This window comes from Cupressus sempervirens, chromosome 6, assembly GCF_028749045.1.
Source record: "Cupressus sempervirens isolate cs-2001-9-10 chromosome 6, ASM2874904v1, whole genome shotgun sequence".
Taxonomy (NCBI): Eukaryota; Viridiplantae; Streptophyta; class Pinopsida; order Cupressales; family Cupressaceae; genus Cupressus; species Cupressus sempervirens.
The window spans coordinates 36,596,118-36,664,114 of NC_143123.1; the positions used below are offsets into that span (position 1 = coordinate 36,596,118).

Genomic DNA, 67,997 nt, shown 5'->3' on the forward strand with positions numbered 1-67,997 from the left:
GTGCCAGATTCTACAGTTAAAAGAATTTTGACACAAAAAGATGTTGGTTGGAATAATAGAGGAGCTTGGATAGCAAAGTTTCAAGAGTATGATATTGAGATCAAAACAACTAAACTTGTAAGAAGAAATGGACTTTGCAAAGCTTTAGCAAAGGATCAACAAGTTGGTGAGGAAGATACTCCAAAGGTTCTTATGGTAAGCTTTCAGGATCCTTGGTTTTCAAATATTGCATACTTTCTAACATATGGTGAACGTCCTAACAGATTGAATTAAGCAAAGGAGGTAACTAAAAAAAAAGGCCTTAAAGTATGTAATTCATGATGGTGTCTTGTACAAGACAGCTATTGATGGTACATTTTAAAGATGTATTAATAAGGAGGAGTAGGTGAATTTGTTAATGTCTTTTCATGATGAGGCATGTGGGGGACAATTGTCTTCTACTATCACAACATTCAAAATTTTGAGGCAATGTTATTATTGGCTTGGTATGTTTAAGGATGTACATAAGTGGGTTTCCAATTGTGAGAAATGTAAGATGATTTCTGGTAAACCTCAGCTAGTTTTCTTACCCCTTAGGCTAGTAGTGATTGAAGTTCATTTCCACTGATGGGGTTTGGATTTTATAGACCCAATCAATCCTCCTTCTAGTAAAGGACGTGTTTATATCCTAACTACTATTGATTATTTCAGTAAATGGGTTGAAGCCAAGCCAATAAAGAAGACTTCATCAGAAGTGGTATGTGAGTTTCTCAAAGAACATTTATTGAGCAGGTTTGGAGTTCTTATGAAATTGATAATGGATAATGCATCTAAATTTTCTTCCTCAAAAATTACTGAATTTTGTTACGATAATGGTATTCAAGTTAGTCACTCATCTGATTATTTTCCTCAAGGAAATGAGCAAGACAAATCTAGTAATAAGAATCTGATTAATATTTTGAAGAAATTGGTCTCAAATAATCAAAAAACTTGGCATGATAAGATACATGATGCTTTATGGACTAACAAAACCACCATTAGTATCTCACCTTTTGAGTTAGTTTATGGAGTGGAAGATAATTTTCCATTGCCTCTAGAGCTTTCTACATGTAAACTAAATATTGTGATTGAAGAAGATGTTTTCAAAGATGGATTAGAAAAGAGAATTTTATATCTCACCAAGCTATAGGAAGAGAGGGAGGAAATGGTTGACAGAATTATTGAACACCAAGGAAGAGTCAAGAAGTTGTTTGATAAAAGAGCAAAACCAAGAAGATTTATGGAAGATGATTTGGTCCTACTATCCAATAAGAGATATAAACCAAAAGGGATGCATTCCAAGTTTCAATCTTTGTGGAAAGGGTCATTTCAGATCATACAAGTAAATCAAAACAACTCTTTCAAGTTGTCATATTCCACTAGAGAAATACTACCATGTTCTTATAATGGGTAGGATTTGAATTTGTATCAAATGCAAAATTGGAAGTAGGTAACCCCTACATAATAGCTAGTTAGGTAGGTTTTCTTTCATGCAGTTTGCTTCATCTCAATTGTTTGTTTTCTTCACTAGTTTCTTTCCTAGATTAGTCTATTCTTTTTTTTTCCAAGTTGTCACCTTATTGTACGAAACAAGAGATTCCTAGGATTATTTTAAGCATTTTCATGCTTAAATCCCCAAACAGAGCCAGTGATTGCCCAATTTTTAGTTCATTCCTTTTTGCTTTAGGTTTGAGTAAAATCAAAGTGTCAATGTCTTGAGTCTGAATCTAGAGTGCCCATAGGATGACCTCTCTTCTTATCATCCCTTTGAGCTAACCTAATGCAGGAAATCATGTGAGAAATGCACTAGTCCAAGGCTAGGTGATTAGGTTTTGCAGGAATCATTATGTGTTCCTTTGATGAAAAGAAGGTCTAGATATTTTATTGATTCATCTTTCTCTATTCTTAATCATGTTGAAGATGAAGATTCACATTATGTTACACTTTTCATGGAAGACATCGCAGGTGATCAAGCTTAGAATGCAAAGAAAGCAATTTGTGCCACAGAAAGTAAGCAAAACCCTTTAACATTGAAATGTGAAGTTAAGAAAATGTGCATCATCAATTCAATGTAGATCGATGGTTCAGATGTGATCATAGCAAGTTACATGGGCTGGTCGAAATTCAATTAACAAAAGAATGTACGTCATTGGTCAATTGAAAACTCAACCACTTACTTGTCAGTTGGGCCTCCCTTTCTTTTGGTTTTAAGTGATTTTCTAAGGCTTTCTAAGGTCAAGAGGGTTAAGATATAAGAGTTACAATGATATGCTAGATGATACCCCAATTGTAAGATCATGAACCTAAGATTGTAGAGTTAAGAATTTACACTAGTCGTATGGTCATAAGACTTAAGTGAGAGGCCATGATGGTTGTGACATCATAAGTCTTCAATTATAGAGTTGAGATGCTACACAAGACTATAAGATCATAAGTAGTAAAAGTTAAATTGAGTGGCTCATGAGATCGCAAGGGAAAAATTTTCAAGCTTAAGGCATGACAAAGGGTTTTTAGTTTCATGGTGATTGTTAGATCTCAATAGATCTATGCTTGGAATTTCCCCACTTTTTGAAGATACAAGAATGATAACAAATGCAAAAAAATGAATGTTCAACATGTTGAATAGGTGGACCCACATTACAAAAGACTAAAGATCGCAAGGTCACATGGAGTTAGAACCTGCCTCTGGTTAGAGTTGCAAAGAAGTGAAAAGCTACAGATAGCATGTTTGCATGGTATTCAAATTAACTCAAGGTCAAGGTCGTCAAGATGAAAAATCATGTTAATCACATCATCATAGGGTTAAAGATGAGTTATGATTTCTAAGTTGCAAACCTGTGAATGAAGTCAAATTCAACTTGGAAGCAATTATCACATCATCACATCAAGTGACAACATCGAATGACTAATAGTTGTGATGTTACAACATGGTTAGATTTATTACTATTTTTCTATTAAAACAAATGTTAAAACCTAAAACTAAAGTGAAGATGTAACATGAAAGAGAAGATATCATGTAGCCATCAAATTCTTAAGGATCAATGACTCTCGCTTTCGCACTTTTCAAAGATGAGTAAAGGATAACCGATGCAGGAAAGTGGGTAGTGGATATGTGTACACAGAGTGACCCATAGAGGAAATCATAACAAAAAATAAGGAGGTTTATTATAATTTTTAATTGTGATTGTTGAATTGAGATTGATGATGAGATTTCAAAATTGCATTGACCATTGGAATATCAATTATATGGTCTTGGCGTCAAATAGCAGAACATGAAGAAAACAAAGATTTCCATAGGATTTCTAAGGCAGAATAAAGAGAAATAGTCACCATGTGTTTTCAAAAGTGTCATGGATTCAGGATCATCAATGGGAAAATGCCACATGTCCATATTATGATGTAGATTAGGTGTTTTCATGTTTTATTCTCATTTTATTTTTAATGAATGATTGTTGCTCTGCCAAAATTGAGAGATGGCAGAAAACTATTTAAATGTAATCTCTTTTGATATTACAAAAGTCAGCAAACTTGATGGTGAATTAGCTTTGTAATTCCATTCACCTAATTTTATTTTCATGTTTTGTTGCCTATAGATTAGTTTTGCATTGAGATTTGAAGGATAATTATATGTGATTTTTTGTTAACCATGTTGATTCCATTTCACTATGGTATTTACATTTCACTATGGTATTTATAGTATAGGTAATTCCATTTTATTTTTCATATGTTATTATGCTTCTCCTCTTGCTTGTTTCATGGCATGTTAAATAGTATCATTGGGAATTGACAAATAAATGTGGATGAATCTATTACTAAATTTTTGGATTCCTTTTCATTCAAGACTGATAGTTAAAGAAATTCAATTTTCCCTCATGTGCAACTCTCCTTTCTTTCCTCTTTTGAATTTAGATAATTAATCTGCATTTAGAATAGGAGTAAGAGTCAAAAATCCTCAAGATAACCTACTATAGTCATTCCATTGGGTATGATAGGTTGCCCAAATCCATTTTGCCTAAATTTTTGTTGTCTACAAACATTTTGGTTAGCCTTTACTACTCTCAAGTTAAGAGCTTATTTTCTCAAAACTTATGATCTAGGAAAGACATATCCATTGCACATCATTGCAAATCTTAAGGGAGTTGTACCTTGTAATTCAGAGGGAAGTGATAGAAAACATACATTGACCTATTTTTTGGTTACATCCTTTTGTCTCTCCAAAACATTGCATATTAAAAGAGTCAGATTATAAAATCAAATAGGAGAACAAACCTTTTACCAACAATAGGGTAGCACATGTGGAGTTCCCTAGAATCCATACACTCTAATAATTGTAGATGCTAGATATGGTATAATGTTTGCCCAATTATGAGAAACTTTCTAATTATTAGGGTTATCCATGGACATAATGAAATCCAACAGTACCTTGGGTATTCTAGGGTTTTCTTTTAACAAAAGTTTTCTCAATCTAGACGTAAAATACCTAACAAATCTTACAAAATTGGTCTCCTTTGCAAACCAAGTCATGTCTACACTCCATAGTTGAACTGGTAGAGCTTCTCCATCATGCTCTCTTGTCAACACCATTTCCTTCTCAAAATATTGAACTCCTTTGAATAGAAACACATGTATCAATAAAAAGTAAAAACCAAAAGTTTCCTCAATTTTTCCTTTTACAATTTCCCTATCAAACCAACATGAATTTCCTTGGCTAGAAAAGATGCAAAATAAAAAATAATATCAACTTCAAAGGAAGAAATTTGCACCATCATAAACATGAACATTATTGGCATAAATTCTTGCTCATCTTCACAAAAACCCTACACAAAGGAATGTATATATCTATAGCTCTAGAATTGAAAATTTTCTTTTTAAAAGGTTCTTTTGTTGAGGTTTTGATAAAGGTCAAACTTCCAATTTGGGCCAAATGTCCTCTTAGTGTCTCCTACCTAATATGATCCTTGAAGGTCAAGTATTCCTTCTCCAAACCCTAAAATTTAATAACCTCATGATATTTTGTAGTGGGATCCATTCCAAAAACTCCTTGGATTTCTTTAGCAATGATCTTTATCAAATATTCCCCATTTGTTCCCCTTACCATTCAAGTTATCAGATCATAACTTTGGGATATAACAGTGAGGAGGTTTGAGTCCATAAAAAACTCCAAGGACTACTAGTTTACCTAGGTCAAAATTCTAGATATTACCATGAGGAGCAAATAATTTTCTCTCAAAAAACCATTTCTTGAACAATTGTAGCCCTATTTTACATGTTACCAAATCTTGCATCCAATTTCCCCTATCATCTAAACCATTTGTGACTTTTAACCTAGGGTTTACAAGGAACAACTTCTTTATTTGTGCAACAACGTTGGTAGATTCACTCAATTATTCTAGAAATTCATCATGAATATTTCTACTGGTATAATCAATTTCCCAAAAAAACCCTTCTTTGGAGGTATTGTGAATGACAATCAGAGAAGACCATAATTCTACTTGTAGGTGAAAGAAATACTTACTTGGATACTTCACTTCCCATTTGACTGTTATAGTAGATTGTTGATAAAAGACTCGCAATTTAACTTAGAAAATTCAACAATTTTATGTAGATACCACACTCCAAATTTTAACAAATCTCTTTGCAGAATAAAACCTTTGATTTTCTTTGTTACAATCATTGTATCAATTTGCATGAGAAGCTCTTAAATCTCATAAATGTGTTGCAGAAAAAAATTTGGCATTCTATTTGAAATTTGAAAAAGAGCCATCGATTCACAAAAATTTGATGATCAGGAAACAAAATGCATGTTGATTCAACTTTGAATCCTCTAGCCTAGAAGTCAAACCAATTGAATATTGATAGATTTTACATGATCTTGTTGGCACTTTCCATGTTACTATTACATGTCATAAGATGCATGTTGATATATCATTATGTCTCTATGGTTAAAGGTCGAGCAATTTCTATTAGTGACATAACAACAACCTTTGATCTTTCATGCATCTGACGATCAATGATAACACTTCAGACTTTCTTGAAAGTGGTTCCCCTTTGCTACATGTCAATTCATCACCATGTCCATGTGTTTAAAAACCTTGCAACTTTGGCTAGTGACATAGCGATAGCCCTTAATCAATCTTCAATCTGACGATAAAGCAACAGACCATGTTATGCACTTATGATGGGCCCACTAGGACACATGTTGTAATGCCACTATCTCAATATGAGTATTCACTGTACAACTTTTTCTAGTGACAAAGTGACAATGATTGATCCTTGAAAGATTAGATGGCTAAAACCAAACATAAATTCTCATTATGTTTATCCCTATTGCGAATAAGAATTTGATAGCTGGAGCATAACTTTGATATAAACCTTTAGCAACTCCTTGTATGGGCTATTCCTACCCCTTTCCATGTGTCAACCCCTCGTTATGTCGCTATAGTTAAAATTCCAGTAACTTTAGTTAGGTACATAATGATGTTCATTGATCTTTCATGCATCTGAATATGATGAACTTGTTCTAAAACTTTACCATTACTGGGTCCCATGGACAAGTGTCACTTTGTCATTATATTGCTATAGTTAAAACATCCTCATCTTGTCAAAGCAACATAATGACAACCCTTGATCTTTCAAGAAGATCAAGGGTTGTCGTGATCCAGTTATTACTGAAGCATAAAATGTAACCTGTGTAAAGTTAAAAGATTATAATAGAAGCTTGGGTTATATTTACAAACTAGGATGTAGGATAGGGTAAAGTAACATAGAAAAAATTAAAAGGGTAAGCAAGAAAGACCTTATAAAAAGAAGGTTTTTTTTAAAAAAATTGAAATTCCCGCACATTTCTTTAAAATGCAAACTATGTAAACTTGGTTTAGGAACTTAAGGGATGGCCAACACCAGGGTAATGCAAATTAGGTATTTTTTATCTAGGTAAAACATCAATTTGAAAACACATAACCCCTAATTTTGATAACTAACTGGATTTTTCACTGTGATTTGCAAAAAAATGTAAAAGGTGAAAAATCAGGCCAACAGTGGCTCTGTCTGGGGACAATGAATATACAGATTCATGTGAGGGCTCAGAATCCATGGAAGAAGTAGACCACACACTTGACCAAAAACTAACAACTTCTTTAGAGAGCACACTTGACTAAGCAGGGGGAAACACAAAGACGCATAGGAAAACATTATATAGAGATATACACAAAAATTACAAAATATTACAGGGAACCCTAAACTACTGTACATGGAAAAAATAAGTATTTCTAGTGAAAATAGCTTTTCAAGAACTATCCATAAACTGGTAGCTCAAGAATGTCACTAGATAGCTCTGTTATGAAATATGAGTCTTCTCCTTCATTAGCATGGATCCGATAAGGGCCAAGCCAAATGGTATCAAATTTACCATGCTTGCCTTTGTCTTCTAGTCTAGCATTCCATAGTGATACTAACTCTTTAGGTTCGAGCTTTCTATCAGATGCCTTTTTGTCATAGAGATACTTCATCTATGCCTGCAACTTTGCATTCTATACTAAAGCATCTCTCCTTGTTTCGTCCAACTATAATATGTCATCCATTCTCAATTGCATATCATCAACAATATCTTCAACATAAATCTAGATGAACTTATACATGTCATTTAGATTGTTCTAAGGAAATCTTGCTTGGATTCCATATACTAAATTAAAAGGAGCACAGGCAATAGACTTTTTCATTGTTACCCTACCTGACCATAATTCCAAAGGCAACTTGGAATCCCAGGCTTTCTTTTTTTCTCCTAGAATCCTCTTGACGATTTTGAGCAAACTTTTTTGGCTAGATTTAGCCTAATGATTTCCTTGAGGATGGTATGGTGATGATGTAGAATCAGCAATGCCATAATTTCTTACAAAAATTCTTGTACTCATCTGATCTAAAGCACATAGCATTGTTAGTGACAACTTTATGTGGACATTCAAATTAGATGATGATGTTATTCAATATAAAATTGATTACCACTTTACTTGTTGCATTTTTTGTAGGAATTGCTTCTACCCACTTTGTAAAATAATTAGTCACAACAAGAATCCATGTTCATGTTGTCCACTGAATTTGTTTGAGATTTTTCCAATGAAATCAATACCCCACTATTGGAAATGTTCTTGCACCTCTAGTGGATTTAATGGAAAATTTCAAAAATAAATTAACTTCCCACTGAATCTCTAACATGCATCACACTTCTTCACTAATTCCTGTGCATCTTTGAACAAGGTAGGCCACCAAAAGCCAAACCTGAGGATCTTGTGGGTTGTTCTTTTTGCCATATAATGACCCCCACAAACTCCTTCATGCATATCATTTAGAATATTTTTTTATCCTTCTTCATCAACACATTTTACAAGGACACCTTCCATGTCTCTGCACCGTAACTGACCTCTAACAATAATATATCTGTTAGCTTGACTTTAGAGCCCTCTTCTGATTTTTGTTCAATCCTGATGGAGCCTTCATATGTTGTAGGTAGAAAAATATATCTTTGTACCAATCTAAAGTATACATGTCACATAGGTCACTCATACAGCCATCATCAAATTGGTTAATCTGATTTGCTTCTAGGTTAGCCTTTGCCATTAGTTTAGCAAGGCCTTGACCTCTAACCAACTTGGTGATTTGAATATCAATGTTAAATTCTTGGATCTTTTTGATCCATCTACACCTTCTTCTTGATACTTCTTGTTGTGAGAAGATGTCTTTCACTACAGAACTTGGAATAAATGCAATTATAGTGGCTCTCATTAAATAACATATGAATTCCTTTACTTATTTAACCAATGCATATTCTTTCTTTTCATTTATATCATACTTAAGTTTAGTAGCCTACAAAGGCTTGCTAAAAGATGCAATTAGTTGTTCAAAGCCATCCTCATTTTTCTGCAATAAGACAACAGCAACATATGAAAAGAAGAAAAAGAGAAGATGTGCATAGGCTTGGAATAGTCAAGAGCTCTTAGAAAAAGGGCATCTTTAATGTGCTTCTTTATCTCATTGAATTCCATGCTTGGCACTACATCCCATTTGATCTTAGAGCCTTTTTTTAACATCTTTGAAATAGGCCTACTTACCTCTACAAAGTTAGTGAAAAATGTTCTGAGAAAATTGATTTGCCCAAAGAACGATTGAATACCTTTTACATTATTTGGTTTTTTAATTTTATCAATTGCTTAAACAAAAAATGCACATTTTCTAGGATTCAAAGATATTCAAAATTTTAATGCTCTGATAAATACCTTTTACAAATGCATGCAATGATCTTTTTCATCTTTTGAGTAAGCACTTAAATCATCCTAGTAATCTACCATAAATTTTTCAATAATATCCTTGAAAGCTACATCCATAGCTCTTTGAAAAGTAGCACCAACATTTGTTAGACCAAATGGCATTCTACTATAGACATAAGTCCCCCAATGTGTTGTAAATGTAGCTTTGTACTGCTTTGACTCTTTCACAACTACTTGCTTGTATCCTGAGAACCCATCCATCATGGACATGAGTTCTAATCCAGTTATTCTTTGTAATATTGCTTCCCTATTTGGCAATCCATAGTTATCTTTCAATGAAGATATATTTGGATTTCTAAAATCCACACATCACCTTATATCTCCATTCTTCTTTCTGACAGGGATCAGATTTGACACCTAAGAGGAATGTCTTATAGGCTTGACAATCCCAACATCTCTTAGTTTTATTAACTCCTCCTGTATCTAGGGTGCAAGAGTAGGATTTATTGGCCTCTACTTCTTTCTAAAAGGCTTGGCTCCTTCTTTTAGTGGAACTTCATGTTGAAAGGGATCTTCTTTGTATACTTTCAAGTCATCATAAGACCAAGCAAAGACATTACTATACTTTCTTAATAAGCCAATCAAATCTTTCCTAATCTTAGGGGCTAACTTTTTACCAATATAGACCTTCTTAGGTGCTTTAGTAGTCCCTAGATTTATTTCTTCCAAATATTTAGCATTTGATTCTTTGTTCTCTACTTTAGATCTATCCTAACTGTCAAAGACAATCTTTGAAACAACCAATCCCTTTGGGATCTTATTGGTTTTTAATTGTACAACTTCCTGCCTAAATACAGTCTCCTTACCATCACTATTTTCAACATATGTTACACCATCAGTTTCTTGTCCCCAGAACTAGTCTTCACAATTCAAAAATTTGATTATATCCTTATCTTCTTCAAAGACTTGCCAATTATGAATATTATTAGGAATAGATGGCCTATTTTGTACTTCAAAATTTGATACACCAAAAAATGATATATCATCTAGCTTAATAGCTACATTAGCTAATAGGTCAGCCATTTTGTTGCTACTTCTATCCTTCCAGACTATTCTAAATACATCAAAGTATTCAATGGTATCCCAAAAACATTTTTGTACTATTTCAATCATTTATTCTTTGAAACATAAACCCCTCTAACCTAGTAAAAAATCAATTTAGAATCCCCAATAACATGCATTTTCCTAATTCCATGACTTACTATAACTTTTAATCCTAATAAAAGTACTTCATATTTAATATTATTATTGGCACATGTGAAATTCAAAGTAAATGAATATCTAAAAGTATTCTTCTCTAGAGATATAAACACTACTCTAGTTCCTAATCCATCTTTAGAAATTGATCCATCAAAATACATGTTCCATAATTTTTTTGAATCCATACAATGAGTAACTTCTTGTTCAATCAGTAGTGGAGGCTTCTCAACTTCTTGAATAACCAATTCAGCTTTAAATGCATTGACATTTGGGTCTAAGAAACATGTGGCATCCTTGTCAACACTATCTCCAAAAACATAATTAACCCTTGGCTCTCTATCAACCTTGATATCCTTCACACCTATCTGAAAAGTGGCATATGAAAGGTCACATTGTAGGCTACCCCTCATTGCAACACTTCATTTTCTAGAGAGTAGCATCCTATAATGAGGAGAAATATGAACTACATGGACTGTGGTCATTTCAACCTTATGATAAGTAGCCATCTTGAAAGGAAATGCATTAATGGTACCTATAATAGGCACTTCCCTTGCATTCATGGCCCTACATCTACCCTATTTGGTATCTACTTCTAGGCCAAGGGCTTCCATAACTTTGAAAGGAATTATGGTATTAGATGCTCCTAAATCTATCATGCTATTTTTTAAGGTTTAGCCATTTATGACTAAACTGGGGAAAAGGGGATCAATATCTTGCAAGTAGGCTACATATGATTTTTCTAAATACATTTGAGGTATTTGTGACATGATTCTATTATCTTCTACTACAACTAGTGCCTGTTGTATGATAGTGGACTTTTTTTTAGCAATATTATTACTACCTATCCCACCCAACCAAGAAAGAGCCTTATTCTTATGTTCCTTTATTCTAATTATTTTTGATAAAGGAACCTTGATAGTAATATGAGATAACATGGAAATCATGTCAACTAGATCATAAACAATAGGCTTAATAGAAATACCTAGAGCTAATAATTTTTGAGTGGTAGACCCTGCTATTTGCTTGATGAGATCAGGCTCTAATTTCTTATCTTGCATACTAGCTTTGATTATTTCAACATTCTAAAAATGAATTTTCTTTTTAGGCTCCCACCTCTTGTTCTTATTGTCCATGACTTTGATTTTCATGGTACTATCCTTCTTACTGTCATCAGTAATCTTATGAGTGATATCTTTGATGAAGATGCCAGATGGCTTACTAGTATCATTGTTGACAGTTCTATTTCTCATATTATAATGATTGTGCACTCGAGATATCATCTCTTTTGTAATTATGCTAATTTCTTCCTTAGAGGGTTTTCTCAAATTTATGTGACCAACACCTGAAGATGTAGTGTAGATCCTATCTTGATCATGATCTTCATTGTCTAAAAACACTTGGTAATGATATAATTGGTAAACATTTCTCTGATCAGCAATATCATTTTCAAGCTCTTGTAAATCAAATTCATCATAATCATCACATAAATTTACCATGTTGTAGCTTACATCATCATGACCTTTTTCTTCTTCTCCTTCCTCATTTTGTACATGCTGACTTGCAAAAAATGATTGAGTTAATGCATAATAATCAGGGGAATGTGGAGACTGATACAGAACACACCATGGTACATCATCTATCATATTAACATAATTTCTTTGCAAAGGGTCAGGAGTACCTTTTTCCTTAGTATTTTGAGTAGAGTTCGGGATAATATTTTCATCTTTCTACTAAGTGTTATATGGATAATTTTGCATTCTAGGTTGCTTATTATAGTGATTATTGAATTGAGACTTATTACCACTATTCTTCTTGTTTACATTATTGGCTGGTGGATTCATGTTCTTTATAAAATGTAACACTTGACCCATGGTATCCTCCTTAGACTTCTTACCTAAAATAGGCATATAAATTTCTTTCTTATTGGTCCTTGGATTGAACAATTTGGGGTCATCTCTTCTCCCTAGCTTAACAGAGACCTTTCTATTATTTTCAATATTCACTGTCATCTTGTAAGCATCGCTTAAGGTCTTAGGATCCTTGTCTCTTAAACTATAAGCCATCTTACTATCAAATGCATTAAAATATGTAGTATGAAAAACATCCTCTCCTAACCTCATTACATGGAAAACCATGTGCATCCCTTTCTAAAATCTCACATCAAAATCAAATGTGGACACATTAGGGTTCTTCTTTAAATTGTTAAAGTCATTTAACATAAAACCAACATTAGCATTATCTCCATATTGTTCCTTAAAATATTTTTCCAAGTCACTTCATGAACTAATGTTGTCATCTGACAACCTTCTAAACCAATCTTGGGCATCCCTTGTCAGTGAATGTACAAACAAATTCATGACCACATCTTCATGCTCCACTTCATAATCATTGACCATGTCTATAAATGTTCTTAGGTGCTCTTCACTAGTGATGACATTGTTTCTTGAAAAACTTAGAACCTTATCTCTAAGATCAAAGGAGATAGGATGTGGGAACCCAAGGATACCTAGAAATGACATATGTCTATATTTCTCCATGTATATGGGTCTTTTCTGAAAACCAATAGTATTTGATGTACTTGTTGTATTTGGTTAGTTTTTCACAAGGCTTTGAGGTTGTTGTATTTTCTAAACAATAGGGATTTGAATACTGATGGTAGAGGATGAGGCAGGGGTTGACTAAGAAGCATGTTGGCTTGTGACTATTGTTCCACAAGTGGGAATAGAAGTTGTGGCTTGTAAAGACATATTTGGGCATGAAGCTAAAGTAGAATTGGACTTAATGAATTGGATTTTTCTTTTGGTCTCTATTTCTTGCACTTCACTCTCCACTTTCTCAAGCTCCGTAGCTAAATCTTCTTTCTCCTTCTTTTCTTTCTCCAAATCTAGGTCCAGGAGAGACATGACTTGAAATGTGTCAAAAGGGGTCATGGGTTATTTTAGGACCCTTTTTTACTCATATAAACAAATGAAATACATCCCTAAGGGTCTTGGGACCCCTAGGGACATATGCTACCATGAAATATGTCAAAAGGGGTCATAAGTTATCTTATGACCCCTTTCAACTCGTATGAACAAATGAATTAGGTCCCTAGGGGTCGTAGGACCCCTAAGGACATATGTTATCACAAAATGTGTCGAAAGGGGTTATAGGTTATCCTATAACCCCTTTCAACCCATATGAACAAATGACACATCTCCAGGACACATGTTGTCATGAAATATGTCAAAAGTGGTGATAGGTTATCTTATGACCTCTTTTGATCCATATGAACAAATGAATTTATATGTTGCTAGGGGTCCTGGGACCTCTAGGGACATATGTTGTCATGAAATGTGTTGAAACAAGTCATTAGATATCCTATGACCCCTTTGAAAAAATATAAAAAAATGAAATATGTGTTGTCATGAAATGTGTCAAAAGGATATGAACAAATAAAATATGTTCCTAGGGTCCTATGATCCCTAGGCACATATGTTGTCATGAAATGTGTCGAAAGGGGTATGAAAAAATGAATATGTGTTGTCATGAAATGTGTCAACAGGGGTCATAGGTTATCCTGCGACCCCTTCCAACCCATATGAACAAATGAAATATGTTCCTAGGGTCCTAGGATCCCTAGGGACATATGTTGTCATCAAATGTGTCGAAAGGGGTCATAGGGTACCCTATGAACCCTTTTAATCCATTCAAACATATGAGATACATCCCTAGGGGTCTTAGGATCCCTAGGGACCTATGTTATCATTGAATGGGCCAAAAAGGGTCATAGGCTACCCTATGACCCCTTTTGATGCTTTCAAACATAATAAATATGTCCTTATGGGTCCCAGGGCCCCTAGGGACATACGTTATCATCAAATGGGTTGAAAGGGATTATAGGTTGCCCTCTAACCCCTTTCAACCCTATTGAACATGTGAGATATGTCCATATGGGTCTTAGGATCCCTAGGGACATATGTTGTCATTGAATAGATCAAAAGGGGTCATAGGTTTCCCTGTGACTCCTTTCAACCATTTTTAACATATGAGATATGTTCCTAAGGGTCCTACAAACATTAGAGACATATATTGTCATCAAATGGATCAAAAGGCATAATAGGTTTCCCTATGACCCATTTTGACCCATTTAGTCACATTATATATAATATATACAATAATATATAAAAGTAAATTTATACTATATAATTACTATCTATGCAAAAAATATATAATATATACAATAATATATAATTATTCTAACTCCTATATAATATATTTCTATCTTATATATTATAATACTATCCTATATAGTATATGTTGTAAACTCATAATATTAAATATTTGCAACAATCTGTACAATTAAAAAAAGAATTAAAAGATAAATTTATTTATTTGTCTCATTCTATAACAACCAAGAAGGCATAAGTTGACCAATAGAATTTTAATCACATGGGTCAAGGAGGAGAGAATCTCAACCTCTCACTAAGTTTGAATCCAAACCCTCCAATTTTCATGAGATTCCTCTAGTATGGGTGGAAAAGGATCAAGTACCTGATATATCAAATACCTGATATAACTATCAGATGTCTAATTTTCTTAGGTAATGTTTTTTTTTGCTTTGGTATCAAGATTGGGGGGGAAAATTCAACAAAATTTCTAAAGCACTTTTGTACATTTTTAGACATTTTTTTTACATCATCACTATTTGTCCCACCACAATCCTACAAATACACGTTAAAGTTATGTTTACTTTTCAGTTTGATCATATATGTTAGTTTACAGATTGTGGGGAAAAGTTGGTGGAACACTTATTCACCACCCCCCCCCCCCCCCCCCCACACCCCCAACTCCCACTATTCCCTAATTCTAAAAAGAACCTCCCAATAGAGATTAACAACAAAGTTGAATGCCTGGCTATAGTGGGGGCAATATTCCTCACCAAAAAGTTGGGGATTTAAAAACTTAATCTAGAAGGGGACTTCCAACTCATGGTGAATGGAATTGTTAAACAACACATGGACACATGGTATCTAAATAAGCAGATCAGGCATATAAGAGTACTTCTAAAGGAATTTGAAGAATTCAAGTATTCTCATGTCTTTCAAGAAGTGAATTCACTAGCAGATAAGCTCTCAAATGTTGGAGAAAATAGGTCATTAGAAAATAAATTTGAGCTTTTTGAACATCTTAGATACTTATTGCACTAGATCTTTCCAACTATACAGATGCCCTCTAATTAACAACTCCCATCATCTAAAGGATGAGATGAGGCAATCTTTTAGTGAAATGGCAACCTGACAAAGCCAACCTTGATTCCAAAAAAAGGTAGTATCATCATGATGCGAACACTTTAAAGTATAGGTGACTTTTTGAGAGCTAGATGTACAGTGGGAAGGACATTTCCCACACTTAGCTCAATCAAGGAGTGCAAACTTTATTTTGAGAAGAGGATGAAGCCATGCATCCTTTACATCCTTTGGATTTTGAGTTTTTGGTTTTTTGTTGTGCACAGAGGCACAAGTTTCAGAGTGTGTGGTGTCTAAAGGTCAAATATGGATGCCAATTTCTCACCCCAGATGATGGACCAAGCCCCAAATTTCAAGGGACCAGTGTTAATCATTTGCATCAGACACATTCTCAAGTTTGATGATAGCAAGTTCTATGAGGCAATAGTGGACATTTTTAGGGATGAGTTCATCAAAAAAGAGATCAGACCAAGATCAAACCTAGACATCTCCTCCCTTTTTATGGGATTGGCTCTCATGGTGCATGCCCAATGCTTGCCTTAATTCCCAAAGGAGTAGGTGAGTTCGTAGACATCATTATACGAGATGAAGTGGGTACTGGCCTCTACATGAACTTTGGCATGTGGAGATTGAGTATTAGAGGGGACAGTGTTTTTTGGTCACTCGTAGTCTAGACTTCTACTTGTAAGTCATAGAACCACATTGCATAGCTATGTAGCATGGGAGGAGGAATTTTGTAACATTTTTGGACAAAAGGGACTCACAAAGAGTAGGGATGGTGGCTGATATGAAGATCTAAAAGTAAAATCTCTTATGCTATATTGATAATCAAAGAAATAATTAAAAAGGAGCATTAACAATGAACAACCAAAATTAGAATAAAAACTCTATTTTTATTGAATGTGTATTTTTGAATTTAAAGAGTACATTATATAGAAAAACTAAAAAAACTTAACCTTGACTGCAAATCAAAGAGGATAGTAAAACTACAATATAAAATCCTAAAATATAACATGCAAAGAGATTCCATGATAATAACATTTTTGCACTCTATTCAAACTAATTAAAAATGATGCCTACAAGGCTAACTGCAACATGTAGTTTTATTAAGCATGAAATAAATAAAACAATCTAAATAAAAAGATAATGTGAATAGTGCAGTGGAATTGGAGCTCCATTGAGAATGCATTCAACGCATGACTAATGCATGCCTTCACGAGCAGAAAGTTTGGAGTGATGTGGTGAAGGAAATGGTACATGCCTTCATGATAAGGGTCGTAGGAAAGTCACTCTAGTCAAATCCATGGCTTATAAGGATGAGACTAGATGCCCTCTTCCATGTCGTAGCTATAGGGGAGGCACTAGTCGAATGGAGTCCAAGGAAATGTTGAGTTTCCTATTGGTTAGGAGCCTAGTTTGAGTTCTAGCCCTAGTATTGGATGAGCTAATGGTGATTCTATAGATAGTTCTATTGCCTTTGTTCATTATGGAAGTATGATTTAAGCCTATTATCCTAAACTTTTCAAGGGATGAGGTTGTTAGAGAAAAATGTTAATTTAATTTCATTAATTAAATTACCTTTTCTCCCTTCTTAAGATTTTGCTTTATTCTATTTTTGCATTCTCTATTCAATAATTAATTAGTAATTATTAAATAGCCTTTACTTTTTAGGCTACCCTTTGTAATTTTTTAGGTTACCCTTTTCAGGTTTTGATCTCCTTTTATAAAGATTGATCTCTTTATAATTTGATATCTTTTCTTTATCTGAGAATACAATTTGCATGCTTTTAGAGAAAACCCTTGCCTTCTCTTGTCTTTTTCTTCTTTGTGACAAGTTTTCTACATGCAGGTATTCGAGGGCTTCATAGATTTAATTTGCATATTTGCTCAAATCCTTCGTGGTATCAAAGCCAAATCTATTGTAGTTTGTTCAATATTTGGAGAAAAGGGAAGAACAAGGGTTTGACAGATCAGATTTAGAGTTTTTCAAGTATTTCCTGAGAGAATAGGGGTTTACTAATTTTTGGAGTAGCTTAAGGCCAAATATACCTCATGGATGGATTCAGAAGGCATCAAAGCCCCTATTTCCATATAAAGTTCTTTCATTTTGGATAATATTGATCCAAGAGGCAAAAAAAATTTTCCCGACAGGGTCGTACAACATCTACATACAATTCAAGGAAAAAAAATTTAAATCATAATATTTTGGTTTTTCTAACTACCATGGTTTTAAAACCCACTAGTGGTCACAAAGACCATTAGCGGTTAGCGATAATCACTAGCAGCAACCACTAGTGGTCCTCCTAGCGACCACCGCTGCTTAGCTGACCACCAGCCACCATCAGCCTCCTCAGCTTTGCCACGATGCCACCCACCTCGGTCATGCTTCACCTCCACTGCCTGGACCCCACTCTACTGCCGCTCACCAATGGTGCATTTTTTTAAATTTAAATTTTTTTTTTTTTTTTATAAATAATTTTGTATTACTTCTAAGGGTCCCTGTCATTTTTTTTCCATAACTAGAGCATATGGATGTCTTTTTTCGATCCAAAAAAGCGTCAGAAATCTAGTTCCAAGACAGAGACAATGGAGTAAGATTTTTTTGGTTTTGATGTAGTTTGGTTACCTGTTTAGGTAGTCAAAGCTAGGTGTTCTATTTTTCACTTTGGAGGGCATATCTAGAGCATCGCAACTCCGTTTTTCGAAAATGTTATATTTTTGGAAATTTGGTTCAGTCCTCTTTTCAAAAATCTTGGTTTTTCTTCCAAATTTTGCTCTATGATCTTTCTATCATGTTTTTTTCTATCTTGCACTATGGTGGATATCTTGGATGTTTCAGGTCTAGGGATCATTTTCGTGGCATGGGATTTCTTGTTTTGGGTTGTACTATCTATTGTATCAACTCTTTTCCCTTTCTTATCATTTTTGATATCATTTGTAAGCATATTTATGCAAATAAACTGAGATAAAGTGTCACTCCTTACATTTTCATGATCTTTTTCATCATTGTGACTTATTGTACTTGCACTACATTATAAAATTACATGGGAGGATAGTTTTTTTCCTTTTGGTGCCCTCTTCATTTGTCAAGTGAGTGTCCCTTCCATGACATTAGCCCCATGATGTGTCAATGACATGTGCCTTTATATGTGTTTGTACCTCTTCTTCACTCTCGATGTTATTGGTTCTTTTTATTTTGCAAGAGATATTGGCTCACTTTCTCAATTGCCTATCACCTCACCCTTGTTTACATTGGGGGGGTTCTTCTATTGTTTCTCATGCTTCCTTTGTTTGATTGATCAAATTTTCAAGCTTTGGTGTTTCAGGCCATCTATATTTTCAAGTTTAGTTGTTTTCCTTTGTTTGCCTCCTAATTAGATGCAGATTATGGTCTTCTCTAACTGGTCAAGTTCTATTTTAGAGGAGGTTATACAGATTAGTAGTTTCTTTTTGACAGAGTTTGTGACTTCTACTGATCTCAGAATGGTTTTTACTAGTGAGTGTCTATACACTTAAGTCATTTATTTAGTTCATGTTGAACAAGTAACATATGCTGAGTATATGTGTGAATTGGGGGCCTCTGATTCTCACACACACTTCAACATAGTCTTTACCTAAGAGATCATCCTGGAATGAACATTGAATTGTTCATTTGAGTAATCTAATTAGTGTGACCTATTTCCTTCTAACTAGAAGGATTTTTTCTTTCTCTCGAACTAAGAAGCAAGCAACCAGATCTTTTAGTATGAAGGATTTATGCAGCTAAATGATAATGCGATTAATCTAGATGAGATATGCAATTAATCTAATAACAGATAAAGCAAATTAAACTATATGAAGAAATGTACATGTGAATTGTGGGCCTTTGATTCTCACACACACTTCAACATAGTCTTTACCTGAGAGATCATCTCGAAATGAACATTGAATTGTTCATCTGAGTAATCTAATAAATGCAACATGTTTCCTTCTAACTAAAAGGATTTTTCCTTGCTCTCGGACCAAGAAGCGAGCAACCAGACCTTTTAGTATGAAGGATTTATGTAGTTAATCTAGATGAGAGATGCAATTAATCTAATAATAGATAAAGAAAATTAAACTATATGAATGCATTTTAATCTATATGATATTAAAGCTAAGCAATGAAAGGTATGAGAATATTTAAGAAAATGAGTATGCAATTTGACAGTAATTTGATGCAATTCAAATTGTAACCTCTGTAATGGGCAATTAGAAGCCTCTTAAATAGAATTCCCAAAATCAATCAACGGTTCAAATCAACTTAGATCAATGGTTAGGATTAAAGATGAGATCCACTTAGGATGGAAAATTCCTAGTGTAGGTGAGGTTAACTAACTCAAACCTGAGTGTGATGGAGAGTTAACTGAAATTCACTTAAGTGTGAGAATGAGTGGATTAAGTGAATTCCAATTCGAGAGATAGATCACTTAGAATTCTCATTCCTGAACTGCAGAGAAGAATTTTGGAAAGTTATTTAATTTAATAAAAGGAAATATGACCTGATAAATGCATATTTTAATTAATTAAGTAATTAAACTCGATAATTAAGATAAGGGCATTATTAAATTAAATAAATTTAATTCCTTAGTACATTACCTTTAGGAGATAATTTAATTTAACCAAAGTATAAACACTTTAAATTAAATTAAATCTAATCAATAGGTTTAATGTAGCTAATTCAAGTTGATACCTTAGGAATTAAATAGAGAATGTGATTAATGTAGATTAGGGTTTTCTGCATCTGACAATTAAGTCAAATAGTGATAACTAGAATAAGAATTGCCTAGTAAAATAGGACTTTAGGGTTGATCAAAATAGACCAGAATTGGTTATCATGACAAAGTGCCAATTTTGGGGTATTACATTTGCCCCTATTTGAATAAATGTGCGAGCATCACATTCAATTCAAAGAAAGTAGAAGAAGTATGATGAATAGATCAAGACATGAGATTGGTTTTGAAATTGATGATACAGAGACCAATTGATAAGCTTTTAAAGGTTATCTCCAGAATGGAGCTTAACCTTAAGGGATCCAGATAGAACAACTAGATGCCAAGAATGATAAGCTTTTAAAGATTATCTCCATAATGGAGCTTAATCTTAAGGGCTCTAGATAGAACACCTAGATACCTAGATTGATAAGCTTTTAAAGATTATCTCCAAAATGGAGCTTAATCTTAAGGAATTCAGATAGAACACCTAGATACCTAGATTAGTAAGCTTTTAAATATTATCTCTAGAACAAAGCTTAATCTTAAGGAATCTAGATAGAACACCTAGATACCTAAATTTATAAGCTTTTAAATATTATCTCCAGAATGAAGCTTAATTTTAAGGAATCTAGATAGAATACCTAGATACCTAGAGTGATAAGCTTTTAAAGATTATCTCTAGAATGAAGCTTAATCTTAAGGAATCCGGATAGAACACCTAGATGTCTAGATTGATGAGTTTTTAAAGATTATCTCTAGAATGGAGCTTAATCTTAAGGAATCTAGTTAGAACACATAGATACCTAGCCATAAAAGATAACAAGATCTAATCATGAGTCATAGAATCATCCTTAGAATGAGGCTTGATCCTTAGGAGTCAAGGTTTAGACAGTCCTAATACCTATCCATCAAACTCTAATAAAGACTACTATAAGATGTGATCAATTGATGAAAAGATGAGATATATGACAAACTATACCGAATAGAGGGGAATAAGATGGCCCAAGTGCTGAGATGGCCTGAGTGATGAGGACATAAGATTCACATTGAGTTGAGATTCAGATTCAATGATGTAATCAGCCTGCCCCCTCAAGAGCAAAATCAAAAGATGACACACCAAAAATATGATGTCGAGTAGTATGTCGATAGATATAGAAGAAATCAAAGATTGAAAAGATTATAGAAGAGATTAGAATGATTGAAAGAAACTTTGAAGTCAATCCAAAGTGATTTTGAGGTCCAAAAGACCAAGTTTGACCAAGGGTTGACCAAAGTTGACTTTTTCCAAATATTTTGAAAAATTTGAAGGAATTGTGATTTGAAAAGATTTTGTGATTCACAACATATCTGAAAAATTAAATTGCACAAGCGTTCGATTGGGTTGGTCCCAAAATTTTAAAATGCAATTTTGAGTTATGTAAGTATGTTAGATTTCGAATTTGATCCCAAAAATGGATTCAGAACGGCCAAATTAGCTAAGGGATGATTTTCACGCCAATTGGAGCACTTTGAAAAATTAGGTCAAAAACTATATAAGGGCCCAGAAGGTTATTTTCAAATCATTCACACTTTTGTCTATAGTGAAGAAGAGATCTCTGAGGCAAAGATGGTGATCTCATTTTCTACACATTGTTTTGAGTGCTCTCGATGACACAGCCAGTCGGTGGACTATGGACATCCAGTAAGTGGTTGATAACCTTGCACCACATTAAATTTTTCATCCTTTACAATGTATTTTTAGCATGTTTTTAGGGTTTTGAAAAAGTGCTATGTCAGTTCTCACACAAGGATGTCTCTCCTTGTGCAAAACTAGTCTCTTCTCATGCGAAGAAGTACGAGGTTTGTATTTCTTCACTCGATGTAGTGGGTTTTCTCAAATAGGAGATGCCCATGTGTCATGTGAGAAGCCCTCGCTTTTAGGAATTTTTTGCTTAATGTTTAATCGTGCCTCATGCGAAGATGCACAATCTCGCACGACGACCTGTATTTTTGCACAAAATTTTGGTGTTCTTTACAATTTCTAAAGTTGAAATTTTGATTTTTCATTGCAATTTTTATGCTTATTTTTGTCATATTCATTTGTCAAGCAAAGACTGATCGGTTGCATGTTGTATTTGTTCATGTGTGTAGGTTACCTTTGATGATATCAGATTTTGATCCCATTACTAGCCATATAGAGCCTTGTTGTGTAAGCTTGATGATGCAAATATGGTGAATATAGGCTGACTGGGTCTGTCATATCTATGTCAGATTCAATCAGTGTTGGTGAATCACAATCTTCTTACAACACTAGTGGAGTGTTTCCATTCAGAGACGAACACTTTCCACTTGCCCTAGGGGGAGATAACAGTGACATCGAAGGATATCTATAGGATTCTTCGCATATCATTCCATGGGCTAAGAGTGGTCTACAACATAGTTCCAAGGGTAGGTATAGAGGTCCTATAGGCCATCTTTTAGCAAGACTTGATTATAGGTAGAGTGATCATATGGGATGAGCTTGTGCATACGTATGGTCCCACTCACAGATTAGCATTAGTTTTGGGGATTTTCATCATCTATTTCTAGATTCCTAACAAAGGCTAGCATGGATTAGAGTGCGGATGGGGAAAGATGCTCAAGATGATGGTAGAGACCCCGAAGAGATACAAGTGGGGGCAGTGCATGCTCATACATATATACCATGAGATGCATGAGATAGTGTATCATCAGTGGAAGAGCATGGCTGTCGGAGTCCATGTTCTCCAGATCTGGGCATGGGAGCATCTGCTAGTTATGAGACCCATTTTTTAGGATGAGAGGTAGCTGATGGAGCCCTATATTTGTAAATAAAAAGGCCAGCTTACCTAGATAGCTCTGAGGAAGATTGAGCAGTGGAGGGCACATCTCGATGACTTGGTGTCCATGGTATGGTGGTCCTAGAGAGAGACCAAGGACTAGGATGATGCTCCCCAAGAGATGAGTTATATGTTTTCTTTACAACCACTAATAGGTCATTCTGTACAAATAGTAGAGAGATTTCCACTTACTCATGTGTGGTGTCAATATGGGCATCCTAAGGACATCTCCTAGGAGTACTGCTCATATGCATGACTAGCAAGAGATTTGGACCATGGGTGGTCATAAAAGTTAGATCCTAGGAGGTCTATGATCAATGTGCACAACTTGGTTGGGGCATAGTGGGACTACCTACCAGCAATAGTGGATGCAAGGATGACACCAGTTTACCAGGCATATTTTGTGAGTCATCCCTTCCCACACTTTACAGATCCAATGGGGATGGGGGCTCCCAGACAACCAGTGCAGTTTCCCTAGGCACCATAGTAGCCATAGCAAGAGAGGGTGAGATAGAGGACCCAACGGGTGCAGATTCCTCCACGGTAGTTTGGAGCAAACCCTGATGCTAGCAGGAGTGGGATTGGTGAGAGGTGATGATAGAGACCTTGGATAGAGTAGTAGTAGCTAGCTAAGCAAGGAGATGAGGAGATGCAAGATTATCTTGATGTGGGAACCTAGGGTAGAGATCTCCTAACACAGAAACAGGATGCTCTAAGGAGATCAAGAGAGTGGATATGGACCACACAACGATAACCAGGAGATCTTCACATACATGTTTTTGTTAGGGATGCCCAGATAATAGAGAGGGATCGAGAGATCTATGATTTGTGGGGATAGCTAGAGCTAGTGATTCAGAGGGTCGAGTAGAGATATGAGCAGCAATAGGATGAGATCTGGCTACAATTATTACTTTACAACTTATGTGGTAGTTGTACTAGATGAGGCTAAGTAGGTGCCTCAATTTTCATAGTATGCACGAGAATCGGGAGGTGCATAGTTAATCACAAGACCTAAGATGCCTCCTCCTCCTCCTCCTCCTCCTCCTCCTCCACCAGTGGGAGGTGAGGGGGAAGGATAGAGTTAGATACTTTTTTATCCTAATTTTGATCTGGCTCTATATCCATTAGTGTGCTAGCAATTTTTTTTTATCAATAGTGCTCGAATAGCATATGGTTTTGCACCGATGTACTCTTTCTGATATATATATCTGAGATTTTGAGTCAAGTATTATTTGCACGTGCCACTTTTTGTCTTTTAATTTGATGTGCATGAGATGTTGTATGTTATGATTATGAAACATTTGTAAAGATGATGTGATGTATGAATGCAAATTTGAATTATGAAATAAAAAATGTGAATGGATTGACATCTCATGTAGTGTTCTATGTTTTTATTGATAGTGACAAGTATCCATTGAGGAGCAAGAGGACGAATCAAAGAACCAAATGCTTATGCAGCTATAAAGAAACATGATACTTTGAAGAAGCCAACAATCCCTCATCACAAAGGATGTAAGTGAATTAATCATCGAACCATGTACTTATGCAATACAAGCCACTACTAATTGCAACATTAGACTAGATGCGACCCTAGCTCTAGTTACCAAGCTTCAACAATTATCATCACTAAGCATGTAACAAAATCCCACATGTCATACAATTCCCACTAACATTGCAATCATAGAAATATAAATATGACACATGTTCTAGGCTTGTCAGGATTCAATGTAAGCATTCAAGTCAAAAGAGGCTAGAATGACCAAAACATTTGACCCTTTTAATGTAGCAAGTTAACATAAGTATCAAAGCATAAATGCTAGGATGACCAGAATGCTTCTTTCATGCAGACCCACCAAACACATGAGAGATCCTTCTTATGCTAAGTAATCAGTAAGTGTTCTATCTGCAACAACCATTGTGTCCATAACCTGAGACAAAAATGTGCTAGATATACTCACAATGACCCCTACATTCACTTAGCAGGACGAATATTAGTATTTATCATAGCATAGAGAATTAACTCCAACAAGAAAGGAAAAGAACCAACCTCAAAGAAGAGTCCATATAAAAGGAGTCAAGGTACACATGACCATCCAATATGAGATGGAGGCTCTTATAGTGGACACCCCTCTTGTATGGACACTCCAGATCATTGGAACTAAACCAAAAATAGAAAAAAAAAAAAAAAGATCATGCCCCTAGTCCTCACTTGTCTATTCAAAAGTGACATCATCAAGTTGATCAAAGAGACACGATAAAGCAAAAGCAAAAAAAAAAAAAAAAGCTCAACATATTCCAAATAAATTCATCGTTTTGAATTCAATTTCTATGTTATAGGATTGATGTCAAGTGTCAATATTTAGAACATGTTTGAAAAAAATCTCTTCAACAGGGTGATAATAGCAGACATACATAGTTAGAAAAATTGGTGACTTAATTTAAAGAGGAATCTTCAGTAAGAAGAACCTTAGAAGGAAATTGAGTGATAGTAGGCAAACACAGTTAAAACAACTGGTGACTAATGTGAGAGAGATCTTGCATGAGAGGAATGTCAAAAAGTGACACTAATGACAATAGGCAGACACAGTTAGAACAATTGGTGACTGACGCAATAGAGATCTTCTATGAGAGGAATCTCAAAAAGTGACACTAGTGATAGTAGGCAGATGCAGTTAGAACAACTGGTGACTAATGCAAGAGAGATCTTCCATGAGAGGAATCTTTAAAAGTGACATTAGTGATAGTAGGTAGTCATAGTTAGAACAACTAGAGATTGACATGAGAGAGATCTTCAATGAGAGGAATCTCAAAAAGTGACACTAGCGATAGTAGGCAGACATAGTTAGAACAACTGGTGACTAACACAAGAGAGAACTTCCATTAGAGGAATCTCAAAACTAACACGAGCAACAATAAGCAGACGTAATTAGAACAACTGGTGACTGACACAAGAGAGATCTTCCATGAGAGGAATCTCGAAAAGTGACACTGGTTACAATAGGCAGACGCGGTTAGAATAACTAGTGACTAACGTGAGAGAGATCTTCCATAGAGGAATCTTGAAAAGCGACACTAGCAATAGTAGGCAGATGCAGTTAGAACAACTAGTGACTAACGTGAGAGAGATATTCCATGAGAAGAATCTCAAAAAGTGACACTAGTATTAGTAGGCAGACATAGTTAGAACAAATGGTGACTAATGCGAGAGAGATCTTCCATGAGACTATAGGGTGTTGCCCTCGAGTTGTGACAAGATTAAATCCATGGATACATGAGAAAAAGCAGCAAAATAAAGTAGGAAAGAAACTATACATGAGCCAAAAGATGCGTCGCAAGATGTAGCATTGGGAACAAGAGGCACCTATTTACCAAGTTTTCACCTTCTTGGCAGGAATTTTTTTCTTTTTTGCTACGATGATGCCTATTTGCCAAGTTTTCATCAATAGAACTTTTTTCTTTTTTCAATTTTTTTTTGTATTTTGAATTTATCCATTTTTTTGGAATTTTTTAGGACATTTTGCAATTTTTAGATTTTTATTTAGGACATTTAGATATATACAAAGAGCTTTTTAAAAGAAAATCAATTGTAGAACCACTTCAGGTGAAGAGTGTTGATGGGCTCCTTGAACACCTCTCCTTCAGTTGTAGAAAGTTGGTAAGAACCAAATCTAAACACTACAGTGGCTATGTAGGGACCAAGCTAGTTGGGTTCAAACTTCCCTTTTTGTACCCATTGTTGCTGATTCTTAGGGTTTTCTCTAAGAATGAGATCACCCAGCTGGAAGTCACGTGGCTTAACTTTCTTTTTGTAGCTTCTGGACATATATTGTTGATAAGCTCAAAGATGATCACATGCCACTTGTTAATGTTCATCTAACAATACTAGCTCTTGAAGTTAAGATATTCTATAGTCATCATCAGTAATGAGGCGCTTCATGGAGATTCTCAGAGTAGGAATCTCAACCTCACTTGGGAGCACAGCATCAGCTCCATAGACCAAAGTGAAGGGTGTTGTAGCCATTGGAGTTCTGATACTTGTTCTGTAAGCCCATAAAGCTGGATTAATCTAAAGGTTCCAATCCCTTCCAGATTTGCTAACTGTGTGATGCAAGATCTTAAGGATCACCTTGTTAGATGCCTCTACTTGACCATTACCCTGGGGGTAATAGATAGAAGACCAATGTTGCGTGATTCTAAACTTTTTGCATGACTCCTTAAGATCTTTATTTTTAAATTGTCCTCCATTGTCAATAATAATGGAGGAAGGTACACCATACCTACATATGATGTAATTCATGATAAAAAAAGCTATAGTTTTCCCATTGCTAATAGAGAGAGGTACTGCCTCTACCCACTTAGTAAAATAGTATGTAGCCATAATAATGAACTTGTGTCCATTTGAAGAAGATGGGTGAATTTGACCCACAAGATCGAAGGCCCACTATTGAAATGGCCACACTGTGATAGATGGAATTGGCTCCCTGGCTGGAGCATGAATCAGATTCCCATGGAGCTGGCATTGTTTATAGGACTTGGCATATTTGATTGCCTCTTGCTCTATATTTGGCCAATAGCGACTAGCTCTAATAAGTTTACGAGCTAGTGTCAAGCTATTTGCATGAGATCTACAAATGCCCTCATGGATGTCGATTAAAGTGCATTTGGACTCATTAGATTTTAGACATCTAAGGAGTGTTTCGTTGAGACATATCCTAAACAAGTCATCAACAATAATGAAATACCATGAAGTAGTGGGGACAAGGTGACATTTTTCATTTCGGGTTAGACCATCTAGAATAGTTTGGTCACTTAGATAGGAGTAGATGTGGTGGTAGCAAGATGAATCATGTCCTACAATAGAATAGATCATCTAAGATTCAGGGGTATCATAGGCAGGGTAGAGTAACGTTTCCACCAAGAACTCATGTTGGAGATCATGCTTTGGCATCTAAAATAAGGAAGCAAGAGTAGCCATGGCATCAACCACTTTGTTTTTTCTCAAGGAACCTATTGAAAAGTGATATGAGCAAAGCATTTCTTCGAGTCATCCACCATGCATTTATAAGGGATCAATTTCTTATCTTTCACCTAATATACATCATTGATCTGGTTGATTATGAGTTGTGAATCACCAAAGATGTTCAACTAATCTACTCTCCATTCAACTACAATCTTTATAACATTAATGATAGATTCATATTCTGCAATATTGTTCGTACAAGGAAACAAGATTTTGTACACTTTAGGAAGTGAATACCTCTATGGTGTTATGAATAGTAACCCAGCATCGAATCCCTATTGTGTGAAGGAACCATCAAAGAACATTACCCAAGTTTGATGTGTGAGTGTCAAAATTGATTCATTAGAAAAATCAATATTCAGTGGAAGAAGACTTTGCATCGGTGCTTCTGCTAGCTGATCAGCAATCATTTTTCCTTTAATTACCTTTCGTTCAACATACTGAATGTCAAACTCGCTTAGTATCATGACCCACTTAGCCAACCTTCCTATTAGGGTTCCCTTGCTGAGTAAGTACTTCAATCGATCAATTTTAGCAATGAGTGGTGTAGTATGGGAAATCATGTAGTGTCTCAACTTTTGGGAAGCAAAGATGACTACCAAGCAAGCCTTCTCGATGATATTGTAATTGTTTTCATAGGAGATTAGTGTACAACCCAGATAATAAATAGCTCTTTCCTTGTTACCATTATTTTCTTGAGCTAGAAAGATATCCAGAGATGTCTCTATTGTTGAGATGTATAGAATAAGAGGCTTCCCATGAATAGGAGGCATTAGGATTGGTGGATTAGCAAGGTATTGCTTTATCTATGTTAGACTTTGATCGCAATCTTGGCTCTAGTTATATTTGACACCTTTATGCAGAGTCTTAGTAAAAGGTTGTGACCTATCTGCCACTTGTGAGATGAATCTACAAATGGATTGGAATCTCCCTTGTAAGCCCCTCATCTGACTGATACTATGGGCTGGAGGCATATCCATGATTGCTTGAACTTTCTCCGGATCATCCTTGATTCCTTTTGTAGATACGATGTAGCCCAGTAGTTTTCTTGATGTTATGCCAAATGCACATTTCTTGGGATCAATTGAGTCTTAGATTGAATTTCTCCATGCGATCCAAGATAGGTCCCAAATCTTGAAGGTGAGTGTGGTGCTTTATGCTCTTAACCAGAGTGTCATCAACATAGTCTTCCATTGTTTTATGCATCATGTCTTGAAAAAATGTAGTGACTACCATTTGATATGTAGCACCAGCATTTTTCAAACCAAATGGCATCACATTCCAATAGAAAGTTCCCCATGCACAAGTGAAGGCAGTCTTTTCCTAATCTTCTGGTGCAATTTTGATTTGATTATAACTAGAAAAACCATCCATGAGTGAGTACATCTCATATCCTATCATCATGTCCACTATCATGTCAATGTTAGGGAGTGGAAAATCATCCTTCGAACATGCTAAGTTCAAATCTTGAAAATATGTACACACTCTAATAGGTTTGTCATGCTTGAAAATTGGAATGATGTTTGATATCCATTTAGTGTAATCAATAGCGTAGATGAAACCAGCCTTTCAAAGTTTTTCCAATTCAGCTTTCACAAGTAATACAACATGAGGATGCATTTTCCAAAGCTTTTGTTTGACTGGTTTAACTCCTAGTGCAATACACAAGTGATGCATAATGAGATCAGGATCTAATCCTAGCATCTCTAAGTATGTCTAGGAAAAGTTTATCTTTTTCTCTTGGAAGAAAGCAATGAATTCCTCTTTTTCCTCTAGTGATAGTGACTGTGCAAGATGTATCATGTGAGGTTGTTCCTCTATTCCCAATTTGATCAGCTGTGTTGGATCTATCAACATTGATGATCTTCCCTAAAAATGACTAGGAAGTGCATCAAATATCTCATCTATAGGCGCTTGAGAGAGGTTTTCACCCTTGGATACATCTTTTATTTTTACTTTTTAGGTTCTGACACTTCCACAATGTGGTTTTCACCATTGGCCCTTTTATTTCTTTTCTTTTTTATTGTATGATTGAGATATTTGATGTTAGCTTCAGTCATGTTAACACTTTGTTCACTAGTGGAAGATGTTACTAGTTCGACAGCATTTAACTAGAAGGCAAGAGCATAGTCATTCTGGAATGTGAGGACTTCACTAGATACATTGGAATTCCAGTATATGAGCTCGAGATAGGTGAGTGAAAGAGATGTGATGGGTTCAAGTGCGTTCATGACATAATCATTAAATGCTTGGATAAGCAATTCAAGGCCTAGAGTGGCTTCATCCACAAGTGTGTTTGAATGCCTTTGAGCACTAACGTCATCAATTGAAGACTCAAGGACACTAGTTGGATAGGACTCATCCGACCTAACCCTAGATGATTCACCTACTTTGAGGAGATTTTCATAGACATGAACTTGATCTATATGTCTTTGTCTATAGTTTATTCTAAGAGAGAGTTGAATTCATACTCTCAAGAATCTTTACTGCATGGAGACAGACTATAGAATTCCCCAACAGTGATGGGAACAAACTCTCCTTCATCATTTGAATTTTGGTAAAGATACTCAATGTGCAAACCATGACTATACTCTCCTTGGTCTAGTTGAGTATGATGTGAACTAGTAGTATCCTCAAAAGAATCACTATCACTACCCATGCTTCTGACACGTGGTATAAAGTCATCTAGTTCTACAAAGAATTTAGCTAGATCATTAGGAATTGGATAAGAATAAGGATCCTAATCATCATCATTGTCTTCATGATCATCAGACTTAGGTTGTGACTCATGTTTAGATGAACTTTCAGGTTGTATGAATTTGTTACTCCCTAGATGGAACAGAATCTTCTTGAAGCTTAGGCTAGATGTGTCTCAATTCCTTCTAGCTATCACTTTGACAAGATCAATTAGACCATTTGTGTTACATCCAATAGGACCAATTCCCTTGTAGCCAAAGTGTTTCATGAGTCTAAGACCTAGACCATACTTCTCAAGAGTGATCTCACGAGCTTGTTCAATGACATCAACTAGAGTTTTCTGATTGTAGATCCATGCAATAATAACTTTGTTTTCAATTTCCTCCTCCAAAGGAATAGTAGCTTTGACAAAAGTACCATTAAACTTAGTTTGAGGTATCAACACAAAATGTTTCTTTGTTTCAGAGGTCTCCCATAATGACAAGGAGACTCAAGAATAGATGTTAGAGACAGAACTAGTTTCATGTGATATTCACCCATTCCAATTTCCTTTAGCTTAAGTGACTACTCAATTTGCTTCATCTTGTTATCATGATAGTCCATAGATTCCCTATTAGCAGGCAAAAAAAATTTAGCAGATTTTAGCATGTTACAGGTATAGCTAGTGCTTGCAGGTATGGTGACTTCAGAGCCATGAAATGGGAATTTTATGCATTGATGATATGTGGATGCAACAACGTGCATCTCATGTATCCATTGTCTTCCTAGAAAAATTTTATAAGCCAAGGGAATGTCGAGGACCTGATAAGTGACATCCCTTTCTACAGGACCAACGCAGAGAGGCAACACCACAAGACCTAAGGACTTTCATTCAATTTCATCATATGCTTTGATAGTGATCTTGCAATGGGGATCAATGGATTCATCAAAATAGTCTAGTTGTCTAAGCAGAGGAGCAGAGACAATATTTAAACCAACTCCATTATCAATGAGCACATGATGGAAACATTTTTGGTGTATCATAACCTCAATGTGTAAAGGTTGATTATGCAGGTGACTTAGCAAATTATCATCCTCCTTAGAGAAGGACACATAGTAAGGTGAGGTCAGATAACCCACCATAGATTGGAATCCCACAAGATCAAGATCTTGAGGTACATTTGCCTCAGCAAGGGCTTTATAGAGAATTTTCATATGAGAAGGTGAGATTTTGATAGCCCAAAGATTGTGATTTGAGTGTTAGTTTGCCATAACTGATCAAGGATACTATAGCTAGTAGCCACAAAAGTTGTTGCAAGTTTTGCACCTTTTCCAAATAGACCAGCAAGAGGTTTTTCTTTGTGTTGTTTGAGATTAGGAGTAGAAGGCATAGGGCCTTTGAGTACCAACTTGGCACAAGAACATGTAATAGCGTTGGCACAAGATTGCAATCAGTGTCAAATGTGTTGGAAGTAGGGCTCCTTAAGACAAATGGTCTCTTAGGTTTATTGTTATCTTACTTGCCCTTGATGGTAATAATGTTACAGTACTCAAAATTTGCAAGTTCAACCATGTTGATCACATTGTCATGATTAGAGTACGTATAGTTGACCTTGTTGTTAGGTTTTGGTTTTGAGCTCTCTCCTTTTTCATAAGACAAGAATGTATCCTTGAAAGCCTTGTGATATGAGTTATTGTTATGTCTATCCATCACAATGTCACCACCATCAATCAAGTCTTGGACTTTGTGACACAAATTTATGCAGTTGCTAGTTTTATGACCCTTTTTTTGGTGATATTCATATAACGTGATTTCATTCCACCATGGTGGTCATGGTTGTGGATTGTAAGGGCACGAGTTGTCCAATGGAGAAATGAGCTCATTTTGTAGCAAGGTCTTATAGACCACATCCAAAGGTTCATCAAGAGGTGTATACTCTCATTTTGGGCATGAGACCCAAGAGTTCCTCAATTTGTTTCCAGATGCCTTATTGTTGGAAGGAGGTTTCTCAACATTCTTGGATGCTTTGAGATTATCTGTGAGATTAAAGGCTCCCTTAACAGGTTTAGGAATGATGTTGTCAACAACCCCATCATGTACAACCTCTCAATTTTTGTTCATGTACTTGGGTTTGTCCTTGTTAGATGTCAATCCTTGTTTTGTGTCCTTTTGAAGGGTAAGTTCACCCTTTTTGACCTTAAATTCCTCTAAATAGATAGCTTGTGTGACCATGTCTTCAAAGGTGTGTGGACCTTGAAGATGAACTCTGTACCCAAAATCAGGTAGGAGGTTATCAGTGAAAATATCAAGCTTTTCCATTTCAAGAATCTTTCATGAATATTTGGGGTAAAGTTGTCTCCATCTCTAAAGGAATATGAGGAAAGATTCTCCAACTCTATTTAAGATTACACAAGTCTTAGATGTTAACTGGGTGTTGTATGTTGTGAGAGTACTGTTTGAAAAATAGGTTAGACATCTCATCAAATGTTTTGATACCAGGAGGCAATTGTGAAAACAACTCCATAGCCTGACTACCTAGACTTCTTGGAAACAGACACATGAGATATGTCTGATTATGCATAAATTCCATAGACAAGGCCCCAAATTCCTATAAATGATCTTGGGGATTAGTAGTTCCAAAGTATTTGTCATACTTAGGTAACTCAACTCCTCTTGGAAAAGGATGCATGTCTATACTTTTGTCAAATGGGAATGGACAAAGAGCTTCTAAGGTGTATGTTTTTGCAAGTTTTTCTTTATCATGCATCATTTGGACTAGTTGGTCTTGCATAATCTTCAACTATTTTTGCAATTTGGAAGTTGCAGTTTCCTCTTCAGGTGTAATGATAGATTTCATGTTAAAGTGATGAGATAGCTTAGATCCCTCTTGGGAAAGTTTGAGAAAGTATTTATCTTTCTCTTCGTTAAGTAGGATTTCCATGACCTTGTGGAAGTTTTTGTCTTTATGACACTTTTTGATGTGTTCAGGAAGTATTTCCACCTCTTCCTCATTTTCATAAGTGAAGGGGTCTTTTTTTTTCTCATTCCTAGATTGGTCTTGGTCTCTACTATGTTTACCATGTTCAGGTTCGTGATCAGCCATTGTAGGAATGTGAACAATTTTAGTATGTTTTGATTGGAAAGGTCCTCTAAATAAGAATTCAGCTATGTTGTTTGGAGATGTAGGACCTTTTCTAGTTTTAGGATCCTCTTAATACAAGGGGTTCTTGGTTTGTTGTAAGTTTATAGAGAACGTTCTCTAGACATGAGGTGGTCTGATAGGTGAAGGAGATCATGAAGACTCCTTACTAGATGAACCAGACATAGATCGTGTATAAACTGGAAAGTGACCTCTACCACAATTACGACCCCTAGCTCTATCTCATCTAAGGGGATAAAACACATTTCTACTTCTTGTTTCCACAGTCATAGACAAGGACAAGAAGAAAAAACCTAGACAAGGACCACACTAGAACGTAGTCTCAAAGAAAAAAGATAAGAGTGTTGTATACTAAGGTACAAGTAGTCTGAGTAAGGGCTAGAACAACCAAAGATTATGACTATTGTGACATAGAGTATAACAAGCACTAAAGGACAAGAACAAGATAACGGAGAGACTAGACTAGCTGAAGTCTAGGTCACAAGTCATTAGGTAAGCAAGATGTCACTATTTGAGACTATTTGCAGACAGAAAAAAGAGGTAAAAAGTTGTAGGTAACAGACTAGACTTAGAGTGCAGATAGCTCTTCTAGACAGTTTTGAAAAATTCAAGCCAAGATCTCACGTGAAGATTTCTAGGAGGCCATGCGAGAGAGCACAAAGAACCAAGCGAGGACTTAAAACATCAAACTTGGACTAGGTTTCTCACGTGAGGATGTGTTGAACTGACAAGAAGATAAGATTCTAACAAAAAAAAGGCAAGGTTCCAAAATCTCACACACAGATCTCGACAAGGTCACGCAAAGATCTAGATAGGCCTGCATGAAGAAGTGCCAACCAAAAGGTTCTCACACGAAATCTTGAAAAATTGGGCACGAAAATTGGGAATAGACTGACAACAAAGACTAAATTTTGAAGAGATTTTAAAAGTTTTAGATTGTTCTGGAAAAATTGTTGGTTGTTTGGATAGATTTCAAATAGATGGCAAGGTTGGTTTTCAAGTTGTTAGGCAACATTTGGTTTTAAACAAGACAAGTTGTTTTTAGAAAGACACAGGAATCAAGCAATAGTTGAATACAATCCAACCGAGGACAAAGCAACTTGGAGGGATAGGGGAGTCTTGAATTTTAGTTTGTTTTGACAAGTTTGGACAAGTTTAAGACTTGATAATAAACATACTTTTATCCCTAAAACAAAAATTGGTAGAGAAGGCAAAACCTTTGTCCCACAACTTATGTGCATGCACGCACCTCACATAGTCATGTCACCCCACTAGAGGGTGCATGTTTTTGGTGTATTACAAGGGCTCAATAACATATACACTGAATGAACACCCTTGTGGCAAGGGTCAAGCACATATACCACCTTCCAATGCCTAGGTACATGCCTATGGTGAGTTCTACAAGAGAGATTCTTCCCTCTCCTTGCACAAAGATTATGTCCCCTTTCAGAAGTGAATCGAGTAGCAACTAACTAAAATATTTTTACTTGGTTTTCATTCATATTAATCCCTGGTGGCTCCACAAGTGGAGTTGAGACCAGCAGCCCACACTAGCATCTAAAAGTGCACACACTTGACTAGCAAGATTGGGGTCGATGTCAGCCAATGCAATAGACAAAGCCTCTTCTTGATATGTGATATCAGAATGAAGAAGAGGAAATTAATATGGCTTTGGAGTCTTTCACTCTATAAATATTCTTTATTATAGTGAGTTAGAATCTCCAGCAAAAGGAGTGTGCTCACTTGGGTCGTTCCCAGAGGTTGGATCACTCTGGCAGGCCCTTTAAGGGTTGACTTGAACTAGTGGTTCAGATCTAAGGGTCTAAGTTTCTGATTTCCCTCAAGGGGAAAGAGCATACTCCTCTACCTCATCACCTTGCCCAAACATGTAAAATGCATTAATCATCGAGTTAGCTTAATTGATTCGAACTTGTCCTTTCTCAAGATTTTGATTCCCTAAAAGGAAATCATCATCCCTTCATAGAAGAGGACTCGTACTAGAGAATCACTAACTTGCTTGCCTCCCTTAGATGTTTTCTTTCAGAGGCATCTAGGTTTTTGATTTACCCTTGGTCATGACCTCCAAGTGGTAAAGAGCATACTCCCTTATTCCCCTATCTTGAACCCTACGAAGTTCACAAGCCCTAATTATACTATGTGTGGAAAGCAAGAAAAAGACATGACATTTAAAGTGAGTTTAAAATTGGTCTTTGACATGTGTTTCTTTGAGCGTCCTACAATCACAAAGTTAGTACATGTTTGAAGTGTTTACATAGAGGTATCTTCATCAAAATGTCCTACAAACCACTATTATGCTACAAAAAACCAGAAATCATAAAGAAAATGTTTCAGAGAAAACACATTAGTCAAAAAAAATGATCAACTAAATTCTAGAAAAACTACATTTTGCATGTGTAGTTGCAAAACTTTGTACGAAATCTTGCACAGGCTTCCGCGAGAAAACTTTGTGCACCGCACAAGAAACTATGCAATTATGCACTTTTTTGCATTAGGAAGTGCAAAGAAAGAGGCAAAATCTTTAGATCTTCACGTCAAAATTAAATTTCTCGCATGAAAATCTGGAAATGTGTACGAATGTATGCACTAGAAACATTAAAATAACAAAAAACAAAGCAGATGAGGCTAGAAAATTGATTTTCTCGGCCCTACGGTGAGAGCCAAAAATGTACGTGTGAATTGTGGACCTCTAATTCTTACACACACTTTAACATATTCTTTACCTAAGAGATCATCCTGGAATGATCATTGAATTGTTCATCTGAGTAATCTAATTAGTGCAACCTATTGCCTTCTAACTAGAAGGATTTTGCCTTGCTCTCAGACTGAGAAGTGAGCAAATAAACCTTTTAATATGAAGGATTTATGTAGCTAAATGATAATGCAATTAATCTAGATGAGAGATGCAATTAATCTAATAATAGATAAAGCAAATTGAACTATATGAAGAAATGTACGTGTGAATTGTGGGCCTTTGATTCTCACACACACTTCAACATAGTCTTTACCTAAGAGATCATCCTAGAACGAACATTGAATTGCTCATCCAAGTAATCTAATTAGTGTGACCTGCTACCTTCTAACTAGAAGGATTTTTCCTTGCTCTCAGACTGAGAAGCAGGCAACCAAACCTTTTAGTACAAAGGATTTATGCAGCTAAATGATAATGCAATTAATCTAGATAAGAGATGAAATTAATCTAATAACAGATAAAGAAAATTAAACTATATGATTGTATTTTAATCTATATGATATTAAAGCTAAGTAATGAAAGCTATGAGAATATTTAAGCAAATGAGTATGCAATTCAGAAATAATTTGATGCAATTCAAATTCTAACCTCTGTAATGAGGAATTAGAAGCCTCTTAAATAGAATTTCTGAAATCAATCAACGGTTGAGATCAACTCAGATCAATGGTTAGGATTAAAGATGAGATCTAGTCAAGATGGAAAATTCCCAATGTAGGTGAGATTAACTAACTCAAATCCTGAGTGTGATGGGGAGTTAACTGAAATTCACTTGAGTGTGAGAATGAGTGGATTAAGTGAATTCCAATTTGAGAGATAGATCACTTAGAATTCCCATTCTTGAACTGAAGAGAAGAATTTGGAAGGTTATTTAATTTAATAAAAGGAAATATAACCTCATAAATGCATGTTTTAATTAATTGAGTAATTAAACCCAACAATTAAGATAAGGGCATTACTAAATTAAATAAATTTAATTCCTTGGTACATTAGCTTTAGGAGATAATTTAATTTAACCAAAGTATAAACACTTTAAATTAAATTAAATCTAATCAATAGGTTTAATGTAGCTAATTTGAGTTGATACCTTAGGAATAAAATAGAGAATGTGATTAATGTAGATTAGGCTTTTCTACATCTGACAATTAAGTAAAATAGCGATGACCAGTATAAGAATTGCCTAGTAAAATAGGACTTAAGGATTGATCAAAATAGACCAAAATTGGTTATCATGACAAAGTGCCAATTTTGGGGTATTACACCAAGCACAACATATAAGTTAGAGCTTGTGGAGTAAACAATGAGTGCCAAGTCACTCATTTGTCGAGTCATTCAAGTATCGAGCACACAGTGTATGTTGAGTGATTCAAGAGCTGAGCAAGCAACACATGTCGAGTCATTCAGATGCCAAGTGATAGTATTGAAGTCACAGAATGTGTCGAGCACTAGGGACTTTATATTTTGGGTAACACAATTTTGTCATAGTTGTTTGTATTGGCACAAACTATTGTATAGACTATTTTTGAGCCAATGTAGAGATTGAATTATGACATTTTGGTAATAAGGACAAATCTTAAGTTGGAATCCTTATTCATTACATGCACCCAATCAAGTAAAGGGAAGGTTTAAGCGGAAATATGGATGAATCACAACCATTGATTCATACATAACCCTAATTCACCTAGGTCTTCTTAAGGAAGACAAACCCAAAACTTCATGTGAGCGTGAAAGGGAATGAATGAATGATCAAGGAGAGTTTTGCATGCGCAAACCAAGAGATTCATGGTGACCAAGGTATCATGATCTAAATTGTATTACATAATCAGTTAGAGGAGAACAAAGGAAGGAAACATAGTAGAGAGACATCTAGTCAAGAAGGATCAACTACATAGCAAGATAGAGGTGATTTGTCATCAAGCATAAGAGTGTTAATCGCAGGATCAATTTTGAGACATTCTAATAGGTGAATTAGATAAATCTCTTCATAGAGTAGTCCTAATAGGCTATATTGAAATCATCTAACAATGTGCTTACCTAATTGTGAGTTAAATTCCTTTAACAAGGCACACTTCTAACAGGGTGTTGAAATCCTTTAACATGGTAAGACCTAATAGTCTTTGTAAGCCTCCAACAGGGAAAACCTTTCAAAGGGTAGATCATGTTTCATGGGAAAACATTGTAACCTTCATTGGATGCACTTTATTACTGCAGTGGTGAAGAGTTGTGGGTGTCATCCCCACCCTAGTTTTACCTTCTCATTGGAGGGTTTCTGGGTAATCATATCTTGTGTCATATATGTGTGAATACTTACTTACTTACATGCTTTAGATGTATATGTTTTACATGGTATTTTAGTTTATTTGTTGAATGTATGAGATGGATATGTGGTGAATATTTTATGGGTCAAAGTTTAAAGCACTGACTCACCCGCTCCTTCCTCCCCAACCTAGAAGTTTACCTTTCCTATTGTAATTCCAACAATTGGTACCAGAGCCTTGTTCTTTAAAAGAGAAGCCTTGCAGCTTTGAGAAAAGATCTTGGAAATGGAAGTCTACAAGTTGGGAAAGATTATTGAGAACCAAGAGATTGAAATACAACTCATTCTACATCAGTTGGATGAAGCAAGAAATGATCTAAAGAAATCATTGAAGAGAAGGAAGGAAATTTCTATTAAAGAAAATGACAAACAATACAAAGAGATGGACACTTCTAAGCTATTTGTAAATAGAAACTCCAATTAATTTGATGTAGCAATTATATATTTAATGGAAAAGAATAGAATTCAAGCTAAAGAAATCAAAAATCTTAAGTTAGAGCAAGAATCACAAGCCATATTACTATGTGAGGTGACCGAACAGAAAAAGAAAGAAATGGAAGACAAAGCCATGATTGAACATGAAAAAAGAGTTTTGACCAATAGATTGGAAGAGAGATCATCAAAGGTAACTAGGATTGATAACATACAATTGGAAACTTTGGGTCAAATGATGGTTACAAATCATGAACCGAATACCAAGGACATTGAGATAACAACACTAAAGTCGCAGAATGAACAATTGAGCAATGATCTAAAAAGGGAAAATGAGTTTACTAAACGTTTCAATAAACCTAGTGAAGCCATCAAGTACTTTGAACAATTGATGAGATCCCCTAGATATAACAATGACAAATTTGGACTCGGATACACAAGTACTGAAGAAGGAGAATTACTGAAAAGTGATGAAGAAAGGAGTAACAAAGGTAAGAATTCCAAACCTACTTATCATAATTGTGGTAAGAAAGGACATACTACTAACATGTGCAAGAGAAAGACTATAACCAGAATGTTAAGAAAAAGAGCATGGTTCACTACCATATGTGCAACAAACAAGGTCATTAGGCACATGAATGCAGAACCAAGACAATGCACACTCAAAGATTTGAAGGATATTGTTATAACTGTCAGAAGTATGGAGATAGAGCTTTTGAGTGTAAATCTAAGCCAATGTGGTCATAAAAGAAGCAAACGAAGGCAAAGAAAAATGGCAACTTTTATAATTGGGATTATAATACAAGGTATAGTTGTCACTATTGTCAAGACTATGGACATGTTCTTGAGAACTGTATTAGAACACACTTTAGGAGTGACTACAAAAGGTGGTTGAGTCAAACCACATGTTTTAGCTATTTGAAGACTGGTCACATCAACTGATCTATTGTCTAATAAGGTCAAAGGCACCAAGTTGTGAGTTTAATAAAGGAAAAGGCAAGGCAATATTGAAAATGTCAGAAATGAAATGAAGAAGACATGTAAGAGAAAGGAGGATTGTAACACATCGTGGAGAAGGGATCACTTCACCCAATGGGTCAGGTAATCATGCCTCATCAAACTAAGCAATCAAGAGGTATGGGGGACTGATATTTAAAAGGGATGCATCATACATCAATTCCAAGGATTTAGTTCTGAAAAGATTACATAAGCATGAAAAAAAATGCAAAGTGTTATTAGGAATCAAAGAAAAATCTTTAAGTTTTGTCAAGTTTTTCATGTTACTATCAAGCATGAAAAGTTTCCTATGGTTGCCAAGTGAAATGCTAGTGGATGTCGAGCTAACAGATTGACTAGTTGATGCCAAGCTCGTAAGGGTTGCCAATCGAATAGATAGATAAGTGGGTGCTAAGTGAGCTAGAAATCAATTTATGTTGGGCTTACAATTGTGTAAGCACTTAGCATTAATCACAATATTTTAAAGGGCTATTTGATCAATTTTTGCTCATTTGACATTATTTGAACTCTAGAGAGAACAAGAAGAGCTAAAGACAATCTAGAAATTTCATCTGAAGCATTTGTAGGAGATTGGAGCAGCTATTCGACATCATTTCATTAGGATTTACAAGGTATTTATTATGTGCCAAGCTACGTTGTTTCAAATTTCGTAAACCCTAGATTTATATAATGGCATCTAGTTCTTCCAAAATGAAAGGTGTAGAAGGAAAAGAGGTTTTAAATGTCCAGTTAGTTAGAAATGAGATAAAACCACCTATTTTCAAGGCTATTATGGACATAGCATACAAACAAGATCCCTCTGCTGCGTTATCTATGATACCACCACAAGTTTTAATGATTCAAGATGTCAGAAAGTGTTATAATTGAAAGATTGGGAGTATTGGTGACATGGAAATCAGAGAGGAGTATGGAAGATTACGTGAAAATGGTGTGTTGAGGGAAGAATTCAAGATTGTAGAAAATAAAGGATTAACTTGTGCCCTGGATTTCCCTAACGTTTTAAAAGTTGAGTGGATAAGGGTTGTTTTGAGTAGAATTCATGATAGCTCAGTGTGGTTAGATAATGGACCAATTAAAACCACAAAGAGGATAATTCATAGGGTAACAGGGTATCGAACCCTCGATTGGCCCAAGACTATGAGAAGTGAGTCCAAAGAAGTTATTGAAAAGAACATAGGGGGTATGTGGAACAAGAGGGGAATGACTATAGATACAATCACAGATCCCCTAATAGCTTTTGCAGTGAGGGTAATTGCACATAAGTTTTATCAATCTAGTAGATTGAATAGTGTACCCTACATTGTAGTGGATATGGGCTACAAGATTGTGAAGAAGGATCATATATATGATCTTGTCGAGCTGCAACTATGACAATTAATTGAAAATTTGAGAACTATAATAAGGAAAACAAAGAGTGCTCAATGTAAATTTGAATCTATTTTGATATGTATCTTCTTTTATGTATAGTACACATTTCCTACATTTGGTAATGTTGCATGGAAGACAAATAGGTGTATTGCAATTCAAATAGGAGAGTTCATTGAATAGTTAGGTGATAACTTTGAGTCAGTAATGACTAGTGATTTTGAGGATTTCAAACAATCCATGAAGAAGAGATTAAGAATTCAAGTGTCATTAGTGGAAAAATATTATGATGATGTTTGTTTCCTAGTTGATGTTGATCATAAATTTGTTCAATCAATAATTCTTGGAGTGAGATGGCTAAAGCTATTAGGTTATGAGATTAATGTTGAGGAGGCCTTTGCAATAATCACAACATTACTTGTAGAAGAAGTGGACAAAGATGTCAAAGCTTTTAGTAACTATGAGTTTTCCAAATCAAAGATTACTATGGAGTTGAAGACTACTTCAGTGATTAGGAAGAAGGATAAACTGGTGAAGAAACTAAAAGAGAAATTTGGTGAAGGTGTCGAGGAGGATGAAGAAGAGGAAGAGGATGAAGAGAAAGAAGACACTTAGATTCGAGCACTACTAGCACTGACACAAGGTCAAGGTAAGGATCAGCAAGAGGAAGAAACAAAAACTGTAGAAGGTGTCGAGGAAGTCCCTATTCCTACTGTTTAGAGGAAGAGAAAGGCCAAGGGACAAGTAGTAACAAGATCTAAAAAGATTGCTAAACCAAGCCTACCCAAACCAATAGCACCTACCACAAGGGCTAATACACGAGTCATTGGAAAAAAGGCTAAAGAGAAAGCCAAGCCTAGAGAGCAAGAAGGTGAAGCAAACAAAAGATGTAGAAGAAAATATGTTGCTCAAGCTGAATCTGATGAGGAAAGAACTAAATCTGATGACAATAGCCAATTCCAAGTGGTGAGTCATAATCCATCTTTAGATATGGATAACATATGTGAGATTTTTAGAAACAATGTTGATTTATCAAGTTGCTCTCACATTTATTTTGAAAATCTTGGAAAAGTTGAGAAGAATCAAGTAGAGGAGGCAATATATGCCATGATGGTTACATTCAAGAAAACCCCTCTAGAAATTGCCAACTCCATATCTAAAAGTCAATATGAAAGAGTTGAGCAAAAATGACACTATTGTTTAGATACAGAGAGGAAAATTGGGAGACAACCCTCGCTCAAGTTATGCCAGAACTTAGCAAGGCACAAATATCTAAAGCCATAAAGAAATATGACGTTAGATTTGTTCCTAAGTATAGGGCATTAGCATATTACAAAACAACATAGAGGATGTTGTTCACAAGTCCAAACAAATGTGGAAGATCACATATGGACTAGCTACAGTCAAAGAAGGTGAACAAGAACCTATTGAGGTCAAAGATGATGAAGATGATGAAAATATAGTTAAGGGAGGCACTGGTATGAATATAAATGATCAAGCAACAACTAAGGAAGAGAAGCAATAAGAACAAAGAGTACAAGATAAAAAATTCCCAAGTGTCAACCCTCCATAGATAATAAGTACTGAAACTATTATAGTAAAGGATATTTTTTATCCTACTTCTCAGAACATCAATCCCTTAACAAAGGAAGATCTCACAAAGATACTTGACCAATCCACGCTATAGGCCAAATTATGTGACAACCCTGTATTGGTTAGTGTAGATGAAATACAAAAATCAATGACTATAACTACAAGGGAGGAGGTGAAAATAGAAGAACTACCTAAAATCACTCCTCAAGTCACTAGTGTTCAACCTTCACAACCCTTGGTTGTATATCAGAGGAAGGAGACAATAGAATGCACTATTCGTACACACACAGGTGGCACTCCAGTCTTAGAAAATGTACCCGAAGTTGCAATAGATAAGGTTGAGACAATTGGAGAGGATAAAGAGGAAACACTAGTCACTAATGAGACACAAAGTCAAATAGGTCAAGTATATTCACCTACACCCCCAGCACAAGAACAAGGTGCAATTCAAATCAGTGAGGTAGAAAAGGACAAGCCTAAAGAGACCAATTTGACACCCAAGCCAAAGGAGCTAGCAGCAATTCAAGCACTAGTAACTTTACAGAATCTGGCACTCCTTCTAGTCAAACTCTTTAGAGGCCAAGCACAGATGCAACACCTTTTCAATTCTTAGTGTCGAGTCCTAGTTCATCAAAGGTAGAAGAGGTAATAACTTATGGAGATGTTAACCTAGATGAAGAAATTGTATTGCCTAAGTTTGATTATGCAACAATAACAATTGAGCAAATGGGTATACTTCAAGAGGCCCTAGCAAGAAAGAAACATCAAGAACTACTTAGAAGGGAGCATAGGTAGAAGCAAGCTTTGATTGAGATCAAAGAAATTTTCTTAGATGCATTTAGTTTGCATACTCCAGATGAAACAAAGCCAACCATTGAATAATTGACCAACATAGCAGAAAGAGTAAGTAATACAGACCTTGATACTAATGTCAAATTGTTAGAATGATCTGAGAAGAAGTTTCAAACTAGAGTAAATGAGAAGATATCTAGTTAAATTGCACTCACACAAGTTGCACTGGCAACTAAGATAGACAATGTGAAGAAGGTACTAGAGAACATTTTCTCTCTGTACACCAAATTGTGTAATCCTACACTCTTCACACATGAGATAAGGAATCAAATCCTGAGCTTGGAAAGTCAAATGCAATCATCCAAAGCAAAATTGTCCATGAATCCAGCTCAAAGTGAGAAACATTTCAGGACCCTATTGCAAACCCAAAGTCAGTTAGTGACACTATCTATAGATGAAGCCAACATAAGGGCTAAACTCATAAGCATCTAGACTCCATTGACTCCTCACATGGAGATTCTACACAAGGATTTAGGCTATGTAGAAATTCTTATGAAGAAAGACCCCAATCTTTCTACATTAGATGGCCTAGTACACCTTGCTGCTAAGCTGGCCATCAAAATTAAGTCTTTGGAGGTAGCTTCTGACAATTAGGATGTCACTCTTAAGATTATTCTTGAGGTCCATAAATCCTTTTTGGCCAAACACACTATTAGTGTATGACCCATTGACATCAGTGTCAAAAGGGGGAGTAAGAGCTATGGGGGAGTAGAGAGAGCAAGAATGGGAGAGTAAGAGCAGTAATGGGGAGTAAGAGCATAAAGCAAGTGAAAGAGTATCGGCTGAGGTAAATCTCCTTAGCATGAGAGATTTTGATACTGAAAATCAAACAACTTAGGGGGAGTTATGAGATTTTTGAGGTATAAGTTGTTGCAAAATTTTGATATTTTAAAATTTTGTATAGAAGCCAAATAGTTAGTTATGTTATGCTCGTAAGAATAAGAGTATTAATAGTATTAATACATGATCAAGTGTTTTTGACACTCATGTCAAAGGGGGAGATTGTTGATCTCAAAATGGTTTTGACTAGTGAGTGTCTATACACTTTAAGTCATTTACTTAGTTCATGTCAAACAAGTAACATATACCGAGCACAACATATAAGTTAGAGCATGCCGAGTAAATAGTGAGTGTCGAGTCACTCATGTGCCGAGTAAATAGTGTATGCCAAGTTATTCAGGAGCTAAGAAAGCAATGCATGATGAGTGATAGTATTGAAGTCGCAGTATGTGTCAAGCACCAGGGACTTCAGATGTCGAGTAACACAATTTTTTCATAGTTGTTTGTATTGGCACAACTACTATGCAAACTAATTTTTAGCCAACTTATAGATCGAATTATGATAATTTGGTGATAAGGATGAATCTTAAGTTGGAATCTCTATGCATTACATGCACCCAATCAAGTAAAGGGAAGGTTTAAGCGGCAATATGGATCAATCACAATCATTGATTCATACCTAACCCTAAGTCACCTAGGTCTTCTTAAGGAAGACAAACCCAAAATATTTTGTGAGTGTGAAAGGGAATGAATGAGTGATCAAGGAGAGTTTTGCATGCACAAACCAGGACATTCATGGTGACCAAGGTATCATGATTTGAATTATATTGCAGAGTTAGTTAAAGGAGAACAAATGAAGGAAATAATGAATAGCAGAGAGACATCTAATCAAGAAGGATCAACTACATAGTAAGATAGAGGTGATCCGTCCTCAAGCATAAGAGTGCTAATCACAGGATCAGTGCTAAGACATTCTAACAGGTGAACTAGTTAAATCTCTTAACAGAGTAGTCCTAATAGGCTATATTGAAATCCTCTAACAAGGTGCTTACTTAATTGTGAATTGAAGTCCTTTAACAAGGCACACTTCTGATAAGATATTGAAATCCTTTAATAGGGTAAGACCTAATAGTCTTTGTAAGCCTCCAACAGGGTAGACCTTTCACAGGGTAGATCATGTTTCATGGTCAATCATTGTGACCTTCATTGGATACACTTTATTACAACAATAGTGAAGATTTGTGGGTGTCATCCCCACCCCAGTTTTACCTTCTCATTGGAGGTTTTCTAGGTAATCATATATGTGTAAATACATATTTACTTACATGCTTTAGATGTATATGTTTCACATGGTATTTCAATTTGTTTTGTTGAACGTATGAGATGGATATGTGGTGAATATTCTATGGGTCAAAGTTTAAAAGACTAATTCAACCCCCCCACCCCCCTCGAAGAAGTTTACCTTTCCTATTTTAATTCCAACAACTTCTTCATGCTTCACTAATTTTTTTTCATGATTGTTCTTTGTTCCTATTTTTTGGAACATTCCTCTAGTTGGAGGCTTTTGCAGTCCCTCACTAGGTTTTCAGCTATCTCTTTTTGAAGTAGAGTTTTTCCCACTGGGTTTTCTCTATTACTTTGTTTCATAGAGATTTGGTTGTGATTGGGTACCTTATCAGGCCTTGTTGCCAGTACCCAAGTTTGCTTTCAGCATTGCATTGTAGTTTCCATGCTCTTTCTACATTGTTTGTAACTACATTGTTGCTCATCTTAAGGGCAGGCATTAGAGAAAAAGGTTAATTTTATTAATTAAATTACCTTTTCTCCCTTCTTAAGATTTCCATGTATGCACTATTTGCATTCTCTATTTAATAATTAATTAATAATTATTAAATAGTTTTTACCTTTTAGGTTACCCTTTTTGGGTTTCAACCTCTTTTTATAAGGATTGATCTCTTTGTAATTTGATATCTTTTCTTTATCCGAGAATACAATTTGCATGTTTTCAGATAAAACCCTTGCCTCCTCTTGTCTTTTTCTGCTCAGTGACAGGTTTTCTACATGCAGGTATTCGAGGGCTTCGTGGATTTGATTTGCATTTGGGCTGTTAGAGTAATTAGATACTTCCTAATTAACTCTAATTGCTTAAGCTAAACTTTAGGCATCTAATAATTAATTCTTTTATTAATTATTTTAATGCAACCTAGGTTAGACCTTTTTAGGGTTTCAATCTCATTTTATAAGGATTGATCTCTTTATAATTTGATATCTTTTCTTTATCTGAGAATACATTTTGCATGTTTTCAGAGCAAACCCTTGCGTCCTCTTGTTTTTTCTTCTCTGTGATAGGTTTTTTTCTACATGCATGTATTCAAGGGCTTCATGGATTTGATTTGCATATTTTCTCAAATCCTTCAGAGTCAGCCTATTGGTTTGGCTACGTAGAGACCAGTCCTTGGATCCCTGTAGGAACATCTTAAACTTCACACACTAAGCTTAATTCCTAGACCAAGCGTGCTAAATAGTCAAAGTTGACTTTTTTTTTCCCCAAGCTTAATTCTTCCCTTAGTGTGTGATGTTTAAGGGTGGCCACTCTCCTCGCATTCCCAATTTTCCTTAGTATGGGCTATGTTTTATATTGTGATTGTTCTTACATACAGTCGGGTTAGTTGATGGGTTGATGTCTTATTGTCAATTTTCCTAAAAATCTATAATAAAAATAAAATTTTACCCTTAAAATCTATTTATATATAATAATATGAGGATTGGTCATAGAGTATAATCTCAAATCTTGATGACTTAACATGATCAAATCAAGAACTCATATGCATCCTAATCATGGATCACAAAGTGTGATTGGATACTTAGACAAAGACTTAATCAACATAAAAAAATTAATATACTTGGCTTTTATTTTTTTAAGTAGTATAATGGAAAAAAATTAAGAGTGGAAACTCTCCAACAAAATTTATTCAAAATGAAATATTTTATTTTGTATAATAATTTCATAACTATATATCCACAAATTATTATTATCAATATTAAAATTCTAAAATGTTAATAAAGTACTTTAAAAAAAGAAAACAATAAATTTCACTACATTTACAAATGTCAATTTAAATCTATATAATATATTTTTATTATTTTTATCTAAAATTTTATATATAATTATCTACTAAATTTTAAAATATATATTAACAAATAAATATTTTTACTCTTTTAAAACAAATTATTCAATTAAATAAAAAAATTAATTTCAATCCAAATCATATTATTATTATTAGTATTTAAATTGTACACATAATAATTGAAAATTTATTTATCTATAAATTATAATAATCAATCTAATTATAAATTACTAGATATGAAAAAGAAAACAATATAATTTTACTACATTTACAAAAATCAATTTATATCTAATTTATAATATATAAAAATTTACATAAGATTTAATATATAACTATTAATATTTTTAAATTTATTAAAGCCAATAGGCATTCTCCAATGGCAGAATGGGGGAGTGGGATGGTGTGAGTGTGTTTATGTTAGCTTTTATTCTTCTAGCTTAAATTTGACAACCATCTGCATGTCAAAAATCAAAATCTTATTATAAATAGAATATACTTTTAAAAACAATTTAATAAATGCCGCATAAAATATCTATTTAAATTATAATATTTGAAGATATAAATCATCTATTTTGTAAGAAATTTAAATAAAAAGCTTAAGTTAATAAAAAAAAACTAAATAAATGGAGATAAAGGGAATATAAATAATTTTAGATGTAGTAAATTAAATTATAATTATTTTGTAGTGGATATCTAAGAAATGATAGATTTTTTAAGATATCTATAGTAGTTTATTTATAAATGTATCTTTAATGTTATTTGTTATTCAATTAAAAATAATAATAATAAATCCAAAATTTCAAAGAATCTAAAGATAATGTAAAATGATTTTGATTTTTCCATCATTAAAATCACCTCTTCCTTCTTAAAGTTTAGATTTTTTGTATAAGCACTAAGTTTTTCCTTTTTATCGGTGTGAGGATCGATTTCTATCAATAGATTTTTCCTATATATTGTCTATTTCCTATTAATAATAGAAAGAATGTTGCGATATAACTATTAGAATTTAACTATGTAGTCTTTGATTTTTTTTGATAAACTTCACTGAAGAGCTTAAAGCTAAGGTTTATTTATGAAGCTCTTTGTAAAGTCGTAGAGTGTGATGTGGTCAAAAAGTGTCATTCCAAAATGCTCACCCAAAACATGTTATGTTCACCCCCCCTAACCAAATTTTATTTTTTCCCACGAATGGATCAACCAGCAACCAAGAAAGTTAAAAAAATGATCAATTATTGACATATGTAATCGGCTATTAGTATATGTGTTCTATTTTTGAAAGTTTTTCGAATGATGTCTTTCCATACTATTAAGACAACCATCATTAAATATATAAATTAAATTTCCATGATCCTCATGGTAATATCACAAGATGTATAATATAAAAATTACCCCCAATTTTATAATGACCATCATTAAATATATAAATTAAATTTCCATGATCCTCATCCAATATCACAAGATGTATAATATAAAAATAATCCCCAATTTTATAATGAACATCATTAAATATATAAATTAAACTTCCATGATCCTAATAGGAATATCACAGGATGTATAATATAAAAATCACCCCCGATTTTATAATGACATTGATAGGCAATGGGAATTTTACCACCGACAATCAAATTATAAGTGACAGGCATGCTTGTTTCAACTTGCAAACCTCACTCAAAATATCAACGGTGATTTTATCACATTTACGATAGCTGTCATTCCTTGGCCCTAGCGTTAACATCTTTCGAATAATGCTCAGCCGATCTGATCTGAAAACAACAGCAAAATAAATAATAGAAAATATTTGTCCCGAGATGACTTCCCTGACACGTCCCGTACTTGAAAAGACAGGAATGAATCATCATTCATAAATATCATCTTTATCTCGTTCCCCAACAATTATCCAACTCAGCAACTTGCAGACACCACACCACCTGTCACATTAAAATTCACTCTCAAGTCAAAACAACAGTGTATTTAACTCCCCCAATTTCCGTTACTTAACCCAAGACCACGGTCTTGACTCTTCCCTCTTCTTCTGCCATGTTTATCCCCAAATTTCTATATATACCCATCTACTCATTTCAATTATTCTGGTAACAAATATAACGAAAATTATCAGTAGGATATTTGTGTAAAAAAGAGGGTTTTAGAATGATGAGCGAAGAGTACCAGGCGGCACTGCGAAGTATCACATATTTTTTGCTGGATGAAACCTACACGCCTACCACACCCTCTGCGGGAGTCGAACGCGGGACTACATTGGCGTCAGATGACGAAGAACATTTGAAAGGCGGCGCCAGACGCAGTGATATTCCGTCCTTCAAGATTTCTGTTCCGTTTAAGAGACGTTACAGAGGAGTCCGTGTAAGGCCGTGGGGTAAATTCGCGGCTGAGATTAGGGACTCCGCCAGAAATGGGGCCCGCGCTTGGCTCGGTACATTTCAAACAGCGGAGGCCGCTGCTACCGCATATGACCGTGCGGCTTTCAGAATGAGAGGAGCCAAGGCTCTGCTCAACTTTCCTCTCAACGTTGACTCTTATAACGACTCGGACTCAGGGTGTGGTCATGTGGAGGGCGCTAACATAAAAGATGAAGATGAAAATATTAAGTTAGAAAAGTAATGGGGAAGGAATGCCTCCCTTTTTATATATTTTACTCCCCTGTTTCTCCTCTGCTTTCTTCGCCGCCACACCTCCGTTTTATTTTTTGTCCTTATTTTACAAGAGAGTATTTCCACAGCATGTAACTATATGATCAATATATATGGTCGGCCCTAATCCCTTTATTTAAAAAATAACATTGTAAACTAATTTGAACTTCGTTTTATAAGATTAATAGCAATGTCGATCGTGAAGATTAAACTATGGAAAAATTTCTTACAAATCTATTCTGTTTTGAAAATATCAGAAATATACAAGTGTTATTTGGAGTATATTTTTATATACTGTAGTTTATTCAAAAAAGTTCAAATCTGTTTTGTTTTTTAAGATTAACAACAATGTCTAGGCAGATCATGAAGATTCAAATATTGAAAAATTTCTTAAAAATTTCTTCTGGTTTGAAAATCTCAGAAATGTACAAGTATCATTTGAAATATATCTTCATGTAGTTTATTCAAAAGTTTAATATAAGACTTTAAAAAGGCCAAATCCATATTTTTAGATTTAACAATAATGTTAATGCAGATCCGGAAGATTCAACTATTGAAAAAATTCTTAATGCAACTGTCATTTGGAGTATATCTTTATACTACTGTAGTTTATTGGAAACTTTAATACAAGGGACCAAAAAAGTCCCCAAATCAGTTTTTTCTAGATTAACAACAATGTCGATGCAGATCTTTAAGATTCAACTATTGAAAATTTTCTTTAAAATCTATTCTATTTAGAAAATCTCAGAAATGCATGTGTCATCTGTAATATATTTTTATAGTAATGCACTTTATTCTGAAGTTTAATATAAGGGACTAAAAAAGGCCCAAATCTTTTTGAAGATTAATCATGAAGATTCCAACTATTCTGTTTTCAAAATCTCACAAATGTACAAGTGTCAATTGCAGTATATTTTTATACTAGTGTTGTTTATTCGAACCTTTAATATAAGGGACTTAAAAAAGGCCCAAATCCTTTTTTTAAGATTAACAACAATGTTGCAAATCATGAAGATTTAACTATGGAAAAATTTCTTAAAAATCTATTCGTGTCTTCTTTTGGGATTTAGTAGGAGTGGTTAGTGGGGGTTCGAAAGTTTAATATAAGGAACTAAAATAGGCTCAATCAAATATCCTTGAATTACTTCTTTTGGGATCTAGGAGGAGTGGTTAGTGGGGGAGGAAGGAATGGAGGGTGGAGAAAGTGTTTTAGAATTGGATGTAGTATTGTTCAAGATTTGAGAAGAGTTGTGAGTCAAGGAGTCAGATTTATAATTATAAAAAATCAATGGACATAGACGGTAGTGGTTATGCAATTATGAAATTAGAAAAAAATATCAATCTACATAGAGGGTAGTGGTTATGCAATTATGAAATTAGTTAATCATATAAGAAGGAACATTTAATTGTTTTATTTTTTTAAGTTGCATGAAAAAAATCAAATTTGTAGTCGGATAGCTACTACTATAAATGAGTAGTCTAGATTAGGGTCCTTCCTTTCAAACTTAGAAACATACATTGATTTTGTTCATATGCTTACATTGCTTGAAGTTGAAATCAAACCTATTATAAATAACTTTCTTTTTCTCATCAAGATCTGAAAAAAAATCTAAGATTTCTTGATGTCAAAAATTACTTTGTTTTTTAATAAAATTGCAAATACTAGTCAAAAATAAATATTATAGTAGATTGCTCTTTCAAGATAGATTTAATATTGATAAGTATGAGATACTTTTCATAGCATATTTAATTGCAATAGTACTATGAACAATCAAGTTGTAGGTTTAGAGTCAAATCCATTCACCCATGATTGATAGTTGTAGTGGTTCACAAGTCATAAAGATGGATGGAACACTTAACACTGGTTACATCTACCTAACGCTCCTAAAAGTCGAGCATTGAATTCTCTCAAGTCACTCATTCAAGTACTGATCAGACTCAAACTGACATGCCATAGAGTTTCCCCAATTTGCTGTAAACCTTACACTATTTACTGTACATTTTATATATCTCAAAATCTATACATATATATTACATTTAAAAATAAGTCTTCTCTTTACTCGTTCCGACACCAAACCCCCTAGGTAGGCTCAAATAATGGTACGGCAACTTCAAAGATAAAACAAATAATAATTAATGAATAAGGTCGGAAGTCGAAATGTATCTGACTGCACTCATTTCAGTTCCTTTACTCAACGCCAATTTGATTGGCGAGCGACCCGTAATATGCGGAAGACTTATCCTTGAGAGTCTGACGTGTGGCAAGTTGCAGAATACAGCTCAGAAGCCACTTGCCAACTTGCTCACAGGCACTCCAAATTGCAATCTCAATTAATGGCGTCCACGTCAGCTCACCAATTTCCGACCACCGTCTTCACGTTTTCTATATATTTAACAAAAACCCAAAACAGTCCCTCAAAACCAAAAACAAGAGCAGTCAGATGGCTCTGACGATAACAAACGAAGGATTCAACGAGGCTCTGCGAAGGATCGCCCTCCATTTGCTCAGCGACGAATCTACGCCAGTGACCCCCTCTGCAGGAGCTGATGGGAAACGGGAATTGGAGCGCGTCAATAGACGGACTGAGATTTCTGTCCCGTGCGAGCGACATTACAGAGGAGTGCGGCGCAGGCCATGGGGAAAATATGCGGCGGAGATAAGGGACTCCAGCAGGCAGGGAGCCCGCACGTGGCTCGGTACTTTCGACACCCCGGAGGCGGCCGCTGTGGCATATGACCGTGCGGCTTACAAGATGAGAGGGGCTAAGGCCCTGCTTAATTTTCCCCTCCGTGCTGAATCTTACGGTCACATGGAGGGGAAAAAGAGGAGTAGGGACGAAGAAGCTATGCTCCCTCCTTATCCAAAGATTAAAATTGTAAAGAAGGAAGATTTGTAAGTAGCAATGGTAGAATGGTACAATTGTAAAATATTAATTATTATTTAATATTCTTTGTTTCTGTTACAAAGAATAAAGGTAATTTTTTTTTTTCTTTTCAAATAACTCTGAGACCCCAACACTTCCCTTTTCTGGTATATACATATTTCTCTTTGTTAAAGGATTCTTTCATCTATTCTTAATAGATACCCAAGCTTCTCTTTTAAAATTTCTTCATTGTAAGCAGATTATACTTCATGAAATTTTATGTGTATAATCCATTTATTTTGTACTGTGAACACTTTTAATTTTAAAAAAATTAACAGATACATTTGTTTATAATATTATTTTGCTGTATATTTAGAAATGAATGATGTTGTTAAAAAAGTTTTCTAAAAGTTTTTTATGCCAAGGATAATGTTATATAATATAATAAATAATTTAAAAGTATATATAAAGGTGCATCTATGACAATAATTGATGGACGTCAACATTGTTTAAAAAATGAAGGGCGGCTATTTACAACGTCACCTCCAAAGTGGCAAAATGATGAAACTAATTATTATTAAATTAGTTATATGGGATACAAGGTGCAATGAATATGATGCCTAAAAGATATTTGGTATTATGTGTTTTTTCATATTAACAAAGTGGTCACTTCAAAGGAGGTCATATATAACAATCTTTTAAAAGAATTAAAAAGTTGTGTTTTTGAGTAGATATGGATAAGTGATTTGAATTGATAAAGAATTAAGTCAAGTTACATAGATAAGGATTTACTAAAAATGACGCTTGGAATAATGAAATTAGAAAACAAACATTTAATGACTTTATGAAATGAGTGATTTTAATAAGGATTTACTAAAAATGATGGTTGGAATAATGAAATTAGAAAACAAACATTTAAAGACTTTATAAGTGATTTAAAAAATAGTCAAACAAAGTTTTAGTATATTTTATATTATCTAAAAATAAAGATATTTACAATGTGTTAGAAGAAAAATATGTTTGATTATATTGTCATATAATCTATTAACTAGTAGTTGGTCCTTAGAGTGCAATGAGCATGTTGAAGAGACATTTATGGTCATTTAGGATAAAAAATAATGACATGCAAGTTTCATCCACAAAGGAACAAAGATAATCCATCTTTCATACTCCTAATGATGATTATTAATCATTCTTTTGAAATAAAGAATTGCGATGTTTTGATGTTGCGACTTTGCACACACAAGCATGTAACTATGTTACTACATAAACAAAGTTTATCTCTTCTTTGCATTGTTATTCTCACACTACATTTTCAATTCAATTTGTGTGTTTGTTTCTTTTTGTGAGGAGAGATTCCTGTTCTCTATGCTCCCTAGGCTAGGGTAATTTCTAACAGCGAATTAGGGTCCGTTTGGTTGCTGGAATATGATTTGAGGATTGGCATTTGGTATCCTTGATTTGGGATTCTAGAACTTGTACTCCAGATTATCATTATGGAATTTGATTTGGGACCGTTTGGTTCACAAGGGATTCATTATAAGAATACACTTTTCCTCCGTTTGGTTGCACATTACCAACCAGAATTTTTTTATTTTTTTAAATTTTTTTTAACACAAATGAAACACGTCCACCATCGATAATAAAATGCTTCCACCATCGATAAAACCTACAAATGCACAAAAAAAGCACTCAATTTTTTCTTAATTTTAAGCGTGTTCGCATGCGATGTAAATGTCGCAATATCTTCTCTAGAAATTACACAAAACTCATGAATTTTCGTGAATTTTATAGCTCACATGCAAAGAAAGTTCCGAAGGATCTTCAAGAGAAATTACATGCCATCTAGATTTATGACGAATTTCTAAGAGCGACCTTTCGAGAAGCATTCAGACCATCTGGTGCGGATTGTAAGACCACTTTCTTGGCTTTGGCCATGGTGCCCTTGATCAAACCTTAATTCTCTACCGAAAAGCAAAAGCCTGCTTCCCAAAGATGACCTAATTGACTCTGGATATTCAATTAGCTCGAATTCCTCCAGCACATCACATCTGTGATTAATGGAAGACATGTTCAAGCAAAGAAAGAAAGTCTATACCGTCGATCTAAAAATAAAACCCAAGTACAAATGAGAGCTCCAAAATGAAGAACACACCTGTGTAGAGGCCAAGAAAACAAAATTCAGAGGCGACAATGGTTGAGCAGAGCAAGAAATAGTCATGTTCGAACCTCAGCAATAAAGCGGGAAAAAAAAGGTCACATTTGGACCTCAAAATTGTTTCCATTTTAACTTTTTTGTAATCCTCATTTTGGAAAAAAATGGAATTAAAATGAGGATTAAACCAATTCCATCTATTTAGATGGAATACCAAATCTTGGTTTTGGAGGGTAAATGGGCATACTGAATTCCATTTTTTCCCAATTCCAATTCCATTTTTACATACCCAAACAATGGATTAGAAAATATTTGGAATTCTGAATCCCAACTCCATTTTAATTCCACGTACCAAACAGACCCTTAAGGAATACATCCAATATTCCCACCTTTTCTAATTTGCACCACGTTAAGTTACTTTTTTTACTTGATGGTTTGGAGAACTCGGGGATTCCACAAACCCATGCATCTAATTCTGATGATTTTGTATTGAAGTAGTAATCTTGGAATATCTTTAGGGAGAAACATCCCCTCTAATGATTTCTTTATTATGGAGGATGTCCAAGAGTTGCATTTGTAGACTTCTTAATTGTCATCTAAGACAATGCAAGTAAAGATTTATAGGAGTCACTTCCTCTATGGCAAGATGAGTTGCTTTGTAATTTCACATCATGTCTTGAAAACTAAAAGCATTGAAAGCAATCATTAAAGAATATAAATTGGAACCTATAGGGCCTATCCATTTTAGAGACAAATGTCTTTGTTTCTTCTAAGGAAGAAAGTTGTATGGCAGAGGAAGAGAATCATACGGCCTCTTAATATCTTTTATTTTGTCTTAAACATGACTTCTACCCTAAACTTATCATTTTGTACATAAATTGTAAAGTTATGTAATCATTTGCAGTAAACTGAACATAATCTTACATTGGCTCCCGTGTTATCCACATTAAACACCATAGTGGACAATATTGAAACACTTACCGATGAACAACATGTTGCTCTTCACTAGCATGACCAAATGCATGCCATGATTGATGATGGGTTGATCTATGATGAGGTTACAACCCTAAATATAACTAAAGATGATATAGTTAGCCATTTTGTGGACACAAAAACTAGTAAACAAGTAGAACACACAAATCCCAAACTATCAATTAAATGGTTCACAAATGAAGCTATGCACGTGAACTTTAGGGATCATTGGTGGATGGTTTTTGACATCCCTCTACACAACAATTTAGAGGTGTCATTTTATTTCATTAGAAAATTGTATGCCAAATTTGTGTTAGGCCTCAAGGTGAACTATTGGAGCATGAGGCCCAACATGGGTGTAGGAGGAGGAGCTCCTCAGAATAGACCCTTTGCCCAGTAGAAGAAAGCTAGCACTTGTGTCGCCCCTATGATGTCTCCCCCCTTCCTCCAGTGTAGCATCCTAATATCATTGTAGAGGCTAGCTCTCAGACTATTAGAGCAATCCACAGATTGAGTAGCCTATTGATATCCCAAGCTAGGTTAGTGTTGCCTTCGTGTGTTGATGATGTTGGCGCGAGTGTTTGTGTGCCCCATACTTGCATAACGTGCATTCATATTTGTCTGGGTACCATAGGTGATCTTTTTTAGTATAAGTTTGTATTTGAGGAGGATACACCAAATGCATGCACAAAGGCTACACATGCTAACATGAGAGAGAAGGGGCATGTAGAGGCATGAAATCCTTCTATGTTAGTACATGTATACAATTTTTTTGTTATGACATATGTGATTTAAAGTTAATTTTTATAATAGAGTAATTTTAATTTTAAACCCGTACCGACTTATACATGTATGCGATCTTCATTCATGTTTAGTTGATGACAAAGGAGGATCTCAGACAGGTTGATAACGTCACACTCTCGACTATTTCATTTGGCCTTGAGAGATCTATGGTATATTATGTTGTGTTCTTATTATTTTTTCTATTTGATATTGGAGCATATATGGTTTCTAATCTTTCTTTTCTCTCATAGGTATCACCTATCAGTGGGGGGTAGAGTGTGAGGGATGAGGCACAACCCATTGACAAGGGAAAGGTAATTAGGTGCTTTTAAAGTGATTAAATATTGATGCATTCTTGTAAATCATTTGTGGTAATGAAATTTAATTACATTCTTTATTGTATAGGGTGTGGCTACTGGTGATGAGTATAGGTAGATTCCACATCGCAGACGCTCTAGCATTTCCATTCACAGTGAGAACCCCATCATATGTATAAGTATCATTTATTTTTTATTTTCCTTATTTTCATAAATAAATTCAAAACTGATTTCCATGATATTAACAACTAGTATTTTGTATCTCATAGGAAACACCTAGTGCACAGGAGGTTGGACGCTAGAGTTTTGTATCTTTGCTGACATAGCTATTATATCCAGAGGAGATAAGGGACTCCAACAGGCAGGGAGCTCGCACATGGCTTGGTACTTTTGACACCGTGGAGGCGGCTGATGTGGCATATGACCATGCGGCTTACAAGATGAGAGGGGCTAAGGCCCTGCTTAACTTTCCCCTCCATGCTGGATCTTACAGTCACATGTGGGGGACAAGAGGAATAGGGACGAAGAAGCTATGCCCCCTCCTTATCCAAAGATTAAAATTGGAAAGAAGGAAGATTTCTAACTAGCAATGGTAGAATGGTAGAATTGTTAAATATTAATTATTATTTAATATTTAATGTGTTTTTTTTACAAAGAATAAGGGTAAAAAAAAATTTCTTAAATAACCACATCAGATCCTAGCCCTTCCCTTTTCTGGTATATACATGTTTATCTTTGTTAAGGGATTATTTCATCTACTCTTAATAGATACCCAAGTTTTTCTTTTAAAATTTCTTCATTGTAAGTAGATTATACTTTATTAATTTTTGTGTGTATAACCCATTTATTTTGTATTGTGAACACTTGTATTTTAAAAAAAATTAACAAATACATTTGTTTATAATATTTTTTTGTTGTATATTTAGAAAGGAATGATGTTGTTATGGCTATTCATGATGGAGTTAAAAAGTTTTCTTTTGAACTATAGCATCAAGAAGCCTTTTATGCCAAGGACAATATTATATAATATAATAAATAATTTAAATATATATATAAAGGTACATCTATGACAACAACTGATGGACGTCAAGATTGTTTAAAAAATGAGGAGGGGTTATTTACAACATTGCCTCCTAAGTGGCAAAATGATGAAACTAATTATTAAATTAGTTATATGGGATACAAGGTGCAATGAATAGGATGCCTAAAAGATATTTGGTATTATGTCTTTTTTTATATGAACAAAGTGGTCACTTCAAAGGAGGTCATGTACAATAATCTTTTTAAAAATGAAAAGTTGTGCTTTTGGGTAGATATGGATAAGTGATTTGAATTGATAAAGAATTAAGTCAAAGTTACATAGATAAGGATTTACTGAAAATGACGGTTGGAATAATGAAATTAGAAAACAAACATTTAATGACTTTATGAAATAATTGATTTTAAAAATAGTCAGACAAAGTTTTAGTATATTTTATATTATATAAAAATAAAGATATTTACAATGTGTTAGAAGAAAAAGATGTTTGATTATATTGTCATATAATATATTAACTAGGAGTTGATCCTTAGAGTGCAATGAGCATGTTGAAGAGATATTTATGGTCAATAAGGATAAAAAATAATGAAACATAAGTTTCATCTACAAAGGAACAAAGATAATCCATCTTTCATGCTCCTAATGATGATTATTAGTCATTCTTTTGAAATAAAGAATTGTGATGTTTTGGTGTTGGGACTTTGCACACACAAGCATGTAACTATGTTACCACATAAACCAAGTTTATCTCTTCTCTGCATTGTTATTCTCACACTACATTTTCAATTCAATTTGTTTATTTTTTTCTTTGTGTGAGGAGAGATTCCATTGGACCAAAGTGTCCTATTCTCTATGCTCCCTGGGCTAGGGTCATTTCCAACATCCAATTAAGGAATACATCCAATATTCACACTTTTTCTAATTTGCACCACGTTAAGTTACTTTTTTGACTTGATCGTTTGGAGAACTCAGGGATTTTGCAAACCCATGCATCTAATTCTGATGATTTTGTATTGAAGTAGTCATCTTGTAATATCTTTGGGAGAAACATCCCCTCTAATGATTTCTTTATTATGGAGGATGTCTAGGAGTTGCATTTGTAGACTTCATAATTGTCATCTGAGATAGTGCAAGTAAAGATTTATATGAGTCACTTCCTCTGTGGCAAGATGAGTTGCTTTGTAATTTCACATCATGTCTTGAAAACTTAAAACATGAAAGCTATCATTGAAGAATATAAATTGGAAATGTGTAGAGCTTAGCCATTTTAGAGCCAAATGTATTTGTTTCTTCTAAGGAAGAAAGTCGTATGGTAGAGGAAGAGAATCATATGACCTCTTAATATCTTTTATTTTGTCTTAAACATGACTTCTACCCTAAACTTATCATTTTGTACATAAATTGTAAAGTTATGTAATCATTTACAGTAAATTGAACATAATCCTTCAATGCTTGATATATCCAACATAAATCAAATGAAGATTAAGCTTTAAAATTTGTTGAAAGAAGAGATGCAAAAGAGCAACCCATAACTTTGTCCATTATTCTATGTTTCAACATATGACATAAATTAACTAATTTCAACAATAACATTTTCCCTATATCTTTAGAAAAATCCACAATGTATCTTGTGGGCTTAATTTTCAAAAGGCAATTTTCTTTTTGGCATCTTCAATATCTTGCAATATGAATTAGTAGAATTAATCTTTGAAATTCCACTATACATTTTCTGGGCTTAATTTTTAGAATTTGAAAATATGTTTGTGTCAAAATTTCTAGAAGCCAACAATTGCAAAGAAAAAAGGGGGCAGGCAACAAAATATTGCATCAAATTTTTCTAAAACCAAAGCCATATGTATTCACGAATATCTGCTTGCCAGAGACAAGCAATCCAAATCTATTGCAAGCTATAATTTTGACAATTACCCACAATTTCCATCATTCTTGATTCTCAACAAATCTACATTACAAAAAAATTGAATAGAAACAACATTTGTTATATCCCCAAACTATCCCAATATTGCATTTTCTCAATTCCCGCATGACTTAGACATTTGTATCCACCATTCCTTGCAAATGAAAGACCTTGTACCTCCTCTAAACCCATGATTTCCCAACACCCAATTAGTAATTCTTACTTTAAACATGACCCGTCAATTTTTTCTCTACATTCCACCTACATTTCATGCACTCCTTACATCAAATAACACTCACACATTCAAAAATAAAATAACTTACAATTGCAAGCCTACCTATGCTTGTACAAAAGTTGGTGAGATAAAATTAATAGAAAACTACTTAGAATTGAAAGAGGCACAACTATTTTTTGATTTTATCTACAAGCATTGAAACCCTTAGGAAATGAATTAATGTGTAGTGGAGATTAGGATTTCCTGTATCTTTGCAACTTGGAGTTTTAGATTAGACAAAAATGTTAATGGTTAATTCTACCTTCATCTTTTCCATGCATCTTCTAGATCATCATGCATTAAGTTTGGGTCACAACACTACTTGCAACTCTATTTGGTTCAATTTACTGCCCCAAACTATGTATATTAAGATCCAAGTTTTATGCCCAAACTATGGTTTTTGATGCAGTTAGTTTCATTGCTTCTAACCCGTGGTTGACTGGATGATGTGTCCATTAAACATGTAAGAGGTTTATTGCTACACAAGAGTTAGGCCTTTTCAAATCATTGTAGTTGTTCTTATTAATTACTATTGTTTTTGTTAATAAAATCAAGTAATTTTGACCAGCTGCTCTTATTTTCTCATTCTAGTTTTTGTTATTAATTGCTTTTTTCTTCTTTGTATTATATACAAAGGTATTTTTTCCATTATGTTGATCTATGTAGCTAAGGCTAAGAATTTCACATGGTATCAGAGCATAGGTGTGGGAAAGGAAAAATTCAAAAAAAGTTGTTGCAGGTATAGAAAATCATAACTAAAAATGGAATCCCCAGTCTCTATTATTCTCACACCATACAACTACTTTGATTGAAAGCCTAAAATTTTGCTTTAGCTTTGAAGTAAAGGAATTTATGAGATAGTGAAGAATAGAGAGGTTGAACCCAATTCAGCAGTAGAAAAATCTAAATACTTCAATCGTATGAATGAAGCATTTGGTCTACTATGCTTGTCCATATCTCCAAAATTGTTGTTCCATGTTGAGAAATGCACAACTTCAAACCAAGTTTGGAATATCTTGGAGACTCTCTTTGGAAATAAAGACAAAATGTTGGGTCATATCCTTGAAAATGAGCTCATCTCATTAGATCCAAGGAGTTTTCTAAATATTCAAGATTTCTTCACAAAGCCCAAAGCTTTGTTGCTTCATCTGAAAGGATGTCATATTGATAAGTCTACTAAAGAAAGAAAATTAACTCTTGCCATTCTATCAAAGTTGGGTCTAGAATATGTAGTAGTTTCTTCTTCTTTCCACACAATTAGACCCACAACAAGAGTAAGTTGGAAGATTCCCATGCTCAATGCCTTCATTGAGTGTCAAATACATGAGTAGGATAATCTTATTAAGGTAGGTACATTGAAGAATTGCAAAGATCATGCACTTATTGTGCATACAACTAGGAAGAACAACTCTAAATCCAAAGGAAAATGGAAGAAGGATTCAAATCCAAGAAAGGAAGGTATTCCAAAACCTTCAGATGGGTTTAGAAGCTCAAAAGAAAAGTCTTGACATAGAGGGCAAATTAAAGTGCACCTATAGCAATTGTGGGTACCATCCAACATCATGATGCATGAAGATGACCCTTGATCTCATGGCACAAACACTTCAACAAAATAATCTTGGTGGCCTCATTCCAAAGAGTGCCAAGAAGAACCATGAAGAAAAAACACCAGAAACCAAAGGCAATGCTCATGCATTGATTGTTATTCATTCTTCTTTAGATGCATGGATCATACCACATGGCAACCACAAAAGATGCTCTTTCATTTTTGAAACCATTATCCAATTCTCCTATTCTCATGGGAGATGTATCTCCTGTACAAGCAACTAGAATTGGGAAGGTAGAACTTGGAATTGGAAGTTTTGATGATGTCTTACATATCCCAAAAAAAATTGTAAATCTTCTTTCTCTATATCAAATGACACATACTAGAACTAAGAGGAGAGTTGAATTCACACCAGATTTAATGAGCATCTATGACATGCAAGAAAACTCAAAAATTGGTTTTGGTAAGGTGAATCATCAATCTCATTTGTACACTTTCTCTAATTTTTTTGCCAAATTAGATTCTACTTTACTTCTAACACATGCAAACGATAAAAGAAAAATTTGACATGAAAGATTTGGACATCTAAATTTTAGATGGATGCAACAAGGGATGGTGATAGGCTTCCCTACCATACAATTCTCTGATGGATTTTGTGAAGGTTGTGCTCTTGGAAAACATCCAAAATAAAAGTTTCCTAAGGGAATCTCATGGAGATCCTCCTCTCCCCTAGAGCTTGTTCACAGTTATTTAATGGGTCCTTTTCCTGAGACCTCCATGAGAAAAGCTAGACCTTACATCTATTGATGATTACTCAAGGTAACACATGGGTGTATTTTCTTAAATACAAGTTTGAAGTGTTTGAGAATATCAAGTTTTTCAAAGCCCATGCAGAAAAGGAATCTAGGAAATCGATCAAGATCCTCTGCATAGACAATGGGGGGAGTATGTCAACAATGATGCCCAAAATCTTTGTGATGAAATAGAATACAATTTGCATAACACAGTTCCATATACTCCACAATAGAATGGGCTAGTTGAGAGGATGAACCAATCTTTGAAGGAGATGGCTAGTTGCATGTTGTATGCTAGGTCTCTTCCCTCAAAATTGTTGGTTGAAGCAATCAACTGTGCTTCATATATTCAAAACATATCTCTTCAAAAATTCATTAAATGAAAAACTCCTTTTGAAGCATGGAGTGGTATGCAACCAAACGTCACACATTTTTTTGTATTTTTGGATCTTGTGCATGGGCTTCCATTCCTACTAATAAAAGAAAGGCTTTGGAGCCTCAAAGAAAGGAATGTATCTTTGTTGGTTATCCAAATGGTTGCTAGATCTTTCTACATAAAAATTCTTCATTTAGAGGAGTGTATATTATGATGAAAGTTTCATGTAAGCATCTCAAGTGCAACATGCTACCACTTCTATGCTTCCTTCTCTCACAAATCTTGAGGATAATGGGGATACCACAAATCTGATTTTAGATTCATCTAAATCTAAATCTAGTGAACATGAACATGAATATCCATGTGCAATTCCAATTCTCATTTGGGATTCTAGTGATGATTTAGTATCTCCTATGAGAAGTCAAAAAATATGAAGCTTGGCTGATATTTATGATGTTCCTCATGCATTATCAATTACCAATTCTGTTATTCCAATGTATACTTATCTAATTCAAGCATTAGATCCTCTATAAATTTGCATGGAATCCTCATTGGGAAGCTTCCATGGATGAGGAGTACAATTCTCTTGTTGCAATCCAAACTTGGGAGTGAGTTCTACTCCATCCAATCACAAGCTTGTAAGATGTAAGTGGATCTATCAAACAAAGAAATCAATAGATTGTCAAGTCGATAGATACAAAGTATAGTTGGTAACCAAATATTTTCAACAAGTTAAAGGAATTGATTATGATGAAACTTTTTCTCTCATGGAAAAAATTGATTCCATTTGATTAGATCATACCATTGCACCAACAAAAAAGTGGGAGATTCATCACATGGATGCGAAGAATGTTTTTCTTCATAGTGATATTGAGTAGGATCTCTACATAGAGCAACCACAAGGGTATTTATGTGATTCCTCCTTAGTATACGAGCTCAATTGATCACTCTATGGCCTAAAGTAGGCACCTTATGCTTGGTATGCTAAAATGGGTTCTCATCTTCTATCTCAAAATTTTAGGAGATGTAAATTTGATCCAAATGTTCCTATGTTGAGAACATTTGACTCTTTATTTCTCATAGTACTATATGTAGATGATCTACTAATCATAGGCAATTCATTCACAATAATTGTGGCAACCAACACAACCTTGCATGATACCTTTATTATGACAGACATGGGCCTTCTCAATTTCTTTCTTCATCTTGAAATCAATTAGAATGAATCAATATCTATTATTACTATCATTTTCCTATTATGAATCACTTTTGGAACAAAGATTGTATTTCCTTCCCTTTTCTCCTATTACATTCCATTTAGGATTGTGTCTGGAATATAAGAAACCTAAGGAGGGGAAAAAATATTATGTCTACCATCAAGTTTTGATTTTTTTGTTTTTTTAAAATTTTACAAAGGCCTACACCCTCAAAATTTGAGCCTTAGCCCATCACACCTAAAAATTACTAGCCAAATTTCCTCCCCCCTTTCTGTTGAGTACCCCACTGCCTTGGCTAAGAAGATTAAGAAGCAAAAATTTGAAATCTTTGGTGTTGATAACCCTAGTACCACTTCTAGGAAGGACATGAACTTTATGATGTTCCTCATGTATTCTCAGTTATCGATTCCATCATTCCAATGCATGCTTATCTAAATCAAGAATTAGATCCTCCACTTTATGTAGAATTTACATGGAATCCTCATTAGGAAGCTTCCATGGATGAGGAGTACAATTCTCTTACTGCAAACCAAAATTGGGAGCAAGTTCCACTCCATCCAATCACAAGCTTGTAAGATGTAAGTGGATCTATCGAACAAAGAAATCAATAGATTGTCAATTGAGTATCTATACAAAGCATAGTTGGTAGCCAAAGATTTTCAACAAGTTAAAGGAATTGATTATGATGAGAATTTTTCTGCCATGGCAAAAATTGATTCCATTTGATTGGATTGTACCATTGCACTAGCAAAAAAGTGGGAGATTCATCACATGGATGTGAATAATGTTTTTCTTTACAGGGATATTGAGGAGGATCTCTACATGGAGTAGCCACAAGGCTATGTATGTGATTCCTCCTTAGTATACAAGCTCAATAAATCACTCTATGGCCTCAAGTAGCAACCTTATGCTTGGTATGCTAAAATGGATTCTTATCTTCTATCTCAAAATTTTAGGAGATGTAAATTTGATCCAAATGTTTCTATGTTGAGAACATCTGACTCTTTGTTGCTCATAGTACTATATGTAGATGATCTACTAATCATAGGTGATTCATGTACAATAATTGTGGCAACCAACACAATCTTGCATGATAACTTTATCATGATAGACATGGGTCTTCTCAATTTCTTTCTTTGTCTTGAAATCAACTAGAATGAATCAAGGTTTGTCATTACTATCATTTTCCTTTTCTTAAACACTTCCTGAACAAAGATTGTATTTCCTTCCCTTTTCTCCTATTACATTCCATTCAAGATTGTGTGTGGAATATTAAAAAGAAACACGAGGAGGGGAAAAATTATTCTATCTACCATCAAGCTTTCATTTTTCATGTTTTTAAATTTTACAAAGGCCTACACCCTCAAATTTTGAGCCTTAGCCCATCACCCCTAAAAATTACTAACCAAATTTCCTCCCCCCTTTCTGTTGAGGACCCCACTTCCTTGGCTAAGAAGATTAAGAAGGAAAAAGTTGAAATCTTTGGTGTTGATAACCCTGGTACCACTTCTAGAAAGGGCATGAACTGCTTGAGTAAGAGGGTGAGAGAGAAAAACCCTTTGATAAATCCTAGTAGGCCTAAGTCTAACAACCTAGGGAAAAAGTTTGGCCCTAGACTAAACACATGGCCACTACAAGATATTATGGAGAATAGGATGAGGAAGAAACATAAAGTGAGGATAAAAATGAGGATGTTATGGAGGAAGGTCAGGATAGTCCTTTTTCCTCTAAGGTTTCAAATACTTTCAAAACTGATGATGTCACCCCAGATTTTGGAAAAGATAAGAATATTGAAGAACAGGGAATGGTTACTTCGCTAGTTAGGATGGGAATCTGAGGAGCCAAGCCTAGGTGGAGATCACTCAGGGTGAAGAGGAGGGAAAAAATAAAGTGCAAGTGGGAGAACATACTCAACAAAAACATACCACAGTGGAAATAGAGAACAAAATGCAGGGAAACCTAGAGGTTGAAAAATTGGAAAGGTCCATTACTGATCTGATCAAAAGGAACATGGACCTGGAGGATAAATTTGATGAGGTAGCCAATTTCTTAGCACGTATCATGCACTCAGTGGCCAGTATGATCAACCTCATGCAGAAGGATAGTGCCATAGATGATAAAGAGGTGGAGACTAACCGTTCACTTTACAGTTTCCTCACTGATGACTGGCTTCACCTACTACTAGAGAATCTGAGGAACTAGTGATTGGTCCTCCTATTGTTGTGCTTTCAATTTCATTTTTTTATATTTGTTAGTTACTCTTTGAGCCTTTGGGCCCCTTAGGTTTTTTTTACGTTGGACTAATATTACGACCAATTTTTATTCAATGGCCAAGTTTATGTGTAATAGTAATACTTTTGATGTTTTTGATTGTATTTACCTTACTATTATGCTTATGGGAGGGTTTTTTTAATTTAGAAAGGGGGTTGGGTAATTTTATGGTAATGACTACCAGCTAATCTTTAGACATTTATTTTCTCTATGTTGGGTCAGGCCCCATTTTTGCTACTTCTTAATTTCAGAAACTAGAATGAATTAGGCGTCACAATTTTTCAATCCAAGTATGCAAGAGATCTCTTGGTTCAATTTCACACGAGTGATTTTAAACCATAAACCACATCATTTTTGGGTGTGTGCACCAAGATGGTGTACA

General features: G+C 34.7%; 1 protein-coding gene and 1 pseudogene across 2 annotated transcripts; both read left to right on the forward strand.

Moving 5' to 3' along the window:
• Positions 1-50,500: 50,500 nt before the first annotated feature.
• LOC149550970 (ethylene-responsive transcription factor 1A pseudogene) lies at positions 50,501-51,314 on the forward strand (annotated as a pseudogene). The gene has a single exon (XR_016352648.1). The product of XR_016352648.1 is annotated as an ethylene-responsive transcription factor 1A pseudogene (transcript).
• Positions 51,315-53,436: 2,122 nt separating this feature from the next.
• LOC149550971 (ethylene-responsive transcription factor ERF105-like) lies at positions 53,437-54,197 on the forward strand. The gene has a single exon (XM_089789608.1). The coding sequence runs from the start codon at positions 53,534-53,536 to the stop codon at positions 53,987-53,989; it is 456 nt and encodes a 151-aa protein (XP_089645734.1). The 5' UTR covers positions 53,437-53,533; the 3' UTR covers positions 53,990-54,197.
• Positions 54,198-67,997: the final 13,800 nt, after the last annotated feature.

Bases quoted from the DNA above. Each gene is read 5' to 3' on its own strand.
- LOC149550971 (XM_089789608.1), top strand. From the start codon at position 53,534: ATGGCTCTGACGATAACAAACGAAGGATTCAACGAGGCTCTGCGAAGG.